The sequence below is a fragment of the Artemia sp. Qi Xiang Cuo genome, chromosome 6 (genome assembly GCF_049724085.1).
Source record: "Artemia sp. Qi Xiang Cuo chromosome 6, ASM4972408v1, whole genome shotgun sequence".
Taxonomy (NCBI): domain Eukaryota; kingdom Metazoa; phylum Arthropoda; class Branchiopoda; order Anostraca; family Artemiidae; genus Artemia; species Artemia sp. Qi Xiang Cuo.
The window spans coordinates 58,685,186-58,757,274 of NC_142799.1; the positions used below are offsets into that span (position 1 = coordinate 58,685,186).

The following is a 72,089-nucleotide window of genomic DNA, read 5'->3' on the forward strand; positions in this document are numbered from 1 at the left end:
AATTGGTTCATGGACTGTTTTGCTACTATTTTACGAGTCGGACAAAAATTTCAAGGGGGAGGGGTTACAGATAATTCAAGTTCTCATACAGTAAAGAAAAAAGTAAAAAATACATCAAATATTACCGCGATGTAAGTTGCTTTTTAAGTAACATAGACTTAGACTAAATCAAACTTTTTTTATCCTGTTTTTAACAAATACATTACACAATAAATGATCAACTCATGAATAATTGGCAAATTTCGTAACATACCGCCCTTTTCCTCAGGGTCTCTGGTGGGTCATCTCATCCCCAAAAGCATAGGTATTGGACCTCACAATTTTGATCAGATATCTTAGGCGAAAATGAGTGTAAGGGGCTATTTCCCCTCCAATCTTTTTGGCTACTTGCAAAGAACACTGGAACAATTCAAAACGATCCCCCTGGGGTAAAAACTCACAATAAAACAAGCAAACATGTATCCGGGATCTTTCGTCTGGCAGAAAACACACAATTTCCGATTTTGTAGATAAGGGCTTGAAACCTCTATAGTATTGTTCACTGGTATGCTGAATCGGGCGGTGTAATTTTCATTAAGGTCGTTTGACCTTTCAGGGTGTTTTCCTCGTTTTTCAAAAATCAGGCAAGTTTATTCAGGCTCATAGCTTCTGATGGGTAATATTAAGCCTATTAAATTTTACATATTTGGAATCAGCATAAAAATCCCAGTTCTTTTGCTGTATCTATTGCTATCAAAATTCTGTTTTTACAGTTTTGGTTACTATTGGGCCGAACCACTTCCTACTTACAGTTCATTACCACAAACTATTTGGTATTTGCAAACATAGACACACTATAAAACCATTCATTCATTCCATCTCTGAAATGCTGGTTAAAACACAAATAAGGCCCTATTATATTAATTTTTACTTGAAGCCTTGTCCGGTCATCTGGGCTAATACATCTCATAGAAATCCTGCGTAACTAACTTTAAACAGCAGTTTTTTTTCAGATGATAGTAAAGGGCGAGATTCGAACTCAAACAAAGAAAATTATCCTCTATAGGAGGGAGTGGCAACCGCTAAATTCTTTCTATTTACGCCGAAGTCTAAATAATGCATGCTTAATTAAAAGTTTTTTAGAGTTCTAAACATACATTGAGTTGCTGACAGCAAGTGCTTTAGTTACTGACAGTTATTTTTAAAACACTTAACTGAAAACTGTATTGTTGAGACCAAGCACAAACAATAAAACCCTTTTTATATTATAGCTCTTGCATTAAGAGCTATTGCAGCACCCTCTCAAGTTTCAATGCTGTTCTTTATTTTTATTTAAATATTTTGTATCTAATTTCATTGGCTATTACAGGGAGTTTGCCTGCAGAAATATTGTTTTGCACATTTCAATATTTCCCACTGGAATAGCTATTTTCACTTTCAATCTCACATCATGCTTTGCCACGGCAGTAATCCCGACTAAAAAGGCACGGAGGGACAGTTTTCCTCCTTCATACGGGATAATATTCAAGTTTTTGTTTCTACCCTCTCTTTCTCTGAGTTGGCATATGTGGAATTTGCAGCTTGTAAAGAGAATCGAATACTCCGTCAAACCAATTTTTGATCAATATGTCTCATAATAAGCCGTTTGAAATCAAAACGCTTTCCCTACAGTTAGCAAATTTTCAGCAATTCTGGAATGATGACTAACACTTGGCCTCCATTAAGGATAAATATGATAAGATCAAGCGATTTCCCGGTTTTTGCCAATTGATGCAGCTGGGCCGATATTTTATGTTACGATAGTGCGTCTAGTTCAAAACTTTATTTTCTCTTTCCTTCTTTCTATGGCATGGAATGCGTTTTGGTTTTTAGCCATCCAGGGTATAAAACAATTTTTTTACGTTCTAACTATACTCTTCCATGGTAAATGGCTGCCTTTTCTTGAAAAATATCCAAAGGTAGGTAAATTTGACATAAAAAAGACGGAAACTTTTAATTTTCAAATCTTTGAATTTTTTTAGTTTTTCAAAAATAGATTTTCTCAAATTTTCTTCTCAGGATTAAGGAATTAATATCATGGGAATAATTTTTTCGGTAAAATTCTAGATCAGGGGTGAAATAACGACGAAACCAGAATTTTTTTTCCCATCATAAAACAAACAACAAGTAAAACAATAAGGAATTTTTAAAGCAGTTAAACTTGCTCAAACCTCAAATAAATATTTCGGCCCTACATCCAAGTACCGTCCTCAGCAAAACAGTCCTGGTTGAACATCTTTGAATGAAGGATTCTGGGAATGCTTGGATTTCTAATTCCAGTTTCAAAGGTCACATTTTACTGTAAGTCTTGTTTTATTTATGTGTGCTTTGCTGACAACGGCCCATTGATATAGGGCATTAAAGAGAGAAAAACTGGTATAATTTAAATAAAGCAATAAGACAAAAAAAAAGAACAACAAACTTTAAATAATAAGAATATGAACATTTCGAGTCCTTGTTGGGCTGTCTTTACCGACAGGAAAAAAAAAATAAAGTTTATCCCCCTCATTTTCCCCGCCATAAAGTCTTCCGGACGAGGAGTCGAAATATTCGCATTTTTATTATTTAAGGTTTGTCGTTTTTATTTTTTGTTCCATTGTTGTATTTAAATAATACCAGTTTTTTTCTCTCTTAAATTCTGTAAATTGAAGAGCAGTGTTGTCAAAGAAATTATTTTGGATAAAGGTCCGAAATATTCATTTGAGGTTTGAACAAGTTTCGCTGTCTTTAAAATTCCCTTCTGCTTTACTTGTTGTTTGTTTTTTAGATTAATGTTTTTGTTGATCTTGGAAATAGTTGAGATAGGTGAATGAAATTCTCTGGAATGGATTATAAGTCCATAATGGTCTCACGGGAAGGTATTTTGAAGTATCTACTTTCACTTCTTCCCCCTTTAAAGGGCACTGAACTTCGATGCTCTTTTACTATGAGAAATAGATCAGGAGAGTATGATTTACATGTAAACCATCAATTTCTTAAGTGAAACCTTGAAAAATAGATCTACTACTTAAATGAGGCACAGGAAAGTGTTTTGAGTCTGATACCTTTGCTCAATTCTTATTTCTAAGGTTTTAAAGATTCATAGATCTTATTTAAATTATGGAATAAACGTTCACAGAGCCGTTCAAAGGGGGGGGGGGAGCGAAGGGACCGCAGTTGGGGTTGCCCACTTTGACGAAATTTATCACTTTGATTTGGCTTTTTTCGTTTTTTTTTTAGTCGGAAGGGGGTTGCTATAATTAATTTTGTCCCGGGCACCACAAGCCCTAGGAGCAACTCGGACTCTAGATGGCTCAAAATTCTACTGTAGTAATAGGACTTGCATTTTCAAAAACTATAGTCAACGAACAAGAGATTGAAAACCCATAGAAATTTACCTCAGTTTTGTTTTTTTATAGAAACTTTTTTGAAGGTTTTTATGTTCTTAAGTATCTCCTGTTGGTCTTCGAATTCCTCGAGTTGACCTTTCTGTGGATTTCTTGTCCGATGCCCAACGCCGATCGGTCAAAAATTGCGACTAACACACTAGTCTGCTTTTCATTGGGTTGTCAATCATATGGTCGGCCAGGGGCGAATCTCCAGCACTTTTATTAGGGGGGGGGGGGGGGGGCAAGAGGGGTCCATATCCGGATAGTCAACGGGCATGGGATGTATAATATTTTTTTCTCCACATTATTGGGGGAGGGGACAACGGCCCCCCTTGCCACCCCCAAACGACGCCCCTGTGGCCGGCGAATAAATGCCGTTAAAAAAATTTATCCCATAAAAAAATTATATTGGGTGCAATTTCTGAAGCTTGCATGCATGGACACACTACGCTTGCATAACACTATTCTCAATAAAAATTACAACTATGTAAAATTATATCCGTACCTAAATCTACTAAGTAAAACCTTGGGTTAGCCTAAGCTGTTTTAAAACGTGTCAGTGGCGTCGTTTCCTGAAAAGTTGATACGTAGCCGTGAAATGTATTTTTCTACATCTAGGGGTCAAATGTGTCGTTTTTCAATGAAAATACCCAAAATCAGATTTTCACTCATTTCGTTTATAAAAATTTAAGAGATGAGCAGAAAATATAGGAGTTCAGGATTTTTTTTAAGCCCCCTCCCCCAAATTGAACCAACTGAACCATGTGTCGCATATAAAGTAAACAATTCTGATTGTGCTTGGCTGTTCATAAAACAGGCTTCCGTTTAGTAACTTACTGAGATCTAAAATGAAAAGATCGAAAACAATTAGCCAATCATCACGCAGGGGCGGAGTCAGCTCTTCAATTTTACGGCAAACTGCTTCACTTGAGGAAGTTGATTTTATTACAATTCAGCCATGGCCTGAAGTTGAAATAGCGTAAGAAGATCAGTGATTTCTCAAAAGTTAATAGAAAAAGAGTGAAAAAGTGGATTGGTTTTGTAAATATGGAACAACATTTTCAACAAAGTGTACAAGACAATTATGCAGTAATGCTAGCAAAGCAACAGGATATGCTTAAATCATTCCACGAAGACAGACTTACCTTACCGCCTTTCCATCAGGCACTTCGCCTGCCATTTCAGGCATTTCCTTTTGCAAACTTACCTCAATTACAAAATCCCCTATTCCATCAGCAAAAGCTACTTCACGCTTCGGCTTTCGTTAATTCCCCAGCCAGTATTTGGGCATTAAACTTTTATCGCACACAGCAAGCGGCACTTAGTGAGATCAAAGCCCGTATGCCGACGGCACCTTTACCAGTGTTTCCAGGTTTTGGATTTCAGAAATATTGTGATACACCGGGACTATCGACCAGTCCTCCTCCATCTCCTTCCAGAATCGGTCATGATGGAGATGGTTCAGGTAAATTAATATGAATTTTCCAGTATATGTTATATACCTTTGGCCTAAAACAGAATTGGTACTTTTACGCCATGTTTTAAGTGAATTCAGATTTTTCACTAATTATGCTTATTTGGTAAAAAGAAAAAAAAATAGAAAAGGAAAAAGACACTTCATGCCATTGGGACAACTATTCTGGCCAAATTCTTCTTCTTTCAGAACATATAATTCATGTGTTCGGATATCCATCTGGTACAAAATGGGTGAATACCAACTATTTTTTCTAATCAAATGAAGTCACACATTTAGCAATATACTTTTACCAATGTCTCGGGGATTGGGGAAAGCTCTGAATTTTGTAGGGGAATATAACAAATGGGCAGAATTTAAAAATAATAATCGCTAGGGTAGGTTTTACTTACAGAAACAATCAGATAAGAATAGGTGGGGGGATTCCTGGTAATAGTACTGAACAGGGATGTCAATTGGGAGGGGGCACTTTGCTCCTCTAAATTTTGGGAAATATTATTTTTGTGGTATTTGTATTGAAAAATGTAATTTTTTGTTTTCTTATTGAAAAAACGTCGAAAAAAAAAAACTCAATTGCCACTTCCCCTAGATTTTTAAAGATAAATTTTGCCCTCTCCCATCGCCTGAGCTTTTGAATTCACTGGGACTGAACCATAGGGCTCTTTTTGTGTAGTTTGAGTACGGATTGTATTTATACTGCTTGGTATGTCGCATGTTGGTTTGTTTTTTGTTCATACTGTCACGGCCCTTGTTGGCAGTTGTGCAAAGCAATGAACTTATAGAGTCAAATAAATTTCAAAGAAGTTGGAAGTTGCAAAATTAGCTGTCCTATGAGTCGTTCCAATGGTATGAAGTACCTTGTTTTTTTTTTGTTTTTTTTTTTACAGTATAGGCCTAGTCACTGCAATTTAAGGAAATTTTAACTGTGGTAAAGAAATGAAATTTTCCATTCAAAAAATTTTAATTCTACCTAAGACATTGCGCAGGAACTTTACATCTCTTTCGCTGTGATACACAGTTTTTTCTCCGACGGAAACTTTTCTAAGTTAGGGGTAGATCTTTAAGGGGTAGATTTAGCTAGTAGATTTTAGCTAATTTGCTTGACGGCTCGTTTATGGTGCGTCCTATATCGAAACACATTCTTTGCCAGAATGAGGGTTTGTTTTGTACGCCATATATGATTATAATAATTGCACAGGAAAGCTAAGCCCTGCCATAAAATTGTACGGTAACACAATACATGTTAAATAAAAATCACTCAATAAGTAAGAAAAAATATTGAGACCTCGTGAAAAAGGATCATTGTCGGAAGTTGAATGAAATAATAAGAACAAATTTTATCAAATAAAAGCACAGATCATATTAAAACTTAAAACTGAAAATAAATTTTTTCGTATATGTGGGAGACACCCCCTCATCAACCCCCTGCTCTTTATGTTAGTCTATAGTGCTTCACTGGAAGAACTTATGAGCACAAAAAATGTAGTTAATAGGTAATCGATGGGGTTTTAATGGCTGATCGTATTCCAAAACATTTAGACTAAAAAAAGTTGCGCATCGATAGGCTCAGATAGACTCATTGTGAAAAACTACTTTTTATATTATTCAAATTGCCGTTGTGTTTGAGCTGTCCTTCTTAAGGAATTAGGGGGTGAAACTAAGAACTTCAGAATAAAGAGGGGGAAGAAGTTTGAAGAGGGAATAGTCCTCCTTATTTACGTAATAGTTTCTGATCGCTTAAGTTTTATGTTGTTCTTTACATTCACTTGAAAAAGCCAATTTTTTCAATTTATGTTCGTTATTAATACCCTACTCATGGTTATCCTGAATATGAGGAGCGCATCGTCCCTAAGAATTTTCCTCTTAAAATTGAATTTTAACTTTTCCATGGATAATCTTTCAAGAAAAATAGCTCATTTAGCGTATTTGTTTTTCTACACAAAGTATAATTTTCAATATTAAACAGTCATTTGTGCAATAGGAGATGAGCTTTCACCACTCAGCGTCCATGTTTCGTGCCTCATATTCACCCGTATATACATATATATATATATATATATATATATATATATATATATATATATATATATTGCCATCACCTGCTATTATTGCTTCTGAGGCTGATGAGCTCATTATAGAGCTTCTCGATAGCTTAAAATCCGTTGGCCGTATCGTAAATTTTGCTCAACATCACTATGACCCTTTTTTGGCCGAAACTGTTGTTTTTTGCCAAAAAATGGCCAAATACGATTCTTTTCTGTGGTTAAACCTTTTTGGCTATTGAAAAAGGGCACTAAAACCTCCAATTTCCTACATGAACCCTATCCCGATATTCAAGGATATTTTTCTCGGCACGATCATCCCACAAAGAAAAAATAAACACACATCCTCCTTCTGAGAAAACAATAAAATATCGCATTTTTATACATACTGACTTAAAACATCTGCAATAGTGTTGTCTAACATGCTGAATTTTATGATCTTACTTCCTCCTTTGTGGGTGTTTCTCCTTTCCTTGAAAATTACTTAATTTTTCTCAGACTCATAACTTTTAGTGGTCTACTTAAAAGTTACTGAATTCTATACATTTAGAGGTACAATAAAAAAGGCAATCTTTTGAAGAATAACGTATATTTTCAGAAAATTTCAATTATTCATGGTATTATTCCCTATTTAATGACCGTTCGTTACTACAAACTACTTTATAATGAAATTACCAAGGTGAATTTAAGTTTCAATGAAGTTTGACAGATAGAAGCTGACCATCTTTACCAATTGCTATGAAGGCGTAATTTGCTATTGCGCAGGGGGAACATCCCCTCCCAGACCTTATTTTGCACCCCTCTGCCACAGATCTCAGTTTCAGATGCCCACAGAGCCCCCTCAACTGAAATTCAGTTCCTTCAAAAATCTTGTCTAAACTAAGATAAGCCTGCATTATTTCAGCTTCCACAGAAACGGGTATTTATAACTTCTTTTTTTTCTATATGACTCATTTTTCAGTTTTCACTGCCATTTTCATTGATTTGGAAAAATTAGTTCCCCCCCCCAAGTATTGTGACAAAATTAAAACACTGATCTTTAGCCTTGCCGAGTAAGCCCCCCCCCCACTTCCTTGTATTTGAAGGGAGAACGTATCCAGGATTTTTTTTGGGGGGGGGGGTATGAAAAAACTTTAAAAACGCATCAAAAGTTTGTTTAGCCTATATTCATTTTTGTTTCGTTTTTACGGGTCGGATAAACATTTTTTTGGGGGAAGGGTTCAAACCCCATCCCTTCCCCCCTGCATACGGCCTTGTCCCTGAGCAAGATATAATATTTACCTTCATCACTTGATTTATAAAAAGTTTAAGAATATTCCACATCTTGATTTGACATTTTTCTTCTTTTGGCTGTCAGTTTCGATGCAAGCAATACTTTAGACCAGTCCATTTCTTCCATTTTGTTTGAAAACTACACAGGTTTGAGTTTCTTGGCTATTTTTATTATTTTTATTATTATTATCATTATTATTAGGAATTATTCCTCGCTAGGCAAATAATAGGACTTAAAGGCATACTGGAAAACTGTGTTTTGGCCAAAATAGATAAATTATAAAACTGCATTGGGTTTTACCATTGGCACTGTGTTTTACGAATATTACCAAATATTTTGAAGCACTTCGAGGCAAGCTAGAATTTAAAAGAGAGAAGGACAACCCCTGGCAATTTTCACCAGAGAATGCACTTATTAAAGTGCTTCAGCCCCCAACTGAAAATTAATCCTCATATAGGCCTACCTCCTGTTCATACTTTGGCCCTGTGAACTCATTATAAGCCTTTATCAATACTAAAGTCTTATAGGATGCATTAAACAATATATCGAACATTAAATTGCAAATAGGCATGCCGTCTCTTATTGCATTGGAAAATATTTTCGTATTTGGCTAAAATATAGATTATTCGCATATTCCCCACGTTTAAATATTTTGAATTTGAAAGTACTCGAAAAATAAAGTTAGAATTATTAACTTATCCGTTGGGCATTGTTTGACAAGGAATATCCAGAAAATCCTAACAATTTTTGGCATCATTGCGGTAGAAACCTTAAATTAATTAAAAATTGCCAGGGACGCCAGTTAGAGGGGAAAATTGACGCATAGAGTTTGAAAATTACCTTCTTCTTTGTATCTTTATTTAAAAAGAAAAACAAGCTCTGTCAGAATTACGCTAAAGTTTTTCTTGTGTAAATCAGAGTATGGGGGATAAACATTTCCAGAGGGGGGTTACACTGAATATCGTTTTTATGTCTATAATTCCCTTCACAAACAAAGCACGGTCTCCTATTTTTGCTAGATTAAACGGAAAACAATAGAAAAAGAGAATAAGTTGATACCGCTTATACAAGCACATAAAATTTCTAAATTGTGACTTGTGAGAAGAATATACATATTTTGTTTAAATTGACTTTATTCTATTCTCGGCAGACATTTCGTGCAGCATGCTGATGCAGAGACAAATGTCCCACAAGTAGCGTTGGTTTTGTGTGAAATGCGATTAATTTCAATCATAATTCTAAGCACATTTATGTCAGTTCTTTTTTGGAGCTGGTTAAAAGAAATATTTGGAAAAGGGAAAATAGCGAGAAGTCAGCATGGTATTGTACAGAGAGACATTTAAATATTTATGCGTCAGTATGTGAATCCAAAACGCAAGGAATAGGACGCTATCAGTGCTTACTAGGCATTTCAGTGACAAATAAGAGAATGTGAGTTTCAATCAAATACTGGAAATAAAAATTAAAACAATTAAATGATTCCAGGAGCGTATCACCCTCTGCAAAATTCCATGACCAAAACTACAACCGATTTGGCTTATCTAGCTATAGTGCGAATATCTTTATAAAAAGTATTAAGTCTTATTTTCTTTTTCAATGGTTTGTTTTTCATTCAGGGAATTATACTCAGTGTATATCTACTGTTTTATTCTTCAATGATTCAATTTATGTCCTATTTGCAGATGTAGAGGGTGCATTCATTTCCACTTTTGAAAGTTTTAAAACGAGAAAATTTAATCTTGAACTGATAGATTTTGGAAAGTAAAAACATTTTTACTTGATGATAAGGTTTCAAAGGCAATATATTTGGAAAAATATTAATGTTGAACATATTATGAAGGGTAATGGACCCCTATTTTTCTCGTTTATGTTAAAAATGAGCATGAATTAATTAAAAAAATTATCTGCTCAAAATAAAGAGCAAATTTGCCACTTAAAACAAGCAATAGTCTTAAAGCTACTTAATAAATTATAGTTTTTTCCCAGGTTATTGGGGGGCATATGCCCCTCATTGCCCCCTCCCCCCACCGTCAACGACGCCACTGCATATTGCGGAAAGGGAACACAGAACAGCTAGTGACATTTTGGCTTTAATAGAAGCAGTCGCTCTCGAATTTTTCTCAGGATTGAGATTTTCTTGCAAACAAACCATGGTTTTATCATGAGAATTGTTATTTTATCTTTTCCATTGGAACCTAATAACAGTTGAGCAGTAGTTGCAACACAAAAAAGAGCGACCGTCTGTCCATTCTAACGGAGATATAAAAATGCCAGCTCTAGTACCAAAGAAAATCTGCTTGACACAATATATGGTTCACTCAGATGAATTTGTGACGTTAATGGTTCAAGTAAACTGTGCAGGATAGATCACAACGGCTCAACTGGGGAACAACAAAATTTATAAGCGTGTAATCCAAGATATACGACCCGGGAAAATCCACAACTTTTTCCCGAGCCAAGTTTTCGAGTTCATAAACTAGATTATGAACTATTCACTGCGTGTGCCACACAGTTCCGTCACGCTTAGCACATTCCCAAAATGCTTGGCACAGTTTGGAAACGTTTGGCACGCGCTACCTGGTACACATGATTTATAAGAGAGAGAGCGACCGCTCGATACAAGTCCACTGCCATTTTCAAGGCACTCATTTCTTTTTATCATTGGGTCTGTACAAAAATATGGAATTGAAATTCAAAATTTTTGGGTTTTGGATGGTCTTAAATCGTACATTCGTATAATTTAGCTATGAGAAAAGTGAGTACATCACTTGATGCCTTTTTTATGCCCTTCTCGAATTCAATAATTGCTTCTGGGGCGAACTCCATTGTGAACCATTAATGGGCCCCAAAAGGGAAAGATCACCTTGTCTATAGTTTTTCAACTAGGCTGTGAAGTTAAAAAACTAGTCAAAAACTAATTAGATATAAGAATTAGCTTTTAAAAGAGGCCTTCCTTAAACAACTCTCTATGATGTTTTAATGCCCCGTTAGCAACAAAGAAAGAAAGAAAAAACAGAACAAGAAAGGAAAAAAGGATGCATCAGTGCTACCCATCCAAAAATGGGTTTCTTCTTGTTGTTCAATGTGGGGGTAGTAAGTTTCCAAATCAGGGCTTTCAACAATGGTGATTCCAATGGTATTACATAATTTTTCGTTATGCTGTGATTCCTTTTTCAAGGGGTTTCAGGCTCTTTTCAAAAAATTCTGCAAATTTGTTTTAAAATAGCATTTTACTACTAAGGCCAATGAATAGTAGTTAGCATTCCTATCTAATATTCCTATGACCACATTTATATATATATATATATATATATATATATATATATATATATATATATATATATATATATATATATATATATATATATATATATATATATATATATATATATATATATATATATATATATATATATATATATATATATATATATATATATATATATATATATATATATATATATATATATATATATATATATATATATATATATATATAATATTCTTTTTTTAACTGGGTTTCTTCCAATTCTAAATCCTAAAGATCTCAAATCTGTCAGGATTTATTATTTTAAATTAATCGGTACCTTCTGTGCCTCTCTCCGTGGTTCCGGAACCAGCATCTAATATCGCGATTCGGCCTCCCTGATTTACGGGAAAAAGTGACTGTGCTTGCGGGAAAGCTGTCGGAATCTGCAGGTCTTATTGCGCACCATAATTTACGTCGTTTTATTTAAATAATTGTTAAGTGTGCAAGTTTGCTTTTTTTTGTGTTTTTGATGTACTCCACTTCTTTTTGTTCATATTGGGTAATAAATAAATTATTATTATTATTATATATATACAAATTCAACAGGACCATCTTTTGGTTGGCTGACGTAGCACACATGAAATTTTAAATGCTTGAGATATAGGTAATTTGCTGTATTGATTAATAAAACGCTATTTGAGCAAGAGGGATCACGTATAGCCTACTCCTCGTTTCAATGAATTATTTGGATTGATTTTGTCCAAAGAAAAACAGTTAATGCTATTAGAAACCTTTTGTATAATGGTTTTTTTTTCTTCGAAAATTTGTGGGATGTGGGATGTAGTGTTGGATGTATTTGTGGGATGTAGCGTAAGACCTGGATGTTACCAAACCGTAAAAAAAACATAACGAGCTACAACACCAACACAAAAGGCTAAAAATTAATATCCATGTTCAAGTAAATAAATATGTGGTCATAAAAAATTGAAACATTTGGCAATGTGAAGCAAATCGAAGTATTCTCGTTCATCATTGAAGTATGCTGGGGGCATAAAACTCAGAATAAGCAAACGAGAAATAAGAAAATCGTGAAAATATAAAAAAAATTAAAGTAAACTGTTGCCTCAATGCACAAAATGCAGGGAGGGGGGAGGGGTGGAGTATTGTTCTAAATAATGGGGGGATGCTGTTTTTTTCATAAGACCACTGAAAAAGGTACTTTTAAAGTCAAGGGGACAAAAATCTGGTGGGTAATTCTCCCTGTCACTAGCCTAAATGACACCACTGTAAGCCGTTAATGGCAAATATCCATTTGTTATTGTTAGTTTATGCTGAGAAAGAGACCCGGTCATCTCTACTTCAAATTAAATAAAAAAAACAAGGTTTTTAAATTGAAAGTAAGGAGGAGCATCAAAACCTAAAACGAAGAGAAATTATTACTTATATGAAAGGGGTTACTCCCTCCTCAAGACCTCGAGCTTTATGCTAAAGTTTCTTATAGAGTTTATAAAAGCTTATTATTCTAATTAAGCGGCCTTTGGGTTTCAAGAGTCGTTCTAAAGGAATTGGAACAAAAAGTCAAACTATAGCGTAAAGAGCGAGGTCTTGAGGAGGGGGCAACACCTGTCATATAAGTAATAAGTTCTCTTCGGTTTAGATTTTGATGTTGCTCCTTACTTTGAGTTGAAAAAACGTTTTTTAAACTTAATTTGTGATCTTTTCTAAATAATACCGGGAAATCCGGCTCCCCTTCGCTGGAAAATTCCTTCCCCTCACAGAAAATTCCTCTATGAAAAGTTCCTTCCATCTAAAATGCCCCTCACTCCCAACAAGGAAAGTTCTCCTAGACAATTGCATTCTAGCTGAAAATTCCATTTGTAAAATTTCTTGCGGACGATTCCAGGTGAAAATTTTTTCTTAGCACACTTTCATTTGAAAAAAACTTTAATTTCTGATAGTCTTTAACATCATGCCGGAAATGCCCTTCTATGTAGAAAAGTTTTACCGCAAATAGTCACCCCCCCCCCCCCCGACCCATAGTAAAAGTTGCTCCTGCAGAAAGTTTCCTATGGAAAATGTATCCTGTGGAAAACTCCTTTATGGAGAATTTCTTCCGTGGAAAATCCCCCCCTACAGAAAAATACTCTAGATAATTCCAACCCGGTAAAAATTTCCCCCGGACGATTCCCCTTAACATCTTCACATATAAAACTGAGTCGGCAAAGATTTACTAAGACGAATAAAAATAATTTTCTATAGGAATTATGGCAAATTCCCCCCGTGTAAAATTTCTCCTGGAAAGTCTATTCCCTGGAAAATCCAATTCCCACAAAAATTCTCCCCTTGGAAAATCCCCATAGCAGAAAATTCACTTCACCCCCCCTCCCCCGAAAAGTGTCTGCATGCTTCTCAATAACACATGTTATACCTGAACAAGGACAATATTCATAAATTACAGACCTTTCCCCAGGGACTGTGGGGGACTATGTTATCCCCAAAGACATAGGCTAGTTACTGGACTTTTCAACTATACTGAACAAAATGCCTATCTCAAATTTTTAAAAATTTTATCGGTCAACTTTGAGGAAAAAGGGGGGGGGGGTTGGTTGCCCCCCAATCCTTTTGGTCACTTAAAAAAAGGGACTATAGCTTTTAATTTCGTTTCGAATGTGTCCTTTCCGAATATTCTAGGACTATTGGTTCGATGCGATCACCCCTGGGGGAAAAAATAAATAAAAAATAAAATAAATAAACACGCATCCGTGATCTTTCTTCCGGCAAAAAATACAAAATTCCACATTTTTGCAGATAGGAGCTTGAAACTACTACAAAATAGTTTTCAGATACGCTGAATTTGATGGTGTGATTTTCATTAAGATTACTTGACTTTTAAGTTTTTTTTTAACTTTTTGGAAAATCGGGCCTACTTTCTGAGGCTCGTAGCTTTTTCCGTAGCTAACACTGAACTTGATGAATCTTATATATTTGGAATCAGCATAATAAGCCAAATCTTTTGATATATCTACTAATATTAAAATTCCTTCTTTTAGAGTTTTGGTTATGATTGAGCCGAGTCACTCCTTAATTACAGTTTGTTATCACCAACTGTTTGATTCCGTAAGGGTAAGCGAAACTTTTATTTGGAGGGGGGAGGGAGATAAGACAAGCAACTTGTTTGATAATTAGAATAAGAAGAGCCCGCAAATTCAGAAAAATCTAGGATTTTTTAGGGGGCTTGTTCCTTGAGCCCCTCCTATATGATTCAGTCTCATATTATAACTTTAAATTTCAGTGTATAATGTTGTCACAAGCAATGAGTCATTTGAGAACAAGCACTTGTTCTCGAGCGGTTTTGACGCAGACGTCCTGCAACATCGGTAAATGCAGCAAAATTGGCAATACATATTTGTGACCGAGTAATCAAATTCCTTTGGATCTTTTTCGGGGTAGAGTGTAAGTTCATATAAACTTTGGAAACTGGGCCTAAGAATATAAGTTGTGGAGGAGCAAGTGTGGGGATTCTTCAAAATTATCTATCGCGGTAAAAGATGTTTATATTTTAAAAATTTCAACGGAGAAAGAGGGTTTCTTTCAATATGTAACTTAGACTTCGTTCATTTTAACAGCTATTTTTTGCACAGAATCTATTTTACGACTCATTTTGTTGGGTAGCTTTATTAACAAAGCTAATCAGCGAAACGGCGTAAGCAACTTTTTTTTTAAACAGAGTTTTGTTTTTAGTTTCCTCGGATAATCTATGCAATGGATATTTAAAATTTTTCGACGTAATGGCATGATTTACATCTCATTATATATCTATTTTCAACTGTTCCCTGAAAATTTATTTATCCAGAAAGGTGTTTGTATTTGTTATTTTTTTATGACATACGCCAAGGTCAATTCACAAAATATGGGGGAAGGGGGGCAAGTGCATCCTCCAACAAAAGGGGAGGGAAAATGTTTTTCTTCAACAAAATTACATTTAAATAAAGGCAAGGCTCAATGGAAATGCCGTTTTCAGTATTTTTTTAAAATCTTAGAAAGGGAATTTCTTTCCCTAATTGACATCCAACGCGACTTTCAGAAGTGCTTGGTTCAACTTTCACATTTTTGAATTTGCACCGTGAAAGCACTTGAAAAAGTGAGAGAAGCTTCCTTTGCCTCAGGCGGTTTTGTTATTCAGTGAGTTTTTAGTAGTAGTCGTAGAAAAATTATTAATAGCATGATGACTCTGGGAAATAATGCAGAGACATTGATACAGAAGTAACACTGGGAAATGATTTTTTGAAAAATACTCTTCTTTTCGTATTTGATAATAGTTTTTGATGATAAGTTAATTATTCATATTGAGTGAAACATTTAATCACTCTTACAACTTAAATAAAGGGAAGATTCGCCTTTTAATTTGTGTCCCCCACATTAGATTTTGAAAAGATAGTCAAATGTGCATTAAATAGTATCAGCATAATTTTAAACTTCGACTGGCAATGATAGTGTAAACATCTAAGGAGGATAGGTCAAATTCGCTCGTAGGATAAATTGTGCTTTCAGGAAAAGTGCTGCAAATCGACAAGTCAAAAATTGTAAGTTTTTTCTAGCTCCCAATTGACTGAATTTAAGTAAGACGCACTCACGACATTCGCTAATACCGATACTTAAATTCACATCAGCAAGCACTATGAAATTATGGATTTTTCTATCCAATGACCCAACTGATTCATTAAATTTAAAAAAATCGAAGATTCTTTACTGAATTTTCTTCATTGCTTCTTTTGAGGAATTCGTCCAACTGACCTCTTCAATATCGAATGTTCAGCTCAACCATCTGTGTGAGTCGTGAGTCGTGAACAGTCCAAAACTTCGAGCTGCAACATCTTGGAATCTCAAGAAATAGCATATGTTTATTTATTTTTGCCTTTATGTATTATTAATTTATTTATTCTGTATACATATATTTTTGCCTTTGGACGGCTCTACTAGGCCTAGATGCAAACATATTATGCATCAAACTAATGATGAAGTCATACCCAGCAATGAAAAGTTTTCTCATAATCGCCTCTTCTGCCAACTGGTCTCTTCAATGTCAATTGTCCAGCTCAGCCATAGTTGATCTGAGTCGTGAACAACCCACAACCCACTTTGAGCTCCACCATTTTGGAATCTTAAAGAAGAATATATATATATATATATATATATATATATATATATATATATATATATATATATATATATATATATATATATGCCATTTCGAAGCTCTCCAGGTGCTCTCAGAAGAAGCCTCGAAAGTTGGACTGAAGATCAACTGGCAGAAAACCAAAGTTATGCTCCTTGAGCCCCCCACGTCCCGTTCTACTGTAAAGGAAGTCAACATCGGAAGCAACCGAGTAGATGTGGTTGAAGACTTCACTTACCTGGGATCTATTCTGTCGAATGATGGCTTGATCACAAAAGAGCTTACATCTCGAATTGCCAAGGCTTCAGCACTTGTTGGGAGGCTTAACAGCATCTGGCGAAAGCCAAACATAAGCCGATTTACCAAAATGCGCATCTACAATGCGTCAGTCAGCACCGTCCTTCTGTATGGAGCGGAGACGTGGCCAGCTGCCAAATCTATCCTCAGCGCCGTCGATGTCGCTCAGACAAAACATCTCCGAAGAATCGAAAGACTTCACTGGACTGACCTCGTTAGCAACCAGACTCTCCTATCACGTACGGCTCAAACTCCTTTCTCGACGCAGCTCCCTCAGCCTACTATTCGGTGGTACGGCCACCTCCTTCGCATGCCACAATACACCCCCGCATAGGTCGAATTTGACTTTGACACCACCCTACCCGGATAGAAACGACCCAGGGGACGCCCACACACTAGGTGGAAAGACAGAGCCGATGAATTTCTCACCCAAGTCCACATCCCGGTGGAAGAAGCTGCGATCCTGGCAAGCGATAGGTCAACCTGGAGGCGCCTAGTCTCATCGTTCTCTACGCCGAACCCTCGGCAGGAGCCTTAAGTAAGTAAGTAAGTATTGGACGACACTACTAGGCCTACATGCAAACATATTATGCTTTAAACTAATGATGAAGTCATACCCTATATTGAAAACTTTTCTCATAATCTCCTCAAAAGAAGACGTTGTATGATAAGTTAATTATTCATATTGAGTGAAACATTTAATCAGCCTCTTACAACTTAAATAAAGGGAAGATTCGCCTTTTAATTTGTGTCTTCTGTCGGTCGAATGATTGCACCAGGGGGTAAACACCTTCCTTGTTATCTTGTTGTCAAAATTGGGTATGGTCCATACCTGATGAAAAATGAGCCATAACCAAGGGTTGTCACAGAGTTTGCGCACATTGTTGTGTGGATAAATCACAGTTGCAAGACATTGATGAAGTGTGTTAACCATTGCTTTATTCATTTAGCTCTTTTTTTATTTTACTGACGCCAGTGGAATTTTGTAATGAAAATTTTCATTCTCTTTTCAGCTTAATAGTGTGAATTGGGCACTACAGGCATAAGCGTATTCTGGAGGAGGGTGGGGGTGGAATGGGTTTTTGGTGATTTATTATTTAAATATCAATAATGTTAATTTTCATGGATTAATATATGAAATACAATTAATGTTTGGCTAATTTACTTATCTGTCGATAATAACAATAGAATTTATGTATTCAGGCACGCATACGGGACTTTCCAGGGCTGGGACAATAATAAGAAAAACATATTTGATTTGATAACTTTTATAAGTAGTGCCTAGAAATTCCAGTAGGATCATAATTGGGGGAGGACTCCAAAACACTCCCCTTTGGATTTTCCAGTTCGATCTTTTAAGAACCTAAACAACCGCGCAGTGTTTAGCGGGCACGCAATTTGCCTGTGTTCCATTTACTTAAAAAAGAATATTGTGACTCAAAAACTTTTCGTCCTTTATACTTGCTTAAACTTTCATACAAAAGAACCAATCAGCTTTCGCCTTCCTCTTACTGTCTCAAAACTTGATAGAGCAACAACATGTAAATACAACAACGGGTAAAAGAAAGCGAGGTTATTTGGTGTCCTTTTCTGAAATACGCCTAGCCTAGGGAATAGCATGTTTGACTAAAACGATCGAAGTCAGAATCAAAGCATAGTTTTTAACACGGAATAGGACAAATATCTCTCTTTTTCCCAAAATATGTTTGTAATAGCTCATTTTGGAAAAGAAACGCATTTCGTCTGTGAAGAACCGACTGTGAAGAACAATTGCTATCATCATTCGATAGCTAAGATTCAGCTTTATCCATCAATTCAGATTCAGCTTTACCGAACTTTTTTTTTTTAATTAACAACACCAGGGACGTATCCAGGATTTTTTTTTTCGGAAGGTGGGGGGTTACAAGAGGATTTTTCGGGGGGTGATTACAAAAATTTAAAAAACGCCTCAAAAATAGGTTTATATTCATTTTGTTTCGTTTTTACGAGTCGGACAAACATTTCAGAGGAGAGGGTTCAAATCCCTAACCCTCTCCCCTGGATGCGGTTTTGCTCAGCACTCTTCTTCTTTTTTTAGATAGAAAAATGTTGAAAATTGGTTGAAGATCGTTAAAAAAGGAACATTTTCTTTTATAGGAAAGATTAAATAATTCTCTAAGAAAATGTTTAAGTAATATCATAATCCAGACTTGGTAAATGGATAGCTTTAAGGCTAATAAATACAATGATATTCCTAGCTTGTCCTTTTGGAACAACTTACAGATGTAGCCTAAGCTTGTCGTAAAATTGAATATTTCAGAGGGAATGTAAACGTTAAGGTAATGGAAATCTAGGTCATTTATTAAAATTTATGGTATGAATTTGTTGGTATACCAATAGTTGAAATCGCCCAAATTTTTGGTTTCCATTTGTTTTGTTTTTTATTTTATCTTATACAACGTTCATTCAAGCCACAACTTCGTAGTGAGTTATAAGTATATAAATGCGGGAAGAAAGCTTAGTCTCAATAATTCTCACCCCAAGGTGTAAAAAACAGTTATTCAAGAGTAACATATATTTAAATGATAATCTTTTTCAAAGTAAAACAATTACGACCTAGCCTTGCTTTGTGATTGCTTTCTTTAAACTATAATTGAGAAAACCTCTTCTGTGATTATACACGGCGCTTGAGAAACAAAAATACTGCTTATATCCACGGCTATTACTACACCCAAAAAAATGTTATTAAGATTTTGAACGGCTAAAAACAAGTTTCAATTAGTGGGCTTCCGTAATACCTTGGGTAGGACAGCTACAATTAGTGTTTTGAAAACAGCTTTCGTAGTTTTGAAAATTTTAATTACGGATGTCACTATTAAATATTTGCTTAAAGTTATGCATAGGCGTGTTTCTTAACTACTACTACAACTTCCAACAACTCCTGCAGCCCAAGCCACCTGAGGCCAACATAGCTACGCGTGCTCCTCCTCTATACCAATCTATTTAAAATCTCCCTCTTTACACCCTTCCAAGAAGTTTACATTTCCCTTAAATCTTTCCTTACGACACCCTCCCAACCCCTTTGGGGACGACCTGTTTTTCGTTCGGTCCTAGATTAAATTAGTAAGGGGAGCATGATTTTAGGGAGACATCTTATGTTTTTAATTATTATCTTGAATGTTATTTCTTTTTTTTTAGTATGCGATCATTGAAATTATTCGCTGGGGACTACACAGTTTTAAATATCAAATTTAGATTATTTTGTAATACCATTGTTCTAGTCCATGTTATCAATTTCCTCTTCAGTGCCTCTCCGTTTAAAAAACAAAAGAAAAAACTAAAATTTTTAATAAATAGGGATAGTGAGTTTTTTGCATCAGATCCCTTTGTCCCAGGGTTTTACTTCTTCGTCATACGAGCTTTGTTAAATAATTTTAAAAAATAGTGCTTGCCAAATGACAGTAAAGAATGACATTAAAACTTAAAGCGAACATGAAGTATTCCGTATATAAAGGGAGCCCTCAACCTTCCCTCTCCACGCTAACATTTTCTAATGCTTTAAAAATGCTTCTTATTCCAAATCAACGGCCCTTTTGTTTAGGCAGCCGTTCTTTAAAAATTAAGACAATAATTCAAACTATAGTGTAAAGAGTATAGGGCTGGGGAGGGGGTAGCTCTCCTCATATTAGGAATACAATCTGAATTTTAAGCCTTTAACAACACTTCTTACTTTCGTTGGAATAAAACTGTTTTTGTTTAATTTTTGATTATTTTTCAAGCCAAGCCTCGATCAATCCGAGATATGATGGGGGATACTGCTACCACAAATCCCCTATTCCCTCCTTGTTTATACCTCATTGCAACACAACTGTTTAATATATAAAAAATTTGCCTAGAGCCCAAAATTTTCGTTTTAGTGTCCATAAGAAAATTCCTGGTAACACTCAGCTCCCCCCCCTTCATGGAATATTCCCTGGTGACGCTCAAGATGCCCATCAACCTCTCCATCTTTTGTGCTGGTATAAGTATATTAATAAGCTTCTATGTTTCAAAGAAAATATTTTTTTCTGAATAAGAAGGGAGCTATCCCCCCGCATTACCGATATTCAAGCTTAATGAAGATAGGGGTAGATTAAAGATATTGACCGTTTATTGACCGTCTATATTGACTGTTTCAAACAGTTCGTGGTAACAAACTGTAAGTAAGGAGCGACCCGGCTCAATGGTAACCGAAACTCTAAAAAACAGGATTTTGATACCAATAGATACATCAAAAGAATCAAATTTTAATTCTGATTTCAAATATATAAGTTTCATTAAGTTTAATCTTACACCTCAAAAGTTACGTGCCTGAGAAAATTTGGCAGATTTTCGAAAAAAGGAGGAAAGACCCCCTAATAAGTTATAGAACATTAATGAAAATCACACCATCATATTCAGCGTATCAGATAACCCTACTGTAGAGGTTTCAACCTCCTATCTACAAAAATGTGGAATTTTCCATTTTTTGCCAGAAGAAATATCACGGATGCGTGTTTATTTGTTTTTTTGTTTTTTTTTTTTTTTTTTTTTTTTTCCCAGGGGTGATCGTATCGACCCAGTGGTCCTAGAATATCGTGGGAGGGCTCATTGGAACGGAAATTAAAAGTTCTATTGCCCTTTTAAGTGACCAAAAAATGGAGGGTAACTAGGCCCCCTCCCACGCTCATTTTTTTCCCAAAGTCACCAGATCAAAATTTTGAGATAGTCATTTTGTTCAGCATGGTCGAAAATATTATAAGTATGTCTTTTAGGATTACTTAATCCCCCGACATTCCCGGGGGGAGGGCTGAAAGTTATGAATTTTACCCAATGTTAACATATAGCATTGGTTATTTGGAAGTATCCAGACGTTTCAGGGGAGATTTTTCCTGGTAGTGGGGGATGGGGGTGGGTCGGGGCTTATGTGGGAGGATCTTTCCATGAAGGAAGTTTTCATGGGGGAAGGGAAATTGCTATGAAGGGGACGCCGGGCTTTCCAGCATTATTTAAAAAAGGATCAGAAATTTAATATAAAAAAACAAGTATTTCAACTGCAATAGCAGCAACATCGAAACTTTAAACGAACAGAAAATATTACATATATGATTGGGTTCACCCCGTAGTCAATACCTCGCTCTTTAAGCAAAAGATTTTTTAGTACTTTCATAAGAGCTATTTATTCTAATTAACGGCCTTTGTGATTAAGCGGTCATTTTTAAAGAATTGGAACAAAATTCGATCTTTCGCTTAAAGAGCAAGGTATTGACTAGAGGGCGAACCCCCTAATAAACAAATTAAAAATATATGAATATAGAAGTTCGTTACGTAAGTTAATTCGTAAGTTACGTATATTTATTACTAATAAAAACGTTCGTAAATAAAATTACACAACTTTCGAGGAATCCATTTAACTAAATAAAAGTAAATTAATATGAAAAATTTGTTTTAATTATTCATGTACGGTGAGCCAAGATCAAAACCTGCATTTATTCAAAAACGTTCAAAAATTAAATGAAAAAAACAAGTTTTTTAAACTGAAAGTAAGGAGCGACATTAAAACTTAAAACGAACAGAAATTATTCCGTATATGAAAGGGGCTGCCCCCTCCTCAACGCCTGGCTCTTTACGCTAAAGTTTTTTATTATTTTAAAAAATAAAGTTGTGAGACAGAGTCAAACTTTAGCGTAAAGAGCGAGGCGTTGAGGAAGGGACAGCCCCTTTCATATACGGAATACTTTCTGTTCGTTTTAAGTTTTAATGTCACTCCTTACTTTCAGTTTAAAAAACTTGTTTTTTTCATTTAATATTTTACATGGACTACTTGACTCTGTAAGAACGAATGTACCACCGTGCGGCACTAGTGCCTCTGAAACTGGGAAGCTTAACACATATTTTTTTAAATAATTCCAAACTGATTGTCTTTCTCAAAAATTTTTGATCTGTTGCAACTTCGAACTTTTTGGGTCAAAATTATAGTCCGACTCCATAATATGGCAGAAAACGCCAGTGGTGAATCCAGGGGGCTAGAGGGAACCATAGAGCCCCTAAAAAATTTCTGGTGCCCTTTTTTTCTGTTTTCACTCTTTGTTTTAGAATTAATTTGTCATTTCGGTTAATTATTGGCACCTTTGTCACATTGCCCCCCCCCCCCCCAAGATTTTGCTCATTGGTACCCTTTTCATTTTGGGCCTCCCCAAGATTTTGCTCTAGATGGGGCACTAGAGCTTTTAATTTATTTTTGAATGAGCCCTCTTCTATTTTTCTAGGATCATTGGTTCGATACGATAATTTTCTGAAGAAAAAAGCACAAACAAATAAACACGCATCCGTGATCTTCCATTTAAAAAAAAGTAAAATTCCACAATTTTTTAAATGAGAGCTTGAAACCTCTATAATAGGGTTATCTGATTAACTAAAAAATTTTAGTGTGTAATTTTCATTAAGATCACTTACCCTTTGGCGGAGGGGCTGTTCTTTTCTTTTTTCGAAAACCCAGGTAGTTTTTGGATTTTTTATTGTTGAACGAACAATTGTTTGCAAATAAAGTTTTTTGTCTAGCCTTCAATGTAAACCAAACACAATTATTTAGCCAAAACATTAACATACCAGCTATTTCTACAATTTGAAATGCAATTACACACCTTTAAAAAAAAGAACCTCCTAATTACCTTGAGAGTTCAGACCCAAAAGGTATAGGATAAAAGCTAAACCAATCAAGAAAATTTAGTTTAATAAGATGGAACACTAATAACATTTAACCAAAGTGTTACTTAAGGTCTTTGGAATTAAAATAACCATAAGTATTATTTTTTTTCGAGCTAGGACTCTTCTCATTTTGAACATTTTCTTTCAGTAAATTTTCGGCTTGTTTAAATGGAAAGACAACTTTTTTAAACTGAGTACGAAGGTTGGAAGTATCTCGATGGTTTCTACTGGTCACGTTTGTGGAGGAGTATTTACTTCATATGAGGCAGGGGACTTTAACCAAGATTGGACCATAAATCTCTCAATACCGCTAGCATGGAGTATGCTAACTTTACATAATTTCAGGCACTGTATGCAAAACCCAAGCCACGTTATTCAGCTACACTGTAATTGATGTGGAGTTGTCTTATTATATCCTTTAAAAAATTGCTTTCGTGATACGCTTAAAAATTTTTTTGCTCTCATTTGAAATTATCAAAAGTAGATAGGACGGCACGACGTATTTTTTTGAAGCTCGTAATCTTGAACTTTGATTAGAATTGATGCCTACAATATCTACCCACACATTTGAGTAGAAATGGCTGATGGGTAGGGGGGCTGAATTGGTTGAAATAGGCTATTTGAATCAAAATTAATGAAACTAACGGGAATACCATACACATAACGGAGCTTTTGGGATGTCAGGCCTTGATTTCCCCTCCTGGATGAAAATCTCATTTAATCTACCAGTGAAATGAATTCCATAATGTACTTCAGCTATGGACCTAGGTGTCGAATTAAGTTTGACTTAAATTGACATAAATACTGAATTGACAGCAGATATTTAAAACCTTTATTTTGTATTAACCTTTCCCCTACCCCTCCTATAATAAATCCTCACATCCTCGCGTCCTTTAAACAATCTATTATTCTTTTGCAGATTCAGATGGAGAAGATTCTAATGGCAAGCGTCGAAGATCGCGGACGAACTTCAGCGCTTGGCAATTGGAAGAACTCGAAAGAGCTTTCAACTCTAGTCACTACCCAGATGTCTTCATGCGCGAAGCTTTAGCACTTAGGTTAGATTTAAAAGAATCTCGCGTTGCGGTAAGTTTCTCAGAATAAAAAAAAAGAGTTTTTCTGCACAGAGTAAACAAACAAACTGGGACAAAACAGACTTACGAACAAAGTTAGTTGAGGGAGAAGCGTCCTCTACTCTTCAGTTATTTATGTAAATGAGAGATTTCTTAAAATCATAAGATAGTGTTGCAAATCATATCATAAGTTAACACCACCCGTTCAACTTAATATCTTCGTTTCAGGACTTTAATTCATGGGAAAAATGTGAATTTTGAGTCTGTTTTAAACAGATCTGCTTGAACCCTTTCTTTCACTTGAACAATGCGTCATTTTTGGATCTATTATGAATTTAAATTCTACTTACCGAAATTTTGTGTTTTGGAGCTAACTTTGTGCCTTTAATAATTTTCTAACAATTTGGAGCTAACAATGCGCCTATCCTTACTCAATGCTCCTTTCTATTTACATCTCCAGTAGATCATAGGCTTGAGTCTGACTGGTTAAGATCCCACATATAGCACTAGCAGCAATGTGCATTCTATTTACATATGCAAAATATCAAATTTTATTTCAATTAAATGCTACTATTCAAATTCTAATAATCAAAAATCTGCTTTTTGGAGCTAGCAAGGTACCTTTAACAATTTGTTAACGATTTGGAGCTAGAAATGTGTCTATCCCTACTCAGCGTTCCTTTACATTTACATATCCAGTAGATCATGGGCTTGGGTCTAACTGGTGTAGATTCCATAGTTACATATTGCACTAGGAGCACTTTTGATTTTACTTACATATAAAAATGTCAAATTTTATCTAAATTAAATGCTACTATTCAAATGCTACTAACCAAAAATCTGTCTTTTCGAGCTAACAATGCACTTTTAAGAATTTGATAACAAATTAGAGCCGAAAATGTGTTTCTGCCGAAAATTTGTTCATAAACTATTATATTTTATCCTATTTTGCTTTATTTCATTAGCAGTAACCAAACTTCACTTATCGTGTGTTTCCCGGATTTTAGAACAGTACCGCCAAACTTGCTTGGAATCAGCAATAATCAGTGTATCGGTATTTATCGCTAGATTGTGAGAATGCTTTTCGATCACGTGATTTTCCAAAAAGTTGTGAGATCTCAAGGTCAATTAATAGGTCTGTTTCTGAAGGTAACCCAATATTTACCATTTATAATGTTAAATACAAGACTATACCTTGTAGGGTTACCGCGATGGGCATTCTCCGCCCTCTGTATCTGAAAAATTATATAAAATCCTGCTCAAACATATGACAGAAAAATACCTGAAGAAAATTCCCAAAGTCGGGCTAACGCCTCTCCCCTCTTTCTTTCCTGAAATAACCCCGTCCCTGAATCAACTTATAAGGTACGAATTTGCTTATACTCAAAACACCATTTGAAAGCATTGGGTTTGTCCTTTTGTTCCAAATGCTTGCAAATCCATTCAATAAAACAGCGATTCATAAACCTTCTGAATTGTTATCAAAGCACTCTCATATCCTTCCCAAAGTGTAAACACAGTTCTATCAGTATCGTTATATCCGTTTTGATGGTTCTTTTTATCACCCTCTGATTTCCCCCTGTTCATCTTGTATTCATGCGAGTATTCATTTCAATTATTTTTCACAAACTGTGTGGTTAGGGGGAAGATCAAATCCAATCCTTGTGGTCGACAGTTGGCCGGATTGTGATGGCCTCTAGGGTGCCATCTTTTTACTAAACGTTGCTGAATCGACAGTACTGAAATAGAAAAAGCATAAACGTTGAACGGGATTACAATTATTGCATATCTCTAGTGGATAATTTGGAGCGGAAGGGATTGTATTTTCTATTAGATGACTTGTCTAAAATGAGTAATTTTCTTGGGGTCCAAAAACAATTACCGTTTTTACAGTAATTTCAACGTGAGATTTTCAATTGCATTTCTTATTACAAAAAACAAACTTTTCAGAAAAATTAAATGAATTGTAATTGGTCTGAAACGCTTGTCGTACAGTTTGGGGACAAAGAGGGTTTCGCTAAGCAAGCCTCAACCAAATAACATTTCCGCAATTTTACAAGAATAGAGGCAAGTACAAAGGGATTTATTTGTTTTGATTAGGGGGGATTCAAACTTTCTAGAACATGAAAAAATACGAATTATCTGAATAAAATACGACACTCATAAAAAAGAGTCTGTCACAAGTAGGATCGTAAGATACTTTGGATAAGATACAGTTAGGGATTTAGATTCATTTTAGAGGTTTCATTCACCTATCTCAACAGCCTCCCGAATTAACAAAAGTGCATTCAGCTAGTCTTTTTTTTACCCAACAAATTTTTGTCATGCAAGTAAAGAGCGATGTTGCAACTTAAGGTCATTCGATATCTTAAAGAATCGCCCACTCTCATCCATTATAAACTTTTAGTTTGTGTAAGCAAACTATTTATAATTGATTAGGCGGGCGTACCATAGGCCTAATTGGCAGAGCTTGGATAAGAGATCCTAAAAAATGATTGAAAACTATTATGAAACTGAGAACTAAAAACAAAAACTACTTAGCTCCCTCGTTTTTTCCGGAGATAGAGATAATTAGTTATAGCGGAACTTAAATATATTATCAATACGTATGAATTTAGTTTTTTCACTTAACTTAGAATTTTAATTAAATTAGATTAAATTAGATTAAATTAGAATTAATTTAGAATTTCTTTTTAAAGTACAGAAAAGGGCAGTTCCTAAAAGTGTTTTAGCGTACCTGCTCGGACAAAACGCTAAAACAATGCAAAAGAATTATCATTTGAGTAATTTGGCCACGTCAGGAGTTCTCTGAGGTGTCATCCAGCTTTTTTTAGAAACTTGCCAAAAAAAGGAAATAAAATTTCACTGTCTTTTCAGTCAAATTTCACAGTCAAACCAGAAATTCTCGACAGCTTTCGATGAGAGCTAGTTCCCTGGGAATATTGGCTAATTAACCCTTTGTCTTTGAGACGGTCAGCCGACGCTAAGACTCGCAGATTGATTTTTGCAAAAAAGGGAAATAGAATTTCACTGTCTTTTCAGTCAAATTTCACAGTCAAACCAGAAATTCTCGACAGCTATTGATGACAGCTAGCTCCCTTGGAATATTCGCTCATGGACCGCTTGTCTTTGAGACGGTCAGCCGACGCTGTGACTCACAGATTGATTTTTAAGGTGTCGCCTCACCTTAAAACATGCAAAAATTACTTGTGTCATGGCATTCGAGCTCAAAACGAGCACAATTTATCCTAAAAATCAGGAGAGCTTTTTGTTATCTAAACTCTTAGCTAATAGCTGTTATATTTACGGATGTGATCTTAACAGTCGAGGAAGTAGGCTACTCCGATTCTAAATCTCAAAAACTTTCTGTGAGGGAGGGAGGGGGGGGGGGTAATTGTCTTAGCTTCTGAATGGTTCAGATATATCTATTAAAAAATAGTTTGCATATTATTTACTCGGAATCGAACGCACAGTGCAAGGACGCCTTCAAAATAATGTTTATTTGACTTCTACACAATTTCCTATATTTCAGCTTCAATTTGACCATTTTGTACGTTTATTAGTCCCACCCCCTCCAAAAAAATACTGTCTGTTTAATAATCTAAATAGAGTGATGAAATATTTTCTTTGGCTATGTACCAAAACTTGTCAAGTTAATTCTATTCGTCGCTAAAAATATCGTTTTAATTTGATGATTTTAATTATTGCGTTTTTTTTGCCATAGCTTAAACATCAATCTTGGTTTTGAAATTAAAAGAAAACTGGTTCATGTTTAAAATAAGTTTATCGACATGCACTGAAAAGAATCTCCCTGAGGCTCCGTCCTAAAAAGCTACTAGGTGTGGAGGTTCATATCTAATATAATTTGAATTTTGCGATTTATGTCCAACAGCTGCGAAGCGGGAATGCCCGCTATGGAAACCGATTTCTAGGAAACATGTAGAGCATAGACGCTTTAAAAATAGAAGGTTAGGTAAAACCATCCATCGTAATGAACTGTAGTTAAGAGAAGTCTTTGTCAATAGAAACAAAAATTCTGAAAAACGAAATTACGATAAAAAATACAAAATTCAAGAAATCCGATTTTTATGATAATTCCATATAAAATTCAGCAACTTTAATGTTACCCATAAGAAATTATTAGGTTAGCACAATCTGAATAATTTCAAAATAAGGGGAAAACACTCCTAAGAAGGGGGCAGTTTTGAGGAAAATTACACCATCAAACTTAGTACATTGGAGGACCAAATAGCAAATGTTTCAAGCCTTTTTCTGAAAATGTACGGAAATTCGAATTTTTCAAGGGAGCGGATGTGTCTTTGCTCCAATGGAAATGGATGTCTTTGCTATACTTTTTTTTTTCAGTAGCAGTGATCGGCTCTAACCGGTGTGGTGGTACTAAAACGTTGGGAGACGTAATTCAAACGCAAATTGAAAGTTCTAGTGCCCTTTTTAAGCAGCAAAAGAGAGTGCCTAAGCAAAGTTGCAATTACAGCGTACCCCTACATAGCCAAAACTAATTATATTTCTATTTAATCAAAAAATAAGGCATTGATTAGATAACTTGGTGAAGCATTTCCCCAAATCTAATCAGGAATTTCACAAACAAATGAGAAAATACTAAGTTTCAACTATGTAAGGGTACGCTCAAAGCAAAAACAAGAGCCTCCTTTTCTTATTAAGATTGTGATTCGAGAAGAAACTTCTTCTTCTTCTGTTTCTTTTTTGTTCTTAGACTGATCGATTAGATTCAAAAGGGACATGAAATACTTACTTTCTAAAGATCAACTCCAGCTAAGTCTGACGGACTTAGCCTTGCCCATTATGGTCTGTAAACCACGCCAAGAATAAACATTACGCAAATTTTACGCGTGTAACTATACTGCAAAAATTGTATGAATTACTTTGATCAAAATATGTTTTAATAGAACAGTGTATATTCGTATAAAGGAAAGTCTATAGGAGGCACACAAGCTCAAAAATATTTCAAGCATAATGTAGAATTAATAAAAGCGATTGTTCTAATTGTGATTGTGGTGACGAGGAGACTTTATATCATTATCTGTTTGAGTGTAAATTTTTTGAAAATGAAAGAATTGAAATGCAATGTAAATTACAAGGTTTTTATTTCTCTAATAATTTTAATATTAATGATATCTGGTTCATCAAAGAGGCTCGGTATGCCGTTTTGGAATGCTTGAACCGAACAAAGAGAATAGATATTGTATAATTTTTTTTTCCTTCATTTAATTACTATTAAGTGCTAATAATTTTTGTCAATTTATTGTTTTTCCTTTTCCTTATTTCTGTGTGGTGTTTAATATTTTGCTTGTGATTCTCAGTTTTTGATATTTTATGATATATTTTGTAGATTAGATAGTGAAATACTCTGTACGGGTTCAATCACTGAATAAAATCATTCATTCATTCATATATTTTGACCAGCTAGGAAATTAGAGATTAACGTACGATAATCATATCCCAATTTACTTAGAGAGCCCAAAGATAAAACATGCGTTTATCGCTACTAATATGAAATAGCTATATTAATTTTTTTTTAATCAGATTTTCTCAAAATCGAGTGCTTTCCATCTTGGTAGGCCCCTTGAATCCTTTGGTTTTGTCCCCTCTCTCTAATAAAAGGAGAAAACCATAAATTACGCTTCTATTTAGTTACTTTTTCACTTTTTTTACTTTTATTTAACATAATGAAAAAAATATAAACCATTGCAAACATAAATCACTACGCTAGGGAAAAATGAAATTGATTTTTGCTAATGCGTAGCAATTGCCCGCATTAACATTCCCAGAAACATCTTAAATTAGTGTATTAATTAAAAAAAACAATCACCTTCTACCACATACCTCCAGGGCAACAAAAATCATCACATACAATTACAGCCACCCCATCCACCTACTCCTCCCTCTAGCCCTACAACGCAATCATACCCCCCCCCCCCCAAAAAAGAGACAACAACTAAAAACTAATTCCCCAAGCAATGCTCTTTTAATATATTTTTAAACTCCTTGTGCTCAGCCACCCTAACACTCACAGAAAGCGAATTCCAATACAGAAGGGCCAAGACTTCAAACCAAAACCAGATCTCTCACTATTTTCAATTTTAGTGATATTTATTTTTCCTTCATCTTTAGTCATTGGGCAGGTACTGCCGCCAATGATAAACCAAAGTGGATAGCACAAAAGAAAAATACAGAGATGACTATCCTGTACTTCCGTATTAAGAACTATTCTTTACCTCCACTTGTTTGTTTTTGTGACGTATTTTCGTAAAACACTATTCCTTAAGCGTATGTCAGAAAGGGAAGCCAAATAATTCAACCTTTCTTAACTGCTATTGTATTTACCGATTGTTGCTAAATTTAATTCTGAGCTGCCAAAAAAACGCAAAGCTTGAATGGTTCGTTTGTGTGAAATTTTAAACCAGCAAAAAGAGCAAAATATATACATAAAAATAAAACATAAATAGCAGTAAGCAAAATCTTTTCCCATAAGACGATAACGATACACCAAATATAAAGGTACTAAAAACAATTTACTAATTTCAGGTGTGGTTCCAGAATAGAAGAGCGAAATGGAGGAAGAAGGAGCACACGAAAAAAGGTCCAGGACGACCTGCTCACAATGCACATCCCCAGAGTTGCTCTGGAGATCCTATTCCCCCTGACGAGTTAGAACGAAAAGAGAAAGACCGGAGAGAACGAAAACTTTTGAAAGGACTTGAAAAGCAGCAGAAAAAATTAGCTGCTAAGGGTATTCACGTAGATATTGCAACGCTGCGCAGTGAATATGAATTAAGAACACGTGATGGCAATGGTGTTGAATTTGATGATAGAGCTCTAAGTAGTGCGAGTGATTTCGCTGATAACTTAAGTTTTGACAGAATTTCCTCTAGTGCAAGATCAGAAGAGGCTAAATCAGAGAATGAAACAAAAAATGAGAAAAAGTCAACCTCATTTTCTATAGAAAGTCTACTTTCCGCCAACGCTAGATAATATAGTTCTTTTGTTCTTTTTTCTAGAGGTTTCCGAAATAGAGTTCTTCGTTATTTCGTAGAGGGTATTTATTCTTCTCTTTTAAAAGCCTTCCACCAAACAGTGTAGTATTGCTAGATAGTGTGAAAAAACTAGGCTCTGCATATTGAGGAAAAGAAGGTGATCGAAACTGTTAAATGAAATCTTGCCCTTTTCTTGTATTAACCCTGCAGTTTTGGACGTTGATGTGATAATGTTATTTTTCCTACATATGTAAATAAGAAAGGATGATCTAGAGAATGAAGCTTTCTTAGACAGTTTATAAAATAATAAAGTTTAAAAAATGTACGACCAAGGCCAAATTTTTAATATCTGTCATTAGCAAAAGATGAAAAACGGAAGAAATAGATAATGATTAACAATTTTGAAGTTTTGTTGCTGAGTTGTTGGGGAAGTATGCAATTCTGTAAAAAAGAATTTTTATTTTTACTCTTATATCTTTCTTGAAAATCATTTGCTGACGATACGTGTTGATCATGTGCCCCAAACATCCGATTTCTGAATGCTTTAGCCTTATACACTGTTTACAAAATCACTACTCCCAGAGTTCGTCTTTTCTTATTTCTACGATGAAAAGGCAACGTGCTGTTTCGCATTATCGTTGCTACAAACATACATCTCGGCTGTACTTTAAAAATTTGAACTTTACTGAATTAAGATTATCCACAACCCTTATTTCTACTATGCATTTTACAATAACGTTTAACAACGTTTACTTAATTGTCGTGCTATATCGGAAACCTTGATATTATTAATTATATCGTTCAATCTCTCGGAGTATCTATTTCTAAAAAGTAGATCAATTGAACTATATATATAAAGGCGTAGAGTGCAGGGAGGTTAAGGGGCTAAGGCTCGTCCCAGCAAAGCTCGGGAAGGGCTTTGCCTTTATGAAACTTGGGTTCTGAAATGTATATGTATAGTTTTTTGTCTTTTTGTTTTTATAATATTCGTAGAATTGTTAAATAAGATACATTTTCTCTTGGGGTCAGTATTAATTTAATTTTGATAAATGTTAATTTACTCTCTGAAAAAAAACAACTCTCTGGAATTAAGTAAGCGTAACTAAGGAGGCTATCATTTCGTTGGGTGTTGTGAATTGAAGAATCTGGGTTGATCAAACTTGTTTGCTTTTTTATGCAGAAAAATAAAACAATAACAGAGAATCCGAGGACAACAAAACTGTAACAACAAACTAAAAGAGAAAACAAAGTACACATTTGTAGTGTAAACTACCCAAAAATTTCTTTAAGGGGACTATAACTTTTAAACTGTTTAATATATGGAACTGGATTAATTTGCCGATATGGCTCTAATAGGAAAGAAAACCCAAAAACTCTCTCAAAACTGTCAATAGAATTAGAATATTCACCGATAGTTGATTAAATTTCTCCTTCTAGAGTTGAAATTATATTATAAGAATCTTCACCTGTAATCTTCAGTTATCTTAGTAGATAATGTGATTCATTCATTTATACAGGATTTTTTTCGGGAGAGGGTTAATAAAAACCCTCCTATTGAGGTAGATCACAGAACAAATAGAAGTAAACATGGGGGAGATCTTGGAAATAGTGCCATTCCTGGGGCCCAGAGAGGAATTCCACTTACTTTCCTATAAGCAGAAGCAAATCTCCAGATTTTTTTTTTTTGGGGGGGGGGGAGAGGGGTCCATATCTGGATAGTCAAAGGGCATGGGTTGTATACTATTTTTTCTCCGCATTATTGGGGGGAGGGTAACTGACCCCAGTTGCCACCCCCAAACGACGCCCCTGGCTATAAGACATGTATATAGGCTTTTTTTACGGAGAAAGACAATATATTGGGGAGGAACAAAACCCCAAAAAAAACAAGGTAGAATCCTTGGCTGCTTCTAAGCACGGGCCCTACTCTCTTTCGGCAGCTCTATCTGCGCAAGAGCGGAGGAAGAGAGTGGGAATCCCTTGGACCACCTAAGATTTATGGAAAGTAAAAAAAATTCTATCATTAAAAAAAAAATGCACAAGCGAAAGAAGCTTTTTTCAAACCTTTTCTCCTGGAATTCTTACAAAGCCTAATCCCTGTTTTTTTTTTTTTTTTTTTTTTTTTTTGCATTAGCCTTCCTTCCCCTCATCATTTTCAGTCTTTTTCCAGGCTTTCATATAAATGCCACTGGTTGGAACTTAAGCACCAGCAGATATGATTTTCAAACGAAAAATCAATTAATTTTAATCATTGTCTATGTTTTCCTATTTATCTGTTTTTTTACCTTTGAATGCTAAGAGTAGAGTAAATGAAACCTACAAAAATTTAGACACTCATATAAAATTTATTTTATATTTATTTGCGGGGGTCCAGGCCTAAAGCCTCCCTCCCCTTTTCGCTTGTACATTTATGTACTGAAGGCAAAATTGGGCTTAGAACAGGATATTTCATAGATGACCTCCCGAATCCTGTTGAGGTATGATTATATTAATAAGGTAGGCTGTTGTCAATGCCATTGCATTATGGCAACGTCTGAACTATAGTTGACTATAGTTAATTTCATCAAATCATTGTAAGGTTTAAAATAATCATATTTCAGAAGTCAGCCATTTAGCCAAAGGGAGCTGCAGACCCCCACCCCCCCTCTTGCCTAAAAGAATAAATATATATTACATAGTTTTGGATTATGTAATGACCACTTTTTATTATTTAGACCCTCCTCTCCCCCGATATTAGTTAGACCCTTCAGAAACACAATTCTGGGTATGCCTTTATTGTTAATCAATGCGAAGCGGCAAAGTGCCCAGGGAAAATTATGCAATTAAGTACTTGTTCATCTTGCTAATTCATTCTTCCTAGTCAAACTTTTATATTTTGTTCCAATTTATTTTATTGTATACAACCTTCAAATGTATTAATAAAGTTTATGAGCTAATTTACGAATTTTAATAAAATGTTTTAACTGTTGTATTTAGGTTTTATCAGGCACGTACACAAGACATGAGAATTTTCGATATTCTACCTACTTTTTAATAAAATCGGTCTGTTTTTGCCTCTTTATTTTATTTGATTCTCCCCAACTCCCCGTTTCAGAAATTAATTTTTGTGCACACACTTGTTTCAATTCACTTGTGAGAAGTTGGCTCCAGAATTAAGAGAGTTGCCATACATGCGTAGCTGTTCTGTTGAGCTTGGCTCGTAAGTAGTGGCGTAATTTTACCAAAAACCCGCTTTAAGGGGAGGGGCAAAGTGGAAATTAGAGTGATAACTGTAAAATGATCCATATAGTAATTAAAAAGGTAGGAAACTGACCTGTTTCTGTTGATGCTTGAATTATGCAAGCTTATTTTAGTATCGACAAGATTTTTGGAGGAATTCAATTTCAGCCAGGGGGCAAACTGGGTTCTTGCGGGGCGGCTGGAGGTACGGGAATGGCAGCTGCGCCCCTGCTCGTAAGACTATCATAAGCAGTGGATCAGTGCTTTTTCTGTCTTTTTCATTATCATTCTCGTTTCTTCTTTCTTTCTTAAGAAAAGTAAAAAAAAAGCTAACAGGCAGCCTTTTCTCTTTGTTATTGTACTTTATTTGTCTATAACTGACACCAAGATGAAGTCAACTGGAGTTTTTCTTTATATCTTATTGGTAATTTATAGGATCCGTTAAGAATATGCGTTATTTTACTTCAATAAAAAAATGCATCAAAATATATATATATATATATATATATAATAAAAATGACCTTTCCAATTGTTAAAACCCAGTCAAAATCTTTAACCCAAATCCTGATCGAAAAGCTCTGCATCTAAACCTGGATAATAACATTGCAATCACAACCGAACAAAATGCATAGCTAAGTGCTGGAATTCTATCTACCAGAAATACTTCTGGATTCCTTAAAGCTGAAGGATGAATGTGATAGCGAAGCATTAGAGCTGGCCTAAAGAGCAAAGAGAAGAAAATCACGAAGCTATTCGAAAATAAAAATAGGACTAGCTTGTGGACTCGCACTATCGAACCGTTGTAGGAGAAATTGCAATAAATAACTAATTTCTAACACTATCTTCGTGCATTCTCATAAAGAATACACTGTATTCTGAATGTGATTGTAGATGGCACAGATATTGACGGGTCACTTGGCCCTAAATGAAAAAGGTGGATCACGTGGTCCTGACACCCATAATGACAATACGAGATAATGACAATGAGAGTGCAGTAAAATACCAAAATTTAGCTAAAATATTAAAAAGATTTTCTAAATCTTCTGAACCTATTTAAAGACGCGTGCCCTAAACCAATTTAAAAAATAAAGAAGAAGAGTGTTACATTTGACACCAGGTCAATTCCAGATGACTTACTAATGACTGCTTCGTTGAAACACTCATCGATGAGAATAAAAATTTGTGCGAAAGTTTGTCCCCAACATTACCTCTTTATTGACGGTGGAAAGCTTCATACTAAAAGTTTTCTTTGTTCTTATGGTAATTTATATTATTTGAATATGGAACAGAATTATTTTATAGACTTGTCGTAATGAATCTATGATACTTATGCTAGAAAGGATACGCAAATTCCTTTTTGGTGACATGTGTCAATAAAGATAAAATATACATTTACGCAACCTATCGACCAAACGACCTATCAAGCAAAAAATTTTTTTTGCAATTTGTATAAGATACCACTTTCAGGTTTCAAAATATCATCTGGACTCATGAGTTTGTCTACTTAGGAAAACTTAAAAATAAGGGAAGAAATTGGTCAAAAAGAACGTTGTAACTGCAAGCAGGAAATTGTAAACACGCAGTTAATACTTGGGTAACGAAAGTCCGTCGAATTAGATAAGATATCGACATATCCCCCCCCCCCCTTCATTATTGGCACAGATAATATTTGTCTCAATCTTCGGATTCCTATGCACCTAGAACAAGAATCGTGCCCAGAGATATTTACACACGGAGGACTAGGTCACTGTCATAGCTGTCGGTTACGACCATAGCTCACATAAGTTTAAGTTTCAACCTCCCTCCCATCAATGGCTCAGACGATATCCGTCTCAGTTTTTTCCTCTTACCAACTTACCAGAGGTGTTTCTTACCCAACCAATGAGATGTTTGAAATTTGACTTATCCTTTGTAACCTTTGTTGTGACACACTTTGCAGTTATCTTTGCGACAATCAGTCCTCTAACATTTATGTATGGGTGAAAACACATTGGGTGAAAGACCATAAAGACTTACCATCCACAAGTCTTTTTTTATAGTTTTTGGAACAGACAACCTGACACTTTCAGCGAACTAAAAAATGTGTCGTGCTGGTGTTGCTAAAAATTTAATCGGCACATTTCTTAGACTCTGGATGTGCTCTAGAACCTAATTATCATTCATGACGATTAATCATTCAATTAATTATTTAATAATGTATAATTAATTATTATTTCGTGCTATTTTCGTTCCAAGACAACCACTAGCACAAAACTGTATGCGATTAGTAAGTGCACACCCATAACGTTATAACAAAGAACTAGAAATGTAGATATAGCCTAACTATGAAGTTAGTCCTTTTTATGTAGAATAAGTATATCGGGGGCTAAATGTGTTGGCATCTGCCATTTTAGATTGAAGGTAACTACATATAATTAATGATAAATAAATTTTGAACAAACCCATTTACTCTCATAATGAAATAATGTTTTAAGGAGCAGAAGAAGGCGAGTAGCAGATCCTGGCTCTTGCTTTACTTGGAAGTGTACCATGTATAAACCCAAAATTAAAAGGATTAGCCGACTAATTTCAGAAACAAGAAGTGTAAATTTTCTTATTTTTTTGACATTTCATTGTCTTGGTTTTTATTATTACCTCCTCCCTATTCCTAAATATACATAGTTTTTTTATGAGACTGGAAGACACCTGACTTTGGTGAAGTTTACTTCTGTGCCAGTTTGCACTTGTATTTTTGTGAATCTGTTAAGTAAAATAAAAAAAACGAAAAAACAAAAACAAAAACCGTTTTAAATTCTGGTCTATGAGTTTGTTGATGAAAAAGAAAGCTTCTCGAAATTCTCTATGTGAAGTGGCATCAGAGTTAAATTCGGGTTTACAAAACTTTAACACGCCAAATTTAAAATGTTCGACGTCCTCTGTGGTCTTTTAACACAACGATCCATGAAATGAAACCTTAATATCTTCACAACCTGATCGTAGTTAGAAGCAACATTTCTCTCTCATTTTGTGAAATTTTCTGACCAGTGATTTAAAGAGAAGAGTTTTTATGGTTTTTTTATGAAAAAATATTTCGAAATCACTGATCGTTTAAGCTTAATAATCAAAAATTGTAGAAATGTGAAGCTTTTTTATTTTCTGTTATATTTCTTGAAAGAAAGGCTTTCTCGATATAGCCTATTGCACACTCCCTCCACAGTCCAGACTCAAATAATGGGTGCGCCACTGATTTTACGACCATTGCTTTTTCCTATAAAATTTGAAAAACATGTGAGCTAATAAATAAAGAAAATCTGTCTCTCGATATTTTATAAACTTAGAAGTGGCGTCACATGTGGGAGGAGGGAGAGACGGCATATGCCTCTAGATTTTCTTTCTTTGATTTCGAAAATACATTTTTTCGGTCTTTTCAATGAAAAGTGCCTTTTTTGGTATTGTGCATGAAAAAAAAAAAAAAAAAAAGAACAAGTTCATTCCCAATAGATTTTCTAAAATTTATGCTGCCCCTCCCCACTTAAATTTTACGAATTTAAACCCCTAAATGGACCGATGTTTTGTAGAAAAAAGGCCAGACTATTTTAGAGACAAGTGGTATACACAAAATTGATTTATTAAGGCGGTTGCCAAAACTAAAAAGGCAGTAAGTTACATATTACAAATTTTTGGAACAGAACGAAAAACCTGAAATGTACGTTTTGGGCATTTCGATCAATATTGCCCAACAGTTGTTCGCGAATAAGCTATACATTCCAGCCATTTTTGCAGCTTTAAAAAAGGAGCATATTGGATTAAATAAAATATTAAATATTTGAACATCCATAGAAGAAAAAGGAAAGTGGTTTAAATCCATCGATCAAGTGCATTTCAATGAATAGAACCCTATATTGCGGAACTATTTCAGTGGTTTTTTGGCTCCTATCTACGAAGCAGTGGAACGGTGCATTTTGTCCGAGAACGGAGATAAAACGGTACTGTTCTATTAGCTAAATAATTTCTTAGACCACACTGCTATTCCATTTACGAAAAATTCAGCAAGAAAAACGGGTTTTAATTTTATTAAAGCAGTGCATAAACAAACAAAATAAACACTTAATTAAAAAACACTCCAAATATTTCGGCTCCACGTTCGGGAGCCTTTATCAACAGAAGAAAAAAAAAACGAAAAAAAAACATTCTTTAAAAAATAATATACACCGAAATACAACAAAACTAACACATAAAGAGAGCGAAAAAACAAAAGAAAAGAAATATAATTAAATAAATAGGAATTAAACTCACATCTTAAATAACACTTCAATTCACTGATAAAAACGAATGTCTATAAGGGTACTATTCTTCTCCTCACAAATCAATGGAAATCTACCAAAAAATGAAGAATATATTTATACTTGAGGAGAAGAATAGTACCCTTATAGACATTCGTTTTTGTCAATGAATGGAAATGTTGTATTTACCTCTTATGCTTGGAAAAAGCGAAGCAACGCTGATGATGTTTTTTTTCTATCACAGATTTTTTGGGTGTGATTTATCTCTTAACCACTTCTTAAAATAAATTTGTTCTTATATATGTTTGAAGATAAGGGTAAGCCGGTCAACGCACACCCCCCTAACATTTTTGGCCCATTCAATCTCTGCTAGCGCTATTTTTGGTATCTCATTTAAGCAGCTGTAACTGAAAAGGCGTTATCCGGCCCTCCTTATAATCAATTTTCTACTAATAGAAATCTAGGACAAGGATCTTCGAAAGCACCATCTCTTGGAAAAAAAAACAAAAACAACAACAAATAAACCCATATGTTTTATCTGTACAGTTCTATTAGCTGGAAGACACGCGAAAAGTGAAGTTTGGTTAATGCTAATGAAATAAAACCTCTTGCAGACGACTGTAAAAAGGACAATCGGGCTGTTATTTAAATATGTAAATGAAGCGTTGACATCAATGAGTGAAACTTGATATCTGTTTCTTGTGGAGTGCATTTAAGAATACTGTGCTGTATGGCCAGTTTTTTTGGCTTATAATAAAGTATTATTATTATTATTATAACACCCAGCCTAATAAGCATAATCTTTTATGCTTTGACATATAAAGACAATGACATTATTTAGCAATTAGTAACGAACAGGGATATACTGGGCTCAGGGCTATTGTGCTATACTGCACAACTTAACAAATAGCTAGAGCAGCTGAGGTGCTGCATACTCTTTGACAAGCCAATATGTCATGCCTGGACCAATTTAACACCAAATTTGACTGAGTACATTAACAATATAGAAGAAACACTAAAAAGTTGTTAGCCAGCTAAACTCGCACCCAAGGCGCAAATTATTTATAGGCCCCCCCCCCATTAGAGAACTATATAATATTACATATAGAATATACTCGCAAATTAATAAATAAAGTGAAAGAAATTAAGACTTGACTCAAGCTAGCATTTGAATTTCAGACCAAAAATGCAGTTGAGAAACAAGACTAGTTTTTGAAATGTATATAATCAATTAGTTTAAAGATACCTATTATTTATTTAGTATAATTATAAAGAAAATTTTATAAACACGCAGTTTCAAAACAATAAGTAATTTTTGTATCTGTAAGGAAATGCGCATATTTAGTAATAATATGACTACAATATATCAATAAAATTAATTACCATGTATAAATTTTCCTTGCTTTTGATAAACCAAATTTATCAATAATATCATAAAAGCTGATCATATCAAATCTTTCGCTTTCTACATTTAATAATGCTAGGTCACTAAGGCAATCTTATAACATTGCTGACCGTAGATAAGTCCAAATTAATTTTTAATTTGAACGCTCGCAACTAGCAACCGGTGCCGAGATAGTATTGGAAGTACCACTCTCGAGTTTGGAAAAACATCTTCTCCATACGAGATTATAAAAGTAAGAAATTCTAATATAGTTTTAGGTCTGATTTCTTTCCAGCTGCAGAGTAACATTTGCAGTCCCATACTTCAATAAAGACCTCTATTCAATTGAAATATGTGTTATAAAAGCATATTTTAGATATTATATTATACGGATTTTAATTGGGGGGGGGGGGGCTATAAGAATATCGTACCCTGGACACAAGTTAAGCGTGCTACACCACTGCTCAAACCTTGCCCTTAAGGACACAGGATTGCAAGTCCACTTCGCTAACCACTCGCTAGTTACGGCCTAAACAAGGACCATTTGTGATAAAAATCTATAGTCCACATAAGATAATTTTCTTCATTTTAGCTTTTTTCTTCATTGTGCAAGCATTATCCCCAAGAACAGCCAAGAATTTTAACTAGAGGTGAGGGCAACCAGCAAGCTAGGGGGCAGATTTAACGTCGTCTGTCAGAAATTAGTTTGTCCGTTTATAGTTTGTTCGTAGTTCAAGAACGTATTTAGGCGAGTGGTTAGAGGGTTTGAGACCCCCCCCCCCCGAAATGTTTGTCCGACTCGTAAGAACGTAATTACAATGTAAAAATACATTTATGACGCATTTTTTAGATTTTTTGTAACCCCCCTCCCCCCTTGAAAATATCCTGGATACGGCCCTGACTTAGTTGTCAAAACTTTACTTTCTAGGTGTTTTCTAACCTTTCTGGAAAAGTGAGAATTCCTACTACAGCCCTCTCATCCAGATGGAAAGGTTACCACCAGTGATGGTGCCAATTTGTGAAAATGCATTGGGATGGGGGTTAAGGTTGTTTTCGGTTCCTTTTTAAAAAAGAAACAAAAGGGTGTTTTGAAGTCAAGGTTACCATATAGTTTATTTCAAAGAGGTCTAACTTAATAGAAACAGTAAAAGAAAGTAGCATATCTTTCGAAGAAGATCGTAATAACCAGGAGGTTTGGAGGTTATCCCTTCACTAAGTGTTGTCCTGTGTAGTCATTGCCTCAAAGGAGACCGAAATGACGTCTTTGGATGCCATATTAATTTTTCGTCTATAGTATATTCACTCTGAAATTGTTTTACTGAAAGGGAAATAGAGACAAATTTCGACAATGCCTTCTTAATTATGGCCAATAGACATTAATGTCAAACGGGAATTTTTATAGCTAGAATTTAATATTATAAAGCATTTACTTGGCCACATGAATCATTTCTCCTCAAAGGAATTGGTTGTCCTGTACTTTAATTGAGCTGGCGATCTTAATTTATTCTAATTACTGATTTCTTACTTGGCTTGAATTAATGAAAACATTTCGAATGAACGCTGACACGTGCATTTTGATATTTATTACAAAGCGCATGTGCGAACAAAAAAAGACATCAAATAGGAATTTGTTAATTGAAAAGAGCCTTTGGAGCTGATGAAAAAAATCCGGGTCATTTTAATTTGACGTTGCTGTTAACCCTGACGCCTTGGGGCTGGTGCAACTATTCATTTGTGAAGGTGTAATTGACAATCAAAAACCTGCGATTAGATTGTCTTGAATCTGATAGAGTAATAAGAGAGTAAAGTTACCGCTACTAAGGCTTTTACGATTAGTGACGACTTAATCGAATTTTGAGGGGATGTACATTCAATAATAAAAGATTCCTGAAACAAGACTCTTCAATTACCATCAAGAATCTTTATTAATACTACGATTCATGCTTGCTACAAGTCTTGTTTTGACGTAGATGCCTATTCTTGTTACAAAAACCTATTAAGTGATATGAATATTTCGGGGAGATGAGGGTGTGTATTATTTTCTATTTGGTTTTCGTCTAATGGGGTGATAAAACGTTATTAAATAATGGAAAGTTTGGAATAGCAAGTAAGCGGTGTGTAATTTATATAATGATGTTAGTTTTTTCCGGTCTATAGCGACTAACAGTGTTCATTACATACTTCGAATGAAATCTTTTAAGGCATTCTTTAGGTTAATTATGGTCTTGGCTGGACACCACTGAGAATTATCTCTCTTTTTTTTCTTTTTTTTGTGATAACACAGCCATTGGTGTGAAAATTTCGTTCGAAGACGTGCAAAAAACTTTTTTAAGGAGGGAGGCTATTAAAATGAAATTCCAAGCGAAATAGATTTGAATTTTTACCCCCTTCTGGACCTCATTGCTCCCTCCTAGATTTTGAAATTCATTTTTTTAGTATGTTCATTGAAAAAAATTGGAAAAGCAATATTTCCCCCTCCTTCCTTAGATTTTGAAAATGCCTTGTTTTGTATCTTCTTTTGAAAAAATGTTGCGAATTTCTTGCCATCCCCCTATATTTTCACGAATCGTCACCCCTGCTATCCCTATTTTTATGCTATTGTAAATTTATAATTTTGTTTCTATGGTGAGATTGTAGGTAAAATTCTCTTGTAATTTATCGATTTGTTGTGTATAGGCCTACCATTAAAAACAAAACGGATTCTAAATCAATAAGGATCAGGGGCGGGTCTAGGATTTTTTAGGGGGGGGCGCAATATAGGTTGATCCGATAAACCTGCTTTAGGAGCAAATTCAACTACACTACTTTAAACTACGTTAGGGGGGCACCCCCTCCCCCCCCTAGATCCTCCACTGATAGGGATCTGTTCCCGTCAAAAAAGCAAAATAAACTGTTTGTGATTTAAATAAAAAGTGAAAAACAACAAAAAAAAGTCCATAAAAGTGACATTCAATGATTCATTTAGTTATGTTATTATTTAGTTGCAAATTAGTTTTTGTATTTTTTCTAATTATGCTATCGATCGGCAACATCAATGTAATCAGCAACATCAAAGATCAACTCCAAAATTTTTAAGTGGATTATAAGAAAATTGGCATAAGCTTTTCACAAAAACAAATCATTTATGATGCAACCAATATTACTGAAACTATTTAATAAGCCGGTGTAAATATCATATTTATTTAGTATTATAATTACATTATTTCTATTATCCTTTTTTTCTTTCTTTCTCATTATAGTGAATTTAAAACATGTTACATGTATGTGTTTTTTTTTTACCTGATTCACCCCACATCAGCCGTTTGGGTTTGGGTGAATCATATTGATTTTTGTATGTAAATTTTTGTTAATTTTAAATAAATATATCAAATATATACAGCTCTGCAAAAATCAATTAACTTGATTCCACAAATGCAAGAATCTGCAAAATGTTCCTAGTTGAGTCCTGAAAACAAAATTATTTGTACCCATAAATGTCAATTTCAATGGTGAAGCCTGTGATTGGTACAAGCACGAACTCATTTTTTTCGAGTGTGGGGGGCTATGTTTACTATTATACTATTGTTTACTATGTTTACTATTATAATAGTAAACATAGAAATTTTATGTACTAATTTGAGAAAGGAGTTTCCAGAGATTCAAGACAATTTAGGATTTAGGAGGGACAGTCCTTCCCTTGCTGAGACTTGAGTGTTCTTTGTCAAAAACTTTAAATAAAAACCTTGGGGAGAAGAACAACTTTCAAAATCACCCACAGCAAGTGATGACTGTCAAACGTGGCGAAAGTGTGCCAGGCATATTGGAAACTGTCCCAGCGTCGCGGAGACTGGCAAATATGGTGGGAATTGCACCCAGTCTGGCAAAAACTGTGCCAAGCGTGGCAGAACTTTGCTGCACACATAGCTTCTTGAGATATACATCAGGTGTCGGAAAATGGGTGCTCCCTTAGTCCCCCTTACTTCTGTGCGCAAATGTATAATCTAAGTCTATTTAAAAAATCACATTAGGTTACAACAACAATTAATTTTTGTTCAATTTCTTGATACTTGATAACCACGGTTAAAGCTGCTCCGGTTGCTGATGAAATTTTGCTGAGGTGTTGAAATTTTCAAATTTCTTATCCTTAGACTACCAAATATTTTATCGATGGCGGATCCAGAGGGGGTGTGCCCCCCCCCCCCATGGCGTAGTCTAAAGTAGTGTAATCTACTTAATGAACTCAAGTTTGCGTTAATTAAACTTGCTCCTAACGCAAGTTTATCGGATTAACCTACTTTGGCCCCCCCCCTCCTAAATTTTTTTTTGGATCAACCTATTTTGCGCCCCCACCCCCAACAAAAAATCATGGATCCGCACCTGTATTTTATACTAATATAATTCACAGGTCTTTATCTGATGTTTCTGAGAGCAAAACTGGATTTACATACTCCCCATAAAACTGAAAAAGATCTTTCGCTTGTTTTAATTCGTTTTCTTCCATTTTATTCAGTTCTCAAGATATTTAGAAATTAAAGATTTTTTCCAAAATGTGATAGGTCTCCTTTTCTCATTGACAGGAATGCCGCATTGACCATTTTGTTCCAGAACTGGTGCTTAAGAAAAATTGTGCTATAAAGACCATAGACACGGGGAAAAATACAGGCCAGATTCTGAAAAACTGCAAGGTCAGATTTCCCCTATAACCCGGAGTCACGGAAAATTTTTAGAACGGGATAAACAAATAAATACCTAAACGAATTAACAATCTTGCTCCACTATGGCTGTGGGGTAGAAACCAGAAATACCTGATTACACAAACTTTCGGTAGGGCCGCCGTTTTAGATATTTAGAGATTTGAACTGAAATTAAATTATAACTAAATTAAATTTTATCGCAAGAAATTGAGCCATTTTCTAAGATTTGCGGTTACATCAATGAATCGCATTGCATAATGATAGCTTAATAATAACTACAAGTTTTAGGGCGAAGCGTGTTATAATTCTTTTTATAGATTGGCGTGAATTTCAAAAGGAATTTGGAGGCTTTTTTGAGAAGTGTTTTTTGGAGGCTTTTTGCGTACGTTTCTGCATGAGTTTTATTTACATTCTGATGATAACTGTGATGCAATGATAGTATAGAATTCAAGCAATACATGGGAAACTGCTGTTTCTTATTGCCATTAGTGTAAGTAATTTTTGGGACTGTCTCGCTGGTATATAGACTGTTAGATTTTCCAATAAAAAGCGACTGTTATATTTGGAAAGAGTATAACAAAAGGCATCGTGTGGTATGTTCACCCTATTCGTAGTTCAGTAACAAAAATTGTCCCAAATTTACCACGGAATCATTTATGTTCCTTTCAAGTTTTAATTCCGCTTTCATCAGAGGCAACGCTATAGCGCTGCCTTTAGTAAAGGCCATACAGCTCCGATGTTTTATTATTTATTTATTATTTTTTTCCCAGAGGCACTTTTTTTTAAAGGTCAAAAGTGATTGGAAGGCAACGAAGACCCCTTCTACGCTTATCATTTCCCCAAACACATCCAATCAAAGTTTTGAGATAGCCATTTTGTTCTCCGTAGTTGATTCCCAGATATAAATTATGGTTTTGAGGAGGACACTCACCCACAGCCCTCAGGGCAAGGGTTGTAAGTTATGCCCTGGGGGCATATAAGCTTTTTATAGAAGGCTTTGTCGGAGACACTTCAAAAAGGGCTGATTCAATTGGAAATTCAAAGGGTTATTGCACTTTTTAATACTCGAAAGTGATTGGAGGGCAACTAACCCCCCTCTCACGCCCACCTTTTCCCCAAACACATCCAATCAAAATTTTTAGATAGCATTTTCTTCAACGTGGTTGGAAATTCTGGAAATTAGGTCTTTAAGGATGACAGCCCCCCCCCCTCCCCAAAGCCCTCAGGACAAGGGTTGTAAGTTAAGCCCTGGGGGCACATAAGGTTTTTATAGAAAGCGTTGTCCTTGAAACTTCAAAAAGGGCTCATTCGATTGGAAATTTAAATTGGTAGTGCCCTTTTTAATGGTCGAAAGTGATTAGAAGGCAACCAACACCCCTTCCACGCCCATCATTTCCCCAAACACATCCAATCAAAATTTTGATATAGCTATTTTGTTCAACGTAGTTGAAAGTTATGGAAATTATATTTTTAAGCATGACACTCCCTCCAAAGGTCTTCAGGGCAAGGGTTATTAGTTATGCCATGGGGTCATATATGGTTCTTATGGAAGGAATGCTCGCATAAACTTAGAGAGGGCTCATTTGATTTGAAATTGAAAGTTCTAGTTCACTTTTTAAGCGTCAAAAGATATTGGAGGGTAACCAATCCCTCCCACTGAGATTTTAAGTGCCACCAAGAAGTTAAAAAATGGCAAGTCACCTGGTGCTGATGGCATTGCTTCTGAAATGATAGAAGTTCCATTGGGCATATGTACAACAGTTTGGCTCACCCTTTTCAGAACCGTCTGGGAAACGGAAAGAGTTCCCAAAGATTGGAGAACAGTCACTGCAGTAAAACTATTTCGGATCGCCCTTTCATCTGTAACTGCTAAGTGGTTCAGTCTGATACTACTAAATAGAATCATCAATCAGATCGACCAAAACCTCCCCGAGGAACAAAGCTGCTTTAGACCTAGAAGACCTTGCGCTGATCTTATCTTCATTATGCAAACGCTGATTAAAGAGATCAATGAACAGAGGAGGAAATTGCTGATCTTATTCATAGACTTCGAAAAAGTATTCGATTCAATCGATCAAGAAATTCCGTGGAATATTTTATCCCACTATGTATTGCCAGACAAAATAGTAAATCTGATCATGGCCATGCACGAAGAAACAAAATGCTGCGTTCGTACCAGTACTGGTGACACAAGATGGTTCAAAATCGCTTTTGGGGGTTAAGCAGGGATGCGTGCTGTCTCCCCTCCTGTTCATCATTGTCATCGACTTCATCCTCTGAAATGCTAACGGTAAAGGAGTAAGACTTGGCAACTCAAAACAACCGTTAAATGTAGAATTTGCAGACGACCTAACCCTCCTTGATGAAGACAATGCTTGCCTGCAAGAATTCTTTAACCGTGTAACAGACCAAGCCGAAAAGTGGGACTACACGTTAACGCAAAGAAACAGAAATGTATGGCTGTTTGCAGCAACTAACCTCTTGAGATCCTCCATAAGGGCGAAAGAGTCAAGCAAATATCAGGCTTTTGATACCTTGGCAGCATATTTGAAGAGAGAGGCAACATAGCTAAAGAGGTCCAGACCAAAATTGAGATAGCACAGACTGCCTTGAATCGGCTCTCATTAATATGGAATCTCCAAAATTCTCATTGAGGCTCAAAATGAGAGTCTTCAACGGCAACGTGATGAGCATACTGCTTTACTCACGTCAAACCTGGCAACTTAACCAAACTCTAGAGAAACGTCTGCTGGCCTTTGAGAATTACTGTCTCCGACGATTGTTGCACGTCCGCTGGTACCACCGAGTTACCAACGAACAAATACGAACCTGCACCATGCAAACACCTGCTACAGAGGAAATCAAGTGTAGACGCTGGCGCTTTCTTGGTCACGTATTACGCATGCCGTACAGTAGACTACCGAAGATGACGTTCCAATTGAGTTCAGGGGGCTGAGACGCAGAGGCAGGCCAATGAATACTCTACGCCGGACGTACGAAAAAGACCGAGCAACAATAAACAGTGCTATTGTGCCAGACTGGGTGGATATACTAGCCACTTCCGAGCTTTGAGAAGAATGGCAGAGTCTCACTGATACCCTATGCGCCTTGGCTGGCACTGAAGGAACTAAGGTCACCCGTCTAGGTTGAGCATTATGCGTTTGCAGTTGATGGAGATGAAATTTTTTTCAAATTTATCTCAAATTATAACATTTGCAAACAAAATAAGAGACAAATTTGGCCACGGGAGGGGGTTTAGTTGCCCCCCAATCCTGACGGTCTTTTAAAAAGAGCACTAGAACACAAAATAAACGCATCCCTGATCTGTCTTCTGGCAAAAGCAATGGAATTTTGAGGCTGAAATCTCTACATAGAGGTTTTACTTATATAAAAATTCATTGACTTTTTGGGGGTGTTTCTCCCTTTTCGAAAATCAGACTTCCTGTTTTCAAAATTTCTCAATCCATCAAAATCTCTTTTCCTTCTGAGGCTCGTAGCTTTTAATGGGTAACATAAAAAATAAGGAAATCTATATATTTGGAATCTGCATAAAAGCCCAATTCTTATCAAATTTTATCAAAATTCAATTATTGAGTTTCGGCTATTATTGAGCTGAGTCGCTCCTTAATTAAAGTTAAACACTACGAACGTCAGATAAAACTTATTGGGCTAGTGTTCTATTTTTATTTAATCCTGTAGCAAACCGGAGTTACATTTGAATCAGTTTTCTAAGGACTATTCATGCTATTAGAATGTAGTATTTTTTAGTCCAGTTGAAATGTGCACTATTTTAGAAAATTCCCTCTTTTTGGGAATCTCTTGGTTCCTTTACGTGTACGTAAAGGATTGAAATACCCTTACAAACGTCTTCTTTCTTTCGATATATTTTCTTACTTGGTTATTCAGCGGAAGCAGCAAATTTATGGCAAATCCTTGTTTTTAAACGCTTTTTGGGTTTAATTACAAAAAGTGACGTTCATTGCAAAAACACAAGTTGTTCCCACAAAAGGATTTTCGTTGTTAATTGGAAAAAGTTGAATTCAGAAAGCAATATATTTCAATCGTTAGTACTGTTAACATTAGGGTAGCATCTTAAGAAGTTTTCTACGTGCAGAAACTCACATACAATGTATTTAAAAAAAACGACTCTAACAGTTAAAAGATAATTTTTGCACATAAATGTCTGCGAGTTCATTTTGCAGACAAGTAAGTTCAACTCATTTCAAAGTTAAAGTATATTTCCTTATTTTTAAATTATCTTTTTAACTCAAAATTCGATTTGTCTCCGCCTTTTTCTGCTATAATTCGAATATTTTAATTTAATTTACCCTGAACATATTAGTTTCAATGGTCCTATAGACAAATTTAAAATGATATTCAAGAAATTACAAACTACTGTTGAAGCCCAAACCATGTTGATTAATATAGCCTATTTACGTTGAAAATAAATTTTTTTCTACTAGAAAGTACATAAATTTTAAGAATTTCAACAATTTGTTGGAATTCAAACAGCAAGTCACAATTTCAACAGAAAAATCGGATTCTTTTGACTTGTTTGAAGTCCAACAGAACTTTTTGTTGGAAATTTTTTTTTTTTTATAGTGTAACACAAGTAATTGTGACTTTGCCCCCTCCTCATTTCTCCCATAAGGATAGGATGCCATTTGCTCTTTATTCTAAACAAGATACATTCTAAACAGTTATTCATTTTTTGCACACCTGAGTCCTTATATCTGACTCCTTAGTCCTTAAATCTGAGTCCTGAAATTAAACATGAGTCCTTAAATCTTTCTTTTGAACATTTGAACAGCTTTAACAAAAACACTAAATTTACACTTGAATTTGAAGAAATTAATATGCTACCATTTCTTTGATTTTTTGTTAATTATAATGGATAACCATTTGCTTTTCTCAATATTTAGAAGACCTACGCATAGCGACAAATATCTAAATTTTCACTCGTGTCACCCAGTTTCAGTAAAAAGCGGAGTTGCGATTTTATTAGTTGATATAATTTTTAGAATTTGTTCTCAGAAATATCGTGATTCAGCATTATTGTATTAAAAGAAATTTTAATTTGTAATGGTTATCCGATCAAATTCATAAATGAAATAATAGAAAATAGACACATTAAATATAATCGCACAGTAACTGCAGTTTCACAGTCTTCCGAATTGCATTTGGCAAAAAATATATTTCTTTACCTTATGCATCTGGCAGGGGTGAATCTCGAGCACTTTTATTGGGGGGGGGGCAAGAGGGGTCCATATCTGGATTGTCAAAGGGCATGGGATGCATATACTTCTTTTCTCCACATTATTGGGAGGGCAACTGCCCCCCCCCCTTGCCACCCCCAAACGACGCCCCTGGTACCTGGTCTAGGTGAAAGCTTAAGCGAATTTTACGCAAATATAACATTAATGCTTGTTTTGAGTCAATGAGACCATTCACCAATTTTTAAATTCTGGGAAAGATTTGACTCGTGGCATTTTTAGTAGTGGTGTGTATAGTATTCTTTATTCTCGAGGAAGCTTTTATATTGGCCAAACCCACCAACAGTTTATTGAACTATTTATTTGACATCTTAAATTTTGCAGCTTTAAATTTTAGTAAGCCTCCTAAAACTTTTGTTTTGGCGGAAGACATTTTCTACCGCCCTGATCATTTTCTACAATTTGACGATGCCACGGTCATTTCTAGTGATAGAGGCTTGACACAGTGGGCTAGGGAAGCAATTAAAATAAAAAACAAACATATTCCTGCTAATCTTTCAATGAACAGAGATACAGGTAATTTAAATACTGATGCGATTTATAACATTCTTCTTAAAAATGAAACATTAGCTTATACGGGCAATAATGTTTTACAAGATCACCATGGGACTAGATTAAATACAAGACCTAAGAGAATTGCAGCCGTAAAACATAGCAAGAGGAGTATTTCGCAACTAAATAATTAATTTCATACTCATTTTATTTTACCCAGTCGCTTCGGTGGTTTAATTTGAAGCAACTCCGTTTGGCTTTTGTGGTGATAAATTATACAATTGTATATTGTTTTTCTGTCTTATTTTTTATTTCTTTGTTTTAGGTTAGTTCTGATGTTTTCTTTCTTTTTTACTTTGAAGACACCTTGTTTTATACAGGTTAAATATCAGCGTCGTTTAATTTTGTCTTTTTCTTCTACTGGCCGTAGTCCCGTGGCTTCGTCTTTGTTTTCATGTTTGGCTGGCCAGTTTGGCCTTAGATTTTTCATTTATTGTAGTTTATTTTATTTTTCATATTCATCCTCATTTATGGATTTGTTTGAGAAAAATATAACGTCAGAGAAGTAAGGGTGTTCTTAAATGGCTTAAAGCGCAGCCTATTTAAATTAAAAATAAAATATAGATGTCACTAAAAAAGGCTAACGAGATTTAAAAGTCATACACTAAATCAATTTTTGTAATATCGATATTCAGCCAATTGGTGATGGCTAAACAAAATTTGAATCAAAATAGACTTACCAAGAGACAAATTCTCCATATTTTAAGGAAGATCATTCTTCTTCATTTAGTAGGTAAAGGTGCTTCAAGAGTAGTACGCTATCAAAATATTGTCAAATTATATGCAATTTTATAAAAAGAATCGGGGGTGTTATTTGCTGTTTCTTCCACTAATAGCTGCAACTTTGTTTTTATTCTTGTGCACATTATTATTGCACATATACCTAAAAATATAAGAAAAGAAACATTAATCCCATAGATTCCTAACTACATAAATAGGTAGAGGTCATCAATCCTAGAATATCAAGGCCGTATCCAGGGGAGGGGGGGGGGGAGAGGGTTTGACCCACCTCTCCCCCCCGAAGTATTTGTATGACTCGTAAAACGTAACAAAAATGAACATAAACAAATTTTGTATGTGTTTTTTTAGTTTTTTTTGTGTAACACCCCCCCCCCCCCCAAAAAAGAGTAAAACCCCTCCAAAAAAATCCCAGGTACAGACTTGTAGATTATGAACAGAAAAGGTCCCCTCTCTCCTTAGAGGGTAATTTTCTTATTTACTGGTAAGTCCATTTTGCCGAAAATAACCCCTCACCCAATTTTCTCACATTGCCGTCGATCGCAACTATTTAAGACAAGCTATGTTTTATCAGTCGTTTGGATAATTTCCTTGCAATATAAAACTTTTATGTTAAAGGTTAATAGAAAAAATTACCTTGGCAGCCATACTAAGCAAAACAGTTTATTCAAACGACCCGTATTGATAGTGCAAGAATATGGTTGAAAATTAATGTTAACAAAAATAAGTCCTTTTGATTATGGATAAGTGAGAACAAAGAGGCGAAGTTAGGTAACAGGAAAATCATACAAGTGAATAGCTTCACCTAATTGAGTAGTTATAACTCAATTAATAGTAAATAAAAAGTATAGGGGAATAGGAAGATAATTCTGCGAGCCGAGATTAGAATATTGGAAGCAACTGACATGACGGTGGTCGAACATATTTTTAGTTTTAGAAGAAAGAAACTTTTCAAGTCACGCCTTGGGGGTGATCTGATAATTATGTGACGTATGAAACCACATGATCGAGCCTTCTTTTGTGGGAGAGGAGGGGGGGGGGGTTATAGAATTACCCAATTTTGATAACAAAAATTGGAAAACTTTTAGAAATTGATTTGGGTGTTGAGTCAAAATATTTAAACTAGAAGAAACTTTGCCTATATGTACGTACATTAAATATTTTTAATGTACGTAATGTAAAATATTTTTATTTATATTTACGTACATTAATATATTTTTTTATGAATAGACAACGATAAATTGTTTTACATGTGATTTTTAAATCATGGCTGGATTCTTCATGGGGAAATTGACGGGATTTCTTCGCACCCTAGCTTTGGGATTCCTCCACTGGCCTGTCATTTGTATTTACGATTATTAATTCAAATAATACTAATTTTTAATTATGTATATTCTGTTTCAATAGGCTCGTTCGCCTAAACTATATTCTTTGGATTGTGATAGTAAAAAAAATACATAAGAAAAAACAATATATCCATTTTGAAGAAACGTCATTTTTTATCTTTAAATTTTTTAAAACAATGATTTTCTATTCATATAAGCACAACTTATAATAATAATTAGTTCATTTAAAAGGCCTATTAATAAAAAAAACGTTGAAAAATTATAGTTTCCTCTGTTAGCAGGCCATGGCCACCCGCAGGGGGGGGGGGGGGGCAGGGGGGCCCAGGCCCCCCTGAAATTAACACCCGAGTAAGAAGAAAATAGAAGTGTAACAACCAATCAAAGAAAAATAATTTCTTATTTTTGTTTTGTCTTTAAGAACTGCTATGAAACTTGTTTAGAAACAATTCAGAATTTAATTCAATTCTTAGATCTTAGCTTAACTCAATATAGGTCATTTTTTATCTATTTAAATGAGGCCGAAACCGGAATAAAGTGTAGTGTAAATACTCTCAAGGGTATTCTTATGCCCCAGCAATAGTGCAACAAGCTTGATAAAGCTTACCGCATTTTGGAATTGATAAACAAAGAAAGTTTTATATATATAGAGCGTCGTGCCCTACCAGGAGTCAGTTTGGTTCGGTTTTTGCTCATATTTTGTGACGCTAAAAACGCAAGTCTAATTTCTTTTATTCTTTTCCTTAATTTTCAAAAAAATAATCCTCGTTAAGGGGTAAGATTCTAACTTGGCTTAAGTCTGTACTGATCATCCTGTGTCTATTCCATTGGTTGTATCTTATAAGGTCTAATCCTATTAGGAATTTTGCTTGCTTTTCTTTCATAATAATGAAACTTAACTTTTAGCTTAAACCTGAATGGGAATTTAGTCAAGATGCCAGAATTTGTGAATTAAAGATATTGATCTTTTAATAAATCAACAAATATTTAATAATTAATCAACAAATAATTCTAAATAAATTACAAATAAATAGCTTAAATTGAATAGTAAAATTAATAGTAACTAGTAAAATAGTAACTTTTATTTTTTTTTATAGTAAAACTCTTGGTTTTTCTATACCGGTATAGAATCACATTTTTGTACCACTCACTGTTTGAAATATGATCATTCTAAAAGTGTCATGATCAGTCTGGTGGCCGACGTTCCCCCCGGCGATTAATCACTTAGAAAATACCCCCCCCCTGGAAAATATCCCCCATGAAAAATACCCCCCCCCCCCCACATGGAAAATCTGCCCCCCTCTGGAAAATTTTCTGCGGGCGCCCTTGTAACAAACATCTAGTGTTACGTAAGTTTAAAGTGTAATGTGCACAAAAAATAAGCTCTATTATCCCCTTTGACAAAAGGGGGCCTGCCGGCCTACTGTACTAGGTATGATAGCGATGGAGAACGAATTGCTGTTGGCGCTATAGAGGAGCCTGTAACGACTTGGGGTCTTGAACCCGACCCCATCTTGTGGTGGCCCTAATTGTGACAGGTGTAGCAGTGACTAGTAAGTTGAGTGGCCTACAATTCCAAATTAATCACGTTATTCACGTCACTGCGTTTTGCTGGTTTGAAATTCACTTTACTTTGCTATGTTTGTTTATAAACTATTAGCTTTTGGTATATTTACCAATCAAAGCTTGTGTTCGTTCGGATAGTTGAATTTTGTTTATAAAGTCGACGACATGGTGAAACAACTTGTTTTAATATTGTATTCTACTATTCTATATTTCACCATTGCCATCTATAATTATTATAGCCCAGTCATCATTCCATACAATTTGTTTTATCCTGTAGCATTTATAATATGTTAGTGCACTGAATATTGATTTAAATACTCAAGGTAAACTTAGAACTGGAGTAATTTTAAATAATTTTGCTGATAATCTTGAAATCTTTACCACGCAAGGATCTTGAATAATATAAAAAGAGTTTTATTATAACTAATCCCGTACATTTATTACTGGATAATATCTCTAAGGATGGTATTACAAATGAAATAGTTAATAGATATGCTGCAGTTTAGACCATGTATGTAATTAATGCTATATATAATGTAACATAACTAATTACATGTTGTGTTTTATCTGAAATTTTGAAATTACACTATAGGGTTAAATTTATTTTTGATCCCGCTTAGTATTAGTTCAATATTGAGAAGAACCCTTTCCAGCCCACAAAAATTCCAATTTAGTATTTAAATGAAGTATATCCCACCCAAAGAAACCTGAAATCTTATAGAATTTAATTGTGAATTATTTAACATGAAAAATGTATGGCAAAATTTGAAAATACTTTCAAAATACATTTATACGAATGATATTGTAAATTTTATTTTAATAAACTATTCAGCATAATTTTAAATTCTATTTGTTTTTTGTTGTATTTAGGCTAAATGGAAGTTTGATTACTTAGTTTCCTTACAAATCAAATATATCAGCCCAGGGTTGCCACCACTGTTAGTTCCTAAAGTAGTACAATTGCCAAAAATTGCAAGCTACACAGTGATTTTCGGTGCCATAGTAAAAAAAAATTCACTGTAATAGTGCTAAAACAGCATTTTCATGCAACTTTAGCATTATTTTAACAACCCTGAGCACGTGCTGCAGTGCTACGCTTAATAAAATAGTGTTAAAATAGCACTTTCGTGCTAGAGGTAGCAACCCTGATCATCGCCCTTGCTCTCCTTTAATAGCCTCTAAAGAATTTTCTTAAGAATATTATTTGTCTTGGTAACTTTCCTGAAATCTGCAATGTAATATTAGATTAATTTGAATGTTATTGAACCCAAAATCATAAAGGAAATTCTTTCATTTGTAACTGAACATTTAAATACGTCGTCCAAGGTCCAATTGTTTACCAGCAATTGTTTGTAGTGCTGGTCAATAGTTTTACTTTCGATATTTTGGATCAAGATTCTGCTGGATTCTCCTCTTGGCTTTGCCAAATTTCAATGACAAGAATTGAAATTAAAGAGTATATTGCATAATTTTTGTTAAAACTTTGAACAATATAAAATCAAACAATAAAAAGAAACTTCTATTACATAAATGAATATCAAGAAGAACCAGATTTGAAATTACTCGGGCTTAGTACAAAGTGAAATAAATCACTATTTTTGGCTATCAAAAAAAGAACCATGTCAGTGTTTTCCCTGATGGCGATTCCCTTTTTTATTGTCTAACTGAACACTCTTGGAAAACACTCTCAAGAAGGGATACCGGTGACAGGTATCCCTTGTGGCCTCGCATATGTGTTTCTCATGCCCCGTATTACGAGACATGAGTAGGTGTCTCTTGGAACTATAAGATTTCAGTTGAAAATCTGTACAACCGTGATAGATTCAGCTGTTTGCTAAGCATGCTTTACATTGCCTACAAAAACTTTACCGTATGAACCCCACAAACTGGCTTGATTCTGTTGTGGCAACATCACAGGGTCTTTCACGGCATTCACATCTACTGATACTGATTGAGCCGCTAGCAAAACCAATTCTACGTCTCTTGCTGTTTTACTCTCAACTTAGAGAATATCTTCAGGTGAGACATATATTTTTTTCAAATATGGATCAAGGTACGTGGCAATCATGGTGACCTGGCCAGGGCTTGGGAACCTAGAATGCATTTTATTCAGAAAAGCCTTTCAGAATCCCTCAGCAACATTTGAGAGTCCACCCTGACTAAACTTAGTTTGATTTTGACAGCAGGCTATGCTAACTTTTAGTTAAAGATAAGCATGTTATGCATTAATATGTGTGAGTAAATAGATTGGATAGGTTATTCTTCTTCTTCTCGACCATTTTTGATAAACTTTTTATAGGCTACTACTACCTCTACTAACAGTTCTCTGCGGTACTAATTTGCCTGAGGCCAAAACTTTTGAGCACGCTTCTCCTTCAGCCACATATGCAAAGAGCTTCCCACTTTACACCATTCCAAGAACTTATGATTTTTCTTAAATCTTTCCTTACGGCATTCTCTCATCTTATATCAATTTCCTTTATCTGGTCTGGTTTTTGATGGATAGTAGTAACATTACTGTGAAAGAACAGAATACGCTGATGCTGCTGGGTGGAATACAGAGATTACAGCTTCGTTATATGATGAAAAATTATTGGATTCAAATGAGAAATATAATTTTTTTGCAATAAAGCAGTTCGCGCCGAAGATGCACCAGATAAAATAAAATACGCAATAATTTACACATGGCGGGTTAATTCAAAATTGTCCCACTAGTCAAAATCATAATACCCCATTCTGATGGGAAAGACGCCTAGGTAACAAAATTAATGGTCGAAAGGACTGATAGGAAAGTTTTCTGGATCATCACCAGTGTTTGGACTCCGAAATAACGTTAAATGATCATAGTGATGTGAAATTAGGTGCAAAAAGTTTCCGTTTTGATTTTTGGTCTCTGATTTTATATGTTATTCTGCATTCTGTGTGTGCTCAGCTTTAACTTAATACATGATAAATTCAGTGTTCTCAGGGGTTATAAAACTGTAAAAACCTCAGGATTCTAACCATAAAATTTATTTCCAAATAAAATAATTAAACTTTCTTATGTTTTAATGGAACGGTAAGACTTATGAGTCTTGGACTGCTTACTTAAGGCTTAGGTGTGCAACGGATTATACTTCAGATAATTATGGAAATTATTTCAAGGTTGGTTCTTAAAAAATGATATCTGTATAACCTCTGAATAAGGATAGAAAATGATTGTTTCGCAAAACCTCTAAAACTTCATTAATTTTTCTCACACTTTCATCTCGGATGCTTAAATCATCAGCATAATCCAAGTCCAGGAGACTTTTTCCTCCCCATTTGATTCCGTGGTCTCCCATTGCCTTTCCTGTGCTCCTTAAAAAACAAAGTCCATCAAAATAATCCATATAAAGGGGGATAGAACACAACCCTGCTCAATTCCTGATTTAATACAAAACCAGCTGCTAACCTCATTTCCTACCTTAACCGCAGCACTGTTATTTTCGTACATAGCACTAATCACTTTAATGTATTTGTCTGGTTTACCATACAAGGATAAAACCTTTACTAAAGCTGTTCTATCAACAGAATCGAACGCTTGCTATAATCTATAAAACTGAGGACCAAAGGTGTTTGAAAACTGAGGCACTTCTCAATTATTAGCCTACGAGTGAAAGTTTGGTCGACACATGCTCCACCTTTTCTAAAACCACACTGCTCTTTTCTTAAAACTTTGTCTACCGCATCTCTCAATCTAAAAAGTATCATATTACTAAGTAATTTACTACCTACAGAGACCAGACTAATGCCTTGATAATTATCACACTCACTTTTATCACCTTTCTTATAAAGTGGCTTAATTAAGGTTTTCCTAAAATCGTTAGGTACTTCCCCTTTTTCAAAAAACATATTCATAATCTTTAGTAGCTTAATTCTAACCTCAGAGCCACCATATTTAAGAAACTCATTTATTACCCTATCAGCACCTGGAGCCTTATTATTCTTTAATCCTTTTAGTACTGTTGCTAATTCCTCATCACAAAACAAATCTTCCTTCACATCCAAGGTATCATAAACTTTTTCATTTTCCTCTATGTTTTTTTCTGCAACTCTATCTCAGTTAAACAAATTCTCAAAATGTTCGGCCCATCTCTCTTTAGTTTTTTCTCTTATCACTAATTGTGACCCCATTCCTATCTTTAAATGGGCCAAGTCTGGATCGACTACTCCTTCTCAATTTGTTAGCGTGCCAGTACAATATTTTACTATTATGCCGTCTAGCTGCATCTTCCAGATCCTCGACAATTTTATCCATGGCCTCCACTTCACACCTCCTTAATTCATATTTTAATGCTTTCTCCACTTTATTTACGCTCCTTTTGTTTTCATATGATCCATCACTCAGATATTTCTTATACAAGTTCTTTCACCTTTCTATTAAACTTAAAACTTTTTCACTAATATTCTTAGCTGTAGTTCTAGCTTTCTTTCCTAATACACCTTCAGCAACTTCACAAATTATTTTTCTAAAATTATTCGAACCATCTTCCACATTACCAAATTTTAAACTCTCAAGTTTAGCATTCAACTGTTCCTGGAAAGTTTCTCTCAAATTCTCATCCTGGAGTCTACCAACATCATAACTTCCTGGTGGGTAGTTACCCTTCCGTAATTTTAGCTTTAAATTAACCCTAGACGCTACTAGATGGTTATCTTTACTTTTAACATCAACAATAGCACTCTTATATATCCTAGTATCTTGTATTGATCCTGCCAATCTTCGGTTTACTATAACATAATCAATAAGGCTTGCTGTCTTACTATCACGTGAATACCATGTTAACTTATGAGCCATTTTATTACCAAACACCGTATTGGTTATAACTAAATTGTTGTACCTACAAAAATGGTAAAGTCTGTATCCATTACTGTTTTCTTTTCCTACACCAAATTTACATAGGCTGGGATACCATCTATCCCTATTTCTACCAACCTGGGCATTAAAATCTTCAGAAATAAGATCATGTTTCTACCTGGGACCCTGTCTATTTGCTCCTGTAACTGTAAGTAAATTTCATCTGAGTCACTAGTATCTCCGTCAGTTGGTTTTACAGGGGCGTATACTACTATAACTGATACAGATAATTTCGGAGACCACACTACCTTTCCATGACAATAAATAAAAGTTCAAATAGGGATAAAATCCTTTTAATAGACAGTGATGATGATAACAGTGATAGAAATTCACAAAAATACAAGATATTTCGGTCACATATGCAGTGACCGTCATCAGTCGTAAAACTAAACTAAACAATTTAAAAAAAAAGTTTATATACTAAATCAAATAAAACTACATATTGTTTAAATCTCTAATTCTTTTCAAAGCAAAGGCGGAAGCTATTCTCTTTGACCTTTTTGGATTCGGTTCATTAGCGTTCAATATATAACGTTTGGACAAAGGTCAACTACATTGGGTGAATTGAACTTTACTCTGTCAGATTTTAATAAATTATCATAGATAGAGTTCAGCCCATATTCACCTGTATTTCGATTCAAAGCAATATTCTTGAATAAGATTTTCTTTATTTCAAGAATTTCACGAAAATTTTGCTTTAAACCCCGATCCCTAGAAATCAAAGAGACATTCTCGAACAAAATAAAATGGTCTGAAAAATTAAAAATATGTTCTGAAAGGGCTGAAGTAAAATCTTCAGACTTAGAATCTTGCTTTAAAGCTGAAGAAATTGAATCTACGTGCTGTAATAATCTCATTTCCAAACTCTGGTTAGTACGTCCCACATATGAGTTTCCACAAGTACATGGGATCTGATAAACCCCACTTTGTTGCCCCAATGAAGTTGGATCCTTCCCAGAATTTAGAAAACTACCCAAAGTATTATTACTCCTTAAAGCTACCCTTAGACTCCTGCTTTGTAAAATTCTTTTAAGTTTTTCATTTAGCCCGGGTACATATGGTAAGGAACAAAAAACATCCTTCTCCCGAGTTGTCTCCAAGACTTCCTTAGAAATCTCTAGAAAGTTTTTCTTCTTTTTGAAAAAGTCTGGTTAATTAACCATTCTGGATACATGTTGCTTATTAGTATTTTCCTTAGAAAAGACAACTCCTCCTCAACAAATTTTGGAGAGCAAATGCTAAAGATCCGATCAGTTAAAGAAATGATCAAACCAATTTTTACTTGGCGAGCGTGACCGGAACTATAAGACAAAAATCTGTTGTTATTTGTCGGTTTTCTGGAAATTTTAAAATTCAGATTATTTTGATTTTTCAAAAGAAGAAGATCAAGGAAAGGAAGTTTCCCGTTCTCTTCCAATTCAACAGTAAACTTTAAATCCCCCCCCCAAACAATTAAGATGTTCCAAAAATCCTTTTAATTCATCTTCCTCATAATCCCATACTGATATTTTATAATCCGTATACAGTCCACAAAACATATGTTTTAAAAAATATGAATCTAACGCAATTGTTTGAATACTATCCACAAAAATATTAGCTAATAAAGGGGATAAAGGGGCCCCCATAGGTAAAGCATTTATTTGTTCGAAATACTCCCCTCTAAATTGAAAAAAAATAAGAGAACTTATTGCAAAACCTTACTAAATACACAATTACAGAAAGTTACAAATCTGTTTTGCCACTAATCAAATCCATATTTCTTAACAGCTTTCCTTCTGGAAGAGTTTCGGCTGCTTCTACATCAATATTTGTGTACATTTATACTATGTCAAAGCTTGAAAGCAAAGAATTCAAGGAAATTTCTACTTTTTTAGTTTTTCAAGCAAATTTGAAGAACTTTTAACATACAAAATTTGTGTAGATAAAAATGGTTTATAGATTGACACTGACCACTTGCTCAAAACACTTGTTGGTGACCTTGTACTTGACACAATTGGTCGTAATGGTAGGTTAGGCTTATGAATTTTGGGAAGTCCATATAATTTAGGGCACAAGGAACTGCGTGGCAGGCATTTGTAATAGAGTTGAGGTGTAATTTTTCCTTCATCCTTTAAGCACTTCAATTCGTTCTTAAACTTATTTGTAAAAGTCTGTCGGATTATACGATAGCTTCTTGTATGTTTTTTTCATCATTTAGCAAACTTCTTAATTTTGATTCGTAGTCCTCAGTATCAGTATCACAACTCAGTCCTCAGTATCACAACTAAAGTGTTACTCTTATCTGCTTTTGTAATGGTAATTGAACCATCCCTTTTCAAGTTTTTAAGAATTCTTATGTCTTTGATGGTCGTACTAGGAAATTCCGGTTTCAATACAAAATTAGACAGGGTTTTCACTATAGAAGCTCTTATTAAGCTAACATCTTTTATTAGATTTGCGTTTTTATGCAAAGATGTTTCGATTGAAGAGATAATGTCTTCCACGGGGACTTTATCCGGTTTAAAACAAAATTTCGGACCCTTTTCAAGCACTGATTGTTCTTGTATTGTTAAAGTTCTTGATGAAAAATTAACCACACTTGGTCCAAGAATTGACGAAGTTATTACTGCATTATTTGTTGATAATTTCGAAAACTTTTTTAGCAGTCTTTCTCTGGAAAGGCGAAAGTCATGATTGAAGTGATGTTTTCCTGTTTGTTGAATAAAACAATAGTCACTTACACTAACCTTTTTTGATATAAGATTTTCCAGGAAAAGTTTTTCTCTCACTATTAAAGCTCTTTTTCGACTTTTATCCTTAATAATGTGATAAAGTCTTGAAATGTAAGCTTCATTCAAACTTTTCTTCCTTGAAAGTGCCCAAATATAAATTGAAATTTAGTGAAGGTGGCACAATTCTCATCTTCTTACATCGTAGAAGACAATTCTGTTGGTTGATAACATTTGCATGTTTTTTCTGAGTGTTTATATATTTATACACAATTTTGGTCAAATCATCCCCAAAAATATGACGTAGATAATTTCGGAGACCACACTTCCTTTCCATGACGATAAATAAAAGTTCAAATAGGGATACAATCCTTTTAATAGACAGTGATGATGATAACAGTGATAGAAATTCACAAAAATACCAGATATTTCACTCACATATACAGTGACCGTCATCAGTAGTAAAACTAAACTAAAACAATTTAAAACAAAAGTTTATATACTAAATCAAATAACACTACATATTGTTTAAATCTATAATTCTTTTCAAAGAAAAGGCAGAAGCTATTCTCTTTGACCTTCTTGGATTCGGTTCATTAGCGTTCAATGATATAACATTTGGACAAGGTCAACTACATTGGGTGAGTTGAACTTTACTCTGTCAGATTTTAATAAATTATCATAGATGGAGTTCAGCCCATATTCACCTGTATCCCGATTCAAAGCAATATTCTTGAATAAGATTTTCTTTATTTCAAGAATTTCACAAAAATTTTGCTTTAAACCCCGATCCCTAGAAATCAAGAGACATTCTCGAACAAAATAAAATGGTCTGGAAAATTAAAAATATGTTCTGAAAGGGCTGAAGTAAAATCTTCAGACTTAGAATCTTGTTTCAAAGCCGAAGAAATTGAATCTTTGTGCTGTAATAACCTCATTTCCAAACTCTGGTTAGTACGTCTACCCCATCCTTCCTACCTGAGTAAACGAATTCTATATCACCTAATTTCATGCTTCCTACCCCTGGGATATGAGTTTCTGAAATTCCTAATAAATCCAGTTTGAATCGTCTGAATTCGTCAGTCAAAATGTCGATACGATAGTCATTTTTTAATGTCGTAACATTCCAAGTTCCGATTTTCATGTTCTTTAAATTATTGAGATTATTTTCGCCTCAGGAATAGCAATGATCCCGGATACCAGTGCAGGAAGGGAATCACATATCTTCTCAAGTCTACACCGAAATGTTTAAGCCGGCTTAGAACTGGACAGCAAGAAGTCCCGGGGACCTCCACGAATGGAAGTTTAGTGCCATCCTGGGCCCATGCAAGCATATAATAAAAAACGAATTCTTTCCTATAGTAATTTATATTAAATTTACTACATTTAGCTATGAGCTATGTTAAATAGCAAACTACAGCCTGTAGCAATTGAATTTTACATAATCTGGGTGGCAGCCGTAGCTTATAAGCTAGTAAGAGACGATCACGTCCAATGTTAAGAAATATAAAAACCCATAACTCTTAAAAAAAGAGTCAGATCCAAAAAAGTAAACCATTAGAACTGTTTTGTCATAAACCCCTGTACAGAAAACTTTCTGTTCCTTGGTCTGAACAGCAAGGGAAATATATTGGTTTCAAATTCAAGGAAAGTGGCAGCTACTACAACATTCTGCCTAAACGGCATATTTTTTTTCCTTCTGTTTCTTTTCCACAGATAGCTAATAATACTTGTATAATTTGGGTAGCGGGTCATCCTGTGAGAATTGTACTTTTGTCCGGGTTGCAGGGGTAGCTAGCAACCTAGTAAGAGACGATCACGTCCAATGTTATGAAATATAAAAGCCCATAAATCTTTAGAAAAAAAGTCATACCAAAACAAAAAGTACACCATTAGAACCGCTATGTCTGAAACCCCTGTTTAGGAAACTTTCTGTCATTTGGCTTGAACAGCAAGGGAAATATATTGGCTTGAAAACCAAGAAAATTGACTTTAACCACGTTATTCTCCACAAACCGCATCTTTTTTTCTTTCTTTTGCTTTTTCACAGATTACGTGGCACTGGAACATTGTAGAGAGTTGTTCAATGAATCATTTTAAAGGAAATCTCTAGATCTAGTGTCAGTTGTACTTATTTTTATTTCATTAAATCAATTTTTTACGAAAAACTTAATTTATTATGTACAATATTGATCAATGACGTCGTAGCCGTTGGATGTAGTTAATACATAAAGGCTCGATCATTGAATAAAGCTGAAACTAAGTAAAGGACAATTATGCCTCCATATATCCACATTGATGTCTAAAATTTAAAAACTAGTTTTATTTTTGGTTAGGTTCTAACCACCTGACGTGAGATTTTTTATGTATTTCCAGACCAAAAAATTCAATTTTTATATATATATTTTATTTTTCAATTTAGAATCGCTCAAGTTATTATGTAAGCTGCAAAAATATTTATGATATCTGAACAACAATTTTAACCTTTTCATTCAAACTTACAAAATACCTGAAAATTTAAAAATAATTTTTATTTTTGTTAGGTTATAGGTACTTGATACGAGACATAAGAAGTGATAATGGGATAATTAAGATGTTACAGTAAAGAACGGTCTCTCGCCATAGTGCCTCATATGTGGTGGTTTTATTATAAGAGACCCTTTCTATTGTATATGACGTATCAAATTTCTTTTGTTTATTAAAGGACGATCATTAGCAGAATTATATGCTCTACTAACTGAGCAATCGACGCTTGCATATTAGCTGGATTGTATTTACATACAAAATTTCAATACAGAGTGACAACGTTCCTATACTACTCGGGGTGGCAATTGTAGCTATTACCCTCATAAGAGACGATCACTCCCCATCGTAAAAATACTATCTGTTTTCTGGTTATAAATGTTATCTGGGAAATAAATGGGGATTATGTAATTTTCATCGGTATTATAAACCTAATAAAGAACAAACCATAGGACCATAGAATTAACCATCGAACTATATGCTCTACTAACTGAGCGATCGACGCTTGTATATTAGCTGGATTGCATTTACATAAAAATTTCAATACAGAGCGACAACGTGCCTATACTACTCTCGGTGGCAATAGTAGCTATTACCCTAATAAGAGACGATCACTCCCCATCATAAAAATGCTATCTGTTTTCTGGTTATCAATGCTATCTGGGAAATAAATGGGGATTATGTAATTTTCATCGGTATCATAAACCTAATAAAGAACAAACCATAGGACATGTTATACTTAATTTCTTACAGTAAGGACCGAAGTCTACCTCGTAGTAGCTGATGCAACAGGGAAAATAAAAACAGGTCTTTGGTGTATGTGACGTCATTATAATGATTAGCTAACTCGTGTTTACACTAAGTTGCATAGGCAACTTAATTATAGTTAAGATTAAAGTATTTGTACTATGATAAGGCAACAGGTATGAAAAAACTGCAAAACTTTGTAAACTGAAACAAAATATTAGGATATCTTAGTAACAATTTCACTTTATGAAAAAAAACCTAGATACATTCTTAAAAATGTTTAAATTAGTCTTCGTTTTTATAAAGACGATCATTGGATTAAGAAACCATTGCATACATTGGACTTAGTTAGCCAGTAGATTGTCTTAGGTTTGTCTCTTACTATTAAAAAAAAGAAAAAGCCGAAGGCATTTTCCTGTTTTTAGATTACAATAAAGAACCAACTTCCAGCCCATAGTAACTAAAATAAAATTATAGAATAAGACTCAAAGAAGTAATTTCTTTGCTTTGGTATAAAATGCTACTAGTGGTAAGATTTGAATTTATAGTAAAGAACCACCTCTTGCCTATACTAAATTTTACAGGCCACTTAATTCAGGTTGTAGCGGTAGCTAGCAACCTAGCAAGAGACGATCACGACCAATGCTAAGAAATAAAAAAACCCATAACTCCTAAGAAAAGAGTCTCTCAAAAATTACACCATTAGAACCACCTTGTCCGAAACCCCTGTATAGGAAACTTCCTGTCCTTTGGCTTGAACAGCAAGAGAAATATATTGGTTTGAAAATCAGGAAAAGTGGCAGCTACTACAGCATTCTGCCTAAACGACATCTTTTTTCTTATCTTTTTTGCTTTCTCTTCCATTACATTAAAGGACGAACTAATGCCCATAGTAACTGGAATTCTGGTTGTGGTGGTAGATAGCAACCTAGTTAGAAACGATAACGCCCCATAGTAAAAAATGAAATTGTTCGGGTTGCAGCGGTAGCTAGTAACCTAGTAAGAGACGATTACATTAAGAGACGATGCCTAAACGGCATCTTTTCTCTTTCTTCTTTCTTTTCCACAGATAGCTTGTCACTGGAGCATATTAGAGAGTTGTTCAAAAGCTCATTTTAAAGGAAATCTCTTTCTAGAGCTTTTTGTAATTAATTTTTTTTAAAATAGAACCTTTTTCCAAAACTCATTTTTCGATAGCCATGTTATTCAACGTAGTTAATAGCTTTTGAAATTAGGTCATTAAGGATGACAGCCCCTTCCCCTACAGCCCTCAGGGCAAGGGTTGTAAGCTTTGCACTGGGGCATATAAATTTTTATTGAAAGTGTTGTCGTAGAAACTTAAAAAGGGCTCATTCAATTGGAAATTGAAAGGTCTAGTGCCTTTTTTAATAGTTGAAAGTCATTGGATAGGGACTAACGCCCCTCTTACGCCCATCATTTTCCGAAACACATCCAATCCACATTTTGAGATATCCATTTTGTTCAACGTAGTTGACCGTTCTGGAACTTAGGTCTTTTAAAATGATAATCCCCTCAGAGCCGTCAGTGTAAGGGTTGTAAGTTGTTCCCTGGGGGCATATAAGGTTTATATAGAAAGTTGTTGTATGAATCATAGGCAGCCCGATCGTGATGTTTAAGTAAAGAACGGGGACACTCGGCAACAAGATAAGAAACGAGGACTAAGTAAAGAGGAGGACACTCCCCCACAACCCTCAGGGCAAGGCTTTCAAGTTATACCCTTTGAGCATATAAGAACGATGTTGGCACGATGTATAATTTATAAATTTCGCTTTAGAGCAGGGCCCTTCGTATCGAAGAAGTTGTCATAAAAGCTTCGGAAAAGCGCTCATTTAATTTGAAATTGGAGTGGCTTGTGCCCTTTTTAATAGTCGAAAGTGATTGGAAGGCGACTAACACCCCTATCACGCCCACCATTTTTCCAAACAGATCCAATCAATATTTTGAAATAGCCATGCTGTTTAACGTAATTGAAAGTTCTGGAAATTCGTTTTAAAGGATGACAACCTTCCTAACAGACCTTAGGGTAAGGCTTGTAATTTATGCCCTGGGGGCATATAACGTGTTTATAGACAGCATTGTCGTTTCCAAAAGGACTCATTCGATTGGAAATTGAAAGGCTTACTGCCTTTTTTAATAGTTGAAAGTGATTGGAAGGCTTGACATTTTTTTGTAAAGATAGAAATGGGTATAGTGTATTGTTTTTGTTGTTGTATAGACCAGGGCACTTCGTATCGAAGGAGTTGTCGTGGGAACTTCAAAAAGGGCTCATTCGATTGAAAATAGAAAGGGCTGATGCCCTTTTTAATAGTCGAAAATGATTTGATGGCAATTAGCCTCCCTTCCACTCCCACCCTCCTACTCCAACCTTCCTGTTTCTAAAATTTAACCAAATCTAAATACCGTAAGTGTATCCAAGTTATCAGAGAAAGCAAGCAGATTTTTTGCGAATGGTATCAAGTATTCCATTTCAGGTCAACTAGAGGAGGTATGAAACTAAGTTAAACAGTACAATTTGTGTCAAGATTTTTAAAAGGGTGTATGTTGTTAAAAATTGCTGAACATTTTTCTCCAGCATACAAATAGCAGGCCAAACTAAATAGTCATTAAAAGCGAAAAGATTTAAAGTATTATTTTCTGTTTCAATGAAAAGAATATATCAATATAAAACGAACAGAAATTAATTTAGGAAACTTTTTCAACCAAATAAGCTTTTCAAAAAAAAGTAAAGAACTCCATTATACAAAAAATGAGCAAAAATAAAATCAAATAATCTACCAAGCGTGAAGCTACCACAAATCAGCATCGATAAAAAAATGAAACCCAAAATAAATAGAAATGACAATAATTAACCGATTAAAACTCAAAACGAGCAGAAATTAACACAAGTTTGGCGCAAAACCCATCAGCTTTCCCAAGGCCAGAACAAAATTTGCACTTTACTGAAACATACTAATGAATGTGCATTGTCAGTTTAATGTAGATATACTGGTATTTAGTAATCAAAATGTTAATATTATTCGATTTATTAAAGCTATAAAAGTAAAAACATTTATATTTTCTAAATTAAGCAATGAACTATGTAACTGAACCATAGTAACTGCCCATAGTAACTGAAGTAATAAAAGGAATGCATATATAAATGATCATTTTCATTATATTCCTTAAGAAATCATCATGAGTAAAATTTCCATGCTGGGAATCGAACTCGAGCCCACTAGATGAGAGCAAGCAATCCCAACCACTAGACCATGTAGGATATTTTATATTATCAAATTAATGAAGTTTATGTTAACGAAAAAGTTATGGACTTGTCTTCTGCGTTATATCTTGAGGATTCTCTTTTAATATTCCAAAATACTTGTCCGAAATATTTGCATTCTATAGACTTGTCTTCTGCGTAATTTCTTGAGGATTGTCTCTTAATACTCCAAAGAAGAAAAGTCTTACGCTTTTTCGTGTTTGTAATATTTAATCATGGTTGCAGCGGTAGCTAGCAACCCCATAAGAGACGATCATGTCCAATATTAGGAAATATAACAACCCAGAAATCCTTAAAAAAAGAGTCGAATCAACCCAAAAAGTACACCATTAGAACCACTTTGTCTGGAAAACTTGTCTTAGAAACTTTCTGTCCCTTGGCTTCAAAAGCAAGGGAAATATATTGGCTTTAAAATCAAGAAAAGTGGCAGCTACTACAGCATTCTGCCTAAACGGCTTCTTTTTTTCTTTTCCACTGATGACTCGGCAATGGAACATCGTAGAGAGTTGTTCAATGGCTAATTTTTAAGGACATTAATGGGGTTAAAAACCTTTTGTAACTTAAACAAATTGTTTTTAAAACAAAATAAATTGTTCCCCTAAGAACTCCATTTTTGATGTCGTTTCATACTGCAGTTGTAGCGACAAAAAAAATCATTTGTAGCGATGAAAAAAATAGACTGGACAAATTGTGGTACTAAATATTGACTGCATCAAATGTAATGTCGTGCTCAAAAGTCGTGAACTTACACCTTATAAGTACTCCAATAGCGCCGCTTATAGCGCTAAAGATTGCGCCAACAAGGCTTGCGCCACCCTCAATTATGAGAGAAAATAAAATGTATAGCCATGTAAACGTGACCTCTTTTTCTTGAGCTATCTGGAGGTCAGATTCCCTGGGAACGTCCTTGGAGATTTGCGAACTAATTACCTATCATTAGGCTGGCTACAGACACATAAGATGAAATAAACACAGGTAAAAAAAACAATAGATTTATTGAAAGTTACATATTTAGGTGAACAGCAGTGGGTCACTCCAAATGACAATAACGGTGACAGAGATACAACAAGCAAAGATCGTACGCCAAAAATTTCTGTCTGAATGGTCCTGATTCTGATTTACGAATCCTTTCAAAAAGCACTTTTACCCCACTATTAAACGTAGTTTTTTTGCTCTGCGGTGTAAGAACTGGCTCACAATTGGCCCAAGTGGTCCAAGGATGCGAGCCCTTCGTCCAATAAATTCTTTTAAATATTTCTGATGATTCAAACGTTCACAAGGTTCTTATCATTTAAACTTTCTTAGAAATACTGTGCGTAGCATCTTTTTTGTTGCCTACTGTCTTAGTGAAATCCAAAGCTTGGATAGCGCCGTTCTTTGTCTGAGGCTAATTGCGATTTTCTCTTTGCTGATTTAGGACTTTTCATTTTTGAAACTAGGTTTAAACTTAATTAGAGGAAGTCGGAACTATCCTTAGAAAGAAGGAAACTTATTTTGGTATTTTAAATACATCGCATTTTACTCACGGTACATATTACCAATCCCATTAATTAATGACGTCCCGTCATTAGTACTTGCTTGCCTTTGGGCTTTTAAAATATTCGCGATTTATTAACTATTTCTTCTACATAATTATTTTATATTTATGTTATGGTTTAATCAAGAGTGCTAAAAATTTTCTCTATTACTTTTCTTTTTTTTTTCTACCTCCATATCTAAATTTCGACTATCGGAATAAGAGTATTCATAGTTCCAGCTTTGTTATGATGCTGATTATTTTTTTTTCTACATCCAATAATGATAAATTTTACATTTTCAATAGTGTTGAGGCTATTCTACTTTCACTGTAGATTTTTTTTGATTTCACTTTTTACAAGGCTTTTTTTTGGTTTTGCTGTCTATATTGCATACTACTTTTTATCTACGCTACATTATATGAATAACATGATAATACTACACCTAATTCTACTTGAACATCTAGCGGTACATACATGAATGATTTATAACACACAATATTATGTTTACCATATTCACTGGTAAAATTAAAACACTTTCACTGGGGATGTTTTGCTACGCAACGTTAATGATGGGATATTGGGATTTTTGAGTTTTCAAAGTTATTAAGAAGTAACATATGTAAATTCACATCTATTTCATTACCTTCGAGTCTTTAGTGTACTCAATCCTTCTGTTGTAAATTATTGTCCTTCACTCTTTTCGTCGTGGCAAATTTTTTTAAAGCACTTACGTTATGGTTTCTTCATGGGACAGTTCAAGCAAGATTGTGTTCACACGATGAGCTTTCTCTAATTGTCAACTGGGAAATGATGCTTCCAACTACAGGTGTGGGATATGTTATCAGGGTTCATTCTCACCTGCTTTTTGATTGTTCATAGGGTTCCTTATCATCAAGGGGTCAAACACTGGGAGTGCGTTTATTTTCTTCTTAGCATATAATTTTTGGCATATTTTGAGGCACATAGAGAATGTATTCTCGCATAAAAATGTTTATTAGTGCCTCTTATAAAATTGTTAGCTCATGGCTTGCATCTATTAACCTTTGCGGTAATTCCTAGGTTAATCATGGGGGAATTGAAGTTTGGGTTTGGAACAGGTCGACATCAAACTATAGTGACTCCTTCAACATATTGTCTTTAACTTGTGGGAGGGGCATATTGTCACTGAGGGGTTAGTCACTGGGATTAATTTTGATTTCCAGGTCCATTTTTCAGAAATTATTTCGTAACATTTATGGAATAACAGAGATACTATAGTGACTTCTTCAACATATTGTCTTTAACTTGTAGGAAGGATATATTGTCACTGAGGGGTTGGTCACTGGGGTTAATTTTGGATTCCAGGTCCATTTTTCAGGAATTATCTCGTAACATTTATGGGATAACAGAGATATGAAATTTCCACACAGAGGGGATAGGATGGATTTCGAGAGATGGTCAAAAGGTATTCGATACGTGAATCTGCGTCATACAAATAATTTTTGGGATCATCAAATATCATCACTATACAGTCAAATGGTTCATTTGTCCATAGGGATTATCATGGGTTATATTTAGGTACTTATATCTTGTACTGGTCGAGGGGGTTCTCAGGATTTATGTGATTATATAGTTCGATAAGGCGCTGGATACTGGGATTCAAATATAATTTTACCTGATACGTAATGTGGTTCGTGGTCGAAGAAACAATGATCAAAGGTAACTGTAATTTTCGTAGACGAAGCTGGGATGGAAAT

General features: G+C 34.8%; 1 protein-coding gene and 1 long non-coding RNA gene across 2 annotated transcripts; one reads left to right on the top strand and one right to left on the bottom strand.

Moving 5' to 3' along the window:
* The first annotated feature begins 4,363 nt into the window (after nucleotides 1–4,363).
* Nucleotides 4,364–31,766, top strand: LOC148951450 (uncharacterized). The gene is made up of 3 exons (XM_089090285.1): nucleotides 4,364–4,851; nucleotides 24,523–24,689; nucleotides 31,244–31,766. The coding sequence occupies exons 1-3, from the start codon at nucleotides 4,434–4,436 to the stop codon at nucleotides 31,688–31,690; spliced, it is 1,032 nt and encodes a 343-aa protein (XP_088946411.1). The 5' UTR covers nucleotides 4,364–4,433; the 3' UTR covers nucleotides 31,691–31,766.
* On the bottom strand, nucleotides 4,761–59,688 carry LOC148951451 (uncharacterized). Its single transcript, XR_016141918.1, has 4 exons — nucleotides 59,657–59,688; nucleotides 56,569–56,685; nucleotides 51,733–51,935; nucleotides 4,761–4,895 (listed from the first exon to the last, which is right to left on the bottom strand). It is a non-coding gene; the product is annotated as an uncharacterized LOC148951451 (long non-coding RNA).
* Between the last annotated feature and the right edge of the window lie 12,401 nt (nucleotides 59,689–72,089).

Excerpts from the sequence above, each read along its gene's own strand:
- LOC148951450 (XM_089090285.1), top strand. The coding sequence starts at position 4,434 with ATGGAACAACATTTTCAACAAAGTGTACAAGACAATTATGCAGTAATG. Across the intron at positions 4,852-24,522 it reads TCATGATGGAGATGGTTCAG|ATTCAGATGGAGAAGATTCT; the intron begins GTAAATTAATAT and ends ATTCTTTTGCAG. Across the intron at positions 24,690-31,243 it reads TAAAAGAATCTCGCGTTGCG|GTGTGGTTCCAGAATAGAAG; the intron begins GTAAGTTTCTCA and ends TACTAATTTCAG.